The following is a 58,959-nucleotide window of genomic DNA, read 5'->3' as shown; positions in this document are numbered from 1 at the left end:
TGTTAGCAATATTACATATACACATCATGTAGGAGCAAACCTTTATGAAATGCGCTCTGAGATTATTATAGGTAGGTATATAAAAAAACCTATACATAAAAATGTCGGTGCACGCTGAGGCACATACCTGCTGTGTGCATATACTGTATGTATTAATTCGCCACTGCTTGGACTGGAGGTTCCAATGATAAAATGTAACTTTTTTTGTACATTTTTCTTATTTTCAGATAATATGTTACTACTAAGACCGCACCATATGCAATCAGTGTGCAATTTGCCAGAAAGATTTAGGGATAATGTTTGCTATGCATAATGAAACATGTACTCTCTTCTTTATTTCTTCATTTCCCATATTATTAAAAAAAAAAGGAAATGTTGGTGTTAGCAGTGTGCCAGTAGTGGATGCTTGAAAGGTTACAGCTATAGAACTAAAAATCGCAGCCTGCAGGACAGCATGGAGCTCCACAATAGCTGCAGATTAATAGAGTGCCACACATTCCATGGAAGTTTCACCCTGGAGTAGGGCAATGTGAATGTGATCTTTGCTTTTTGTGTATAAAATAAAGTCAATAATTAATAGCTAGAAGTAAACTGAATGTCTAAGTAAGAAACCAGCAGTCTCTGTTTTCTTGCATCAGAGAAATACATGCTGTAACTTCTCTTTTTTCCTCTAAATGCAAATGATTGCAGATAAAATCAGAATGTCACAAGTCCCCACAACAGATGTATGCTTGTGACAAGATGAGCCCAGCAGCCAGGTACTGTATAGTAGGCGTTGTCTTTACAAGTCACCTGATCTCCTCTTCTCCCTGTCGTAGAGAGGCGAGATAAAGAGGAAGGAGAGGTGTGGTCCCTGACAGGTGGGTTTACCCTGAAGTCCAGCCAAGGTGGTGTTCCCACCTTCTTATGACTCAACACATGGCTGACATTAATGATAGAGATCATCTGATTTTGCTTCACTTGCCAAGCATTAGGACATCTGAAACATGCACAGATAATCTGTCTGAAGGATTGCTACCTCTCCAGGGTTCCGTAAAGGGACTGTTCAGACCTCATAACAGGCTGAAATCTCATGTTTACACTATGGAAGAAGGAATAGATAACCCGGCATTCACCACTCTAGGTGAAGTGGAATTGCAAACTATTGATAATGACATTAAAACAGCGATCCCAGGTTCTGGAGTGACAGAAAAAGAAAACCAGGATCCCATTAGCAGCGCAGACTATGAAGAGGGACCATGTGGCTGGGGAAGATTCACTCCGAGCTTTCTGCAGTGCTGTAACAATCCCAAGGGTTACTTAGTGATGTACAGCCTTCTGGCTGTCCTGCAAGGTGAGCAGCATTCCTTTCTGGAACTCTTTCTGACACAATAACTGCACTGAAATCTTACCTGTACTATCTGAATTCCTCGCTGTTATATTGAAAGTGCTTTTCTTTGCATACATTTGAAAAACACGTTAGAAATGGGATAAAGCAGGCTATTTCATGTGTATGATCATGTGCAGCTGTACATACATAAACTATAATATTTAAATAGCAGTTCAGAAGCAGTGCCAGGAATTATTTGTAAAAATAAAACTTATACCCATTTACAAAACAGAAAATGATTGGCTTTTTTTTTTTAGCATGTGATCTTTTGTTAGACATACAGATCAATTCACAATAGGACAAATGTAATCATAAATACAGAAGTAACAGCAGTAAAAGAAAACATTTGAATAACTGCAGGATCAAGAACAATATCAGACAACTTCACAATCGATTCAAGGGACTTGTTGTGGAGGGGTTAGGCGGGGAGAGGATCAAAATAAATTGACTAGGAGGTTGCAAATGATTATGTAGCAGTATTAGTTTGTGAGCCATAGGTTGGAACATTAAAGGACATCTAACGCCCCAAGAGAGCCGGCAGCCATAGAGGTGAGGTACCATATCGTGTCTTGGAATAAGGACATCACCTCCTTAAGCCGTCCTGTATCTAGTTCGGTCAGTAGAAATGGGGTCCAGGTGAGGAAGAATTTACCCGTCTGAGATTGGTTGAGGTGGGCGTTCAATTTATCTAGTGACAGTAATTTGTGTAGCAGGTTCTTCAAGGATGCTAGAGAGGAGGGGGAAGGGGTAAGCCAATTCGTCAGTATTGCCTTCTTTGCTGCTATCATACATAAATGCTCCCAGTGGGAAAGGTCCTGAGGAGTAGACGTTACTAGGGGGCTGGAAGCATGGAAGAGGCATAGCGCTGGTGCGGGGGACCGCTGGGAACCCAAGATGGAGTTGATGTAGGAAAGGACAGTGGACCAAAATGATTGGATGTGGGGGCATAACCATATCAGATGTTCCAAGTCCAGTGAACAATGATTGGCTTTTACACATTTGCTCATAGTTCAGCTTTGTTATTTACATCAGGTCACATTTGCTACTAATCACCATACATCTGCATTTCCCATTCCTCAAAGCAAAATCCACGTCTTAGTACCATTCACCTTGTTCATAGCCCATCTAGGTTTAAAGTGACACTAAACTCAGGAGTTAAATCTTAAAAATGCATTCAAGTACCTTAACTATTAACAATACTGTACCTTATTTGTGTATCACTCGGCTGTAGATCCTCAAATCATCTCTGAATTGGTGCTGACACTGTACTTCCTTCTGGAGGGTGGCTACTTTTGTTCCCCATGGTCCCCATGCGTGTTGTAAAGTAACGAACGCTCCAAGCTCACTCCCTTGATGGATTTTAATGTCACGCTTAGTTTACTAATTTGTATTGAGATTGTAGTCCATCACGGGAGTGAGCTTGGAGCGGTGACTACTTTACAACACACACAGGGACCATGGGAAACAAAAGTAGCCACCCACCAGAAGGAAGCACAGTGTCGGCACCAATTCAGAGATGATTGGAGGATCTAAAGCGGAGTGATACACAAATAGGGTGCATGTTTGTTGATAGTTAAGGTACCTGAATGTGTTTTTAAGTTTTAACTTCTGAGTTTAGTGTCACTTTAAGCCGGGTGAGATCTGTGTGAGGCAGAAACATTGATTGGCTGTACAGGAATCCAAATGCAAGTGGAAATTTATTTCAAATATATTTGTCTCTAATAGTAACATGACAGTGTATGGATTGATGAGTGCACCATTATCCATTTTCTTCACAGGGCAGTAATATTCTAGATGACATGTAAAAGCATGTTGTAATATTTTCTGACTTGTGTAAACTAGGCGTTCTTAACTGTTTAGCAATCAGGAACGCTTGAAATACTTTTCATGTCTCAGGGAACACCTGATTAAATGTATTATCTCTGGGGCTTACGGTACAAATAAATGAATAAGAAAAGTGGCACATCTAGCATATTTGACATCCAGAGGGGATGTTTTTTCATCCATTTTTTCAGTAATAAACATGAAATGTGTAATAATAATAGGCAAAAAGAAATACAGTGAACGTTTTAGTCCCCCTTTGCATTGGTGGCCAGTATATAAGTGGCCCCTTACATTGGTGGCCACTGTAGTGCTCCCATATAATAATTTTTGGTGGGGTAGGGTCCCCTTACATTGGAGGCAAATGAAGAAGTGCTAATAATTGGTAGTTACTGGGGTGGGGTTCCCTTACATTGGTAGCCAGTAGGAATGGTTCCCTTAAATTGGAGGTCAGTGGAGAAGTACACCCTTACTTAGGTGATCAGTGGCGTAGTCCCACTGGTCAGTGAAGAAGTGCCCCCTTTCACTGGTGGTCACTGAGGAAGGGCTCCTTACATTGCTGGTCATTTAGGGTAGGGAGGCCTTTATAGTAATGGCTGCTTGGAGAAGGGCCAAGTTTTTAGACTTTGAAGAGGTCAGCCTAAAGATGAGCATCTCTAAATCTGAGGCTGTGGTGTTGTCTAGGATAGGAGTGGCATGTTTACTTTGGAATGGTACAATTTATTCAGTAAAGGAATCCAGGTAACCCAAGATCCTGTACATGAAGCCAAATGAAAGCTTAAATGACATGGACAGATTCCTTATCAATAAGATTAACAGACTGCTGGTCCTAACAGAGATCACCACATAACAGATCCTTTTGCAACTTGTGCATTTTTTTTTGTAGGGATGCACCAATACCGATACTAGTATTGGTATCGGTGCCTATACTAAGTATTTGTAGATTCTTACTACTACTCGTACTCGCCCAAATGCTCCGATACTTACCTCCGATACTGGGGGAGTTATGACTAGTGATGAGCTCGATGTTCGAGGCGAGCGTGAGTTCAACTCAAACATCAGGAGTTTGTGTGTTCAGCAAACACACAAACTGTTAGGGCGTTCGGGGGGCTGTTCGCCTGCCGAGCGCCCTGCAAGGCACTGTGCACCGCACAGTGCCTTGTTAGCCCTGATTTTTTTTCTTCTTTTTAAATGTAATTTTTTTCTTTACAAATGTAATTTTTGCTGCAGCAGGTTCTATACATTGTAATGATGCGCCACTTTACAGGCAGTTTAAGGGGACCCCTCAGGCATGATATTTAAAGGACATTTTCTTTTTTATTGTTTCCCTTTAAGTGATGTTAAAATCACTGCTACTTCAAAAATTTAATTTTTAAAAAGTTTTTTTTCATTGATACATTTCCCCCAGGGCAGTACCCGAATCATCATACCCTTTTTATGGCCAATAAATTGCATATAAGAAGCCATGGAAGCCAATCAGCCTCGGGAAGTGAAAGCGGTGTTCTTTCAATAGAACACCGGTTTCCCAGGCAATCTGCCCGGCTTCCTGATAATCCATGCACATGGCACCAGTATCGGTATTCAGCCAGTACCGAAAAAAATAATATTGGTACTCATGCTCGATACCGAAAAACCTATATTGGCGCATCCCCAATTAGTGTAAAACCTCTGGAACTGTTGTATCTGAAGAGGCAATATAATTTGTTTCTCTGTCTACATATGAAAAGTAATGATGGTCCAAACACAACCGATTTCGGTTCGAGTTCGAACTTTAGAACATGGAAAAAGTTCGAACTCGAACTTCGAACTCAATGAAAGTCTATGGGACCAGAACTTGGAAAATCAAATGTCCCCATTTTGAAGGTTTATATGCCAGTTATTGCCCATAAAAGGGTATGGGGATTTGGGTACTGCCCTGGGGGACATGTATCAATGCAAAAAACACTTTAAAAAAATAAAATTTATAAAGTAGCAGTGATTTTAATATTGCTTAAAGTGAAACAATAAAAATGAAAAATTTCTTTTAAATATTGTGCCTACATCTGTACGATGTATAGAACCATGTTGCAGCAAAAATTACATGTATAAAACAAAGAAAAGGCATTTATAAAGGAAAAAAAAAATGTGCGGCTCCCCCTCCGAAACAATACCAGACCCTTTAGGTCTGGTAGGAATGTTAAGAGGTACTCCATTTAAATAAAAGGAAAAAAAAACATGGGGTTCCCCCAAAAGTCATACCAGACCCTTAAGGTCTTATAGGAATTTTAGGAGGGACCCCATTTAAAAAACAAAACAAAAATAAAGTGTGTGGGCTTCCCTCTCAAAGTCATACGAGGCTATTAAAGTCTGGTATACATTTTAAGGAGGAACCCCACCCTCAAAATTTTGGGGGGAAAACATGGGGTCCCCCTACAATTTCTAACCAGACCCTTGATCCGAGCACGGGCCTGGCAGGGCAGGGCAGGAAAGGGGGCGAACGAGAGAGCGTCCCCCTCTGCCAAGCAGGCCACATGCCCTTGGCGCTGGGAGGGTGCTTTCCAAGGGTCACCCTGGAATAGAACCATATCCCCATGCCGATGGGGACATGGGCCTCTTCCCCACAAGCCCTGGGGCGTTTGTTGCTGGGGTGCGGGCAGGGAGGCTTATTCACATTGGGACCCCTCAGAAGCGCCCCCCCCCTTCTTGTGAATGAGTAAGGGGTACTTATACCCCTACCCATTCACTAAAGGGTTAAATTCAAATTGTAAAAAATATGCCACACTTTCGAAAAAATAATAATACAAAATAAAACAAAAGACATGTTTTTGACAAGTCTTTCATTTAAAAAAAAAAAATTGATCCACCGACGCAATCCTAAGGTCAATCAGGACGTCCAGCATTGTCTATGACGACTTAACGAAATAAATAAAAAAAAGAAATAGAAATAATAAAAAGAAAAAAAACCCGCCGCCCGCCGACCCGTCCACTCCTGATGAACTCCCGCAGCAGAATGGCATTCTGACAGATGCTGGCAAAATGTAAACAATTGGGCAGAGCTAGCAGTGACAGCTTGCTAGCTCCGCCCAGCTGTTTACATTTGTCCGACACCTGACAGGACTTAGCTGTGAGCCATGATTGGGCAAAGTCACTGTGCCGTGACCTGTGGTCAGGTGCATTCCTTTACCCAATCAGGGCTTTGCCGAACACACGAACTACCGATGTTCGGGTCGAACAGTTGATGGACTCGAACATTGAGACCATCCCTAATGAAAAGCTGGTCATACACTTGTAGAATGTCCTGTGAAAAAATGTGTTTTTGGATCATGCGTTTGATTCTCTAATAGTTCAGGGGCTCACATTCACCATCGTTTTTGACACACAAAAAAATAGAAGGATCAGGATGGATCATTTTTCTTGAACTAACAAGATTCTAATGGTGAATGTAGTTTTCATTCAGGAAACTCCACACATTCCGAGATAAAATGTTTACATCATACAAAATTTCAAATGACATTCTGCAAGTCTCTGTTGGCATTATTGAATGTTCTGATGTGCTTTTTTGTTTATATGAATGCTCATATGAAAATCTAACAGCTTTAAGATCAAGTCAGTTACATTCCTAGAATAATTGTCAAGATACTGACTTGCAAGGAGGTATGATCCTGAATTTTAGCCAATGGCAGGTTACAGTCTAATACTAGATGTAAAGGGGTTTACTAGGGAGAGAGAAGAAGAACTTCTGACCATTATACATCACTCAATACACAAAGATTAGTAAACAAATTGGAAAATCTTGGTGCAAAGACAATTAGGCTTCCCACACATGTCAACTGTATCCAGCTATCAGTTGAGACAGGGAGACACCCAAGAGAGTGTCACATCAGATTCTGGGCTCCTCCAGTATGAGAGAAAGAGCAGATGTATCATCAGCCTTTGCTGTTCTTGAAAATCTGCCCATGTAGAGAAGAACATTTATTTTGGGTATAGCTCTTTAAACCTCCAAAGATACAATTGTTACATTTAAAGGGACTGTGATTACTCTTTGTGATATGAAAACACTCAAACACAGGTATATTTTGGTAAATGCAGTTAAACTACCAGTAATGTCTATTGAGGACTATATTGGCAGAGTTTGTAGCGATTCAACGCAATGCAGATATTTCAGTTTTTGGTTATTGATAGATAGTTAAACCACTAATACGTGTTATGATTTTCCAAGCTTGCACAAGAGCTAGCCAGTAGCCACTACAAATAGGTGTCCACTGCATTTGTTGGGGTTTTTAGTTTACCCTGTCCATAAGAAGTAGGTGTACCTCAGATGTAGTGATGACTAACAGGTCTATTTACTAAAGGGTGACGGGTTTGGAGAAGGCAGGAGAAGTGAACAATCTACGACAACATAGCTGATTTAGACAAATTCTTCAATTCAGCTCACTTTCCAGTTCAGCTATGTTGTCCTAGATTGTTCACTGCCCCTCTCTTCTCCAAACTCTTCAGCCTTGTGTGATTAGACCTGTAAACCTCCAAATCCACAAACATTATAAAAAAAATGACTTAGTCCCTAAAATTCCACGTATAGCTGAAGTATCACTTTTGAGAGAACTGGACACCTTTGGGTTCAATGACCTTTGCAGGAAACAGTCCAACATACAATAATGTGCTTTTGACATGATGTTGCTCCATATATTGTTACACACAAGATTCATAGGTAAAGAAAAACAGATCATATCATTTGGTAACTTTATCTAAAGAATTGCTTGTGTATTGGTAACACCTGGGCAGATCCTCTTGAGCTTTACCTAGATTGCAGAAATGGGTGTATGTCTGTTTTGTGATATAATTATATAAGCAGCCTATCAATTATAGGATATTATTTATTATTGTACGTGAATGTACACAGTAAATTAAGCATTGACTTGCATTGCCCCAAGGAAATGGGAAGTATTTTACATTAGATTTGAAAGCATAGATATGCTTTTATCATGAATAATCTCTTCTACTGAATTAAGTTTTCACAATTCACAATTCTGCCACTGATTACGAGTTAATGCCCAGCGATGCCAACTTCATTTAAATACTGGACAGAGATTTTTGGTTTAACTAGCAAACATTGTATTAAATTACATCAGAAATTGTATGATGTGCTATTCAGTTTTACCTTGTGATTTTAAAATTCTAGCCAGGAGATGCTAAGAAGTATGCATAGTGTACATAAAACCTTGGCAAGCACTTCATTTGTGATTGGCTTTTACGTAAGATATTGTACTGATGGGTTCTCTTGGAGAGCCCAAAAGACAGCATGTTCCCTGACACTGCAGCATACCCTTGTTAGTCACAATGATTCTGATTTATTAAAGCAAACAAGAGCAGGGATAAATTGTTACAGCATACTTGGATCACAGACCTGAATAAGCACATGGATGCCTATGTTCTCATTAAGGCCCTACCCAGGTGATCGTACAATGCATACAGTTTGTTCCTAATTTGCTTTGTGTGCTGATCATTTAGATAATGCTGCTTTTGTGCCTTCTGTTCCTATAAGGTGCTCTATAAAATGTGCATGTCATCGCTATGCTTGATAATTCATTCAAGCTAAAAACAAACTTAATGTGACCAAGTCGCTAATAAAAATGCTTCGTGCTAATTGGCATATCAAAACACCCCATAAACTATGCTGCTGTGGGCAAAAAAAGGCAGATCTTATTCATTGAAACCTATTTTTCAAGCACCGCTCTATGAAACATTGAATCATAGCTGGTGTCTATGCACAAAGCTCATAGGATTTTTGACTTACCTGGGGGGGGTTATACAGTGGCAGAACTGCAGCCGGTGCCTCGGCCAGGGTGGGCCCAGCACAGTCCCTGTGCATAGATGGTGGGACTTGCCGGCCGCTGGATAGCACCGGATCGGTATCCTGCAGCCAGCGGGCTCCTAGTCTCTGCAAAGGTAATGTTGGTAGGGGTAACAACTGCCTCTTACTCATTCACGAGAGGAATCGGGATCTGGGCTTTATGAAAGGGGGCACCCAGATTCAGATATTCCCCCCTGCCAACAGACCCCCACATCAACAGGGCCAGGCTTGTGGGGAAGAGGCCCTTGTCCTCATCAAACCCCTGGCAAACATCCTCCCCATGTTGAGGGCATGTGGCCTGATATAGTGAGCCGGTATGAATTTGGGGGGGACCCCACACTGTTTAAAAGAATTTGAAGAAAAAAAAATTAATGTTACTGTGGACTGTCAAAAGTTAAAAAGTAAACATTTAGGGGGTGATTTACTAACCTAAACACACACACACACCAGGTGTGTGTGATTTTCACACAGCAAAACGTATTTATCAACCAAAAAGTCTCTAAAAGCATATTTCCACTAATGCCATATATGGAAAAATCATGCACATGATGCATATATAATGCTGCTTCACAGTTTAGACAAAAATGGTTAGCTCATGCATTTACATTCCTGCATTCATCAACGCAAGCAACATAACATAGAGCTAATTTACACCACATTACCTTGCAATTCATTGCAGGGCTTTGCACAACACACCTGCTGGGTGTGTACACACTACAAAGGTGTTTCGATTCCTCCCATAGATCATGCTGGGAGGGAACACACTACAGAGGTGTATACACGTTCGTGGTGTGTTTAAAAGGTTAGTAAATCAACCCCTTAATGTCACCTTAACAGTGAAATACACACCAACCAATATTGTCTATGTTTATTTCAGCAAGGAATGTTATTCATAATTATCGTTTAACTCTTCCGAAATGAAAATGAAAATTCGGAAAGATCTGATTCCGAATAATGAAACTAATTGAACATTTAGAACCGCATCCCAAAAAATGAAAGGATAAAAAATCCGGAACGAAACGGCTTACATGTCTAGTTACAATATCCTGATTAATGTGAAAGGAAGAAACCACTTTAAGTACAAAGCACTGCTTATGCCTAAAGACTACGTTATCTTTTGAAAGACAAGGAATGGTTCTTTACAAGATAGGACTGCTAACTCAGATACTTGTCTAGCTGAGGTAATTGCAATCGGAAATGCAATTTTATGTGTAAGGTCTTCCAAACTTATGGTTTCCAGAGGTTCAAAGGGAGACTGCTGTAGGCAAGAAAGCACCAGATTGAGGTCCCATGGATATAATGGGGGATTGCTAGGAAGAGCTAAAGAAACAACACCCTGTATTAATGTTCTTAGGAGCGAATGACAGGCCAAGGGTTCTTGAAAGAGAATTGTTAAAGCTGAAATGTTTATTGATCGTGTGCAGCGCTAGTTTTTGATCTAACCCCATTTTAAGAAAACCCAAGATTTGGCAGCCAGCAATGGCAACTTTAAAATTTTATTAAGAAAACTAAAAAGTAATAGGGTTTCTGGAGGGGTGTGATTGAATATCCAAGAGAGATATATTAAAAATATAAAATTTTATTTTGTATGCATTTCATATAGGGTTATTGCTAAATATATGAAATGCATCGCTTTTAATATTATACAAAATAAAATTTGATATATTTTCAATATATCTCTCTTGGATGGTCAATCACACCCCTCCAGAAACCCTATTACTTTTTAGTTTTCTTAATAATGTATTTAACTTAGGGGGAGAGGTGTTAACTAGGTGCCCACAGGGAGGCAACCCACAATTTATTAACCCAACTTTAAAATCTGTCTTTTGAAGCATATACCTGGCCAAATCTTATTTTTACTTTTGAATAGTATATAGAACCCCTGTCAGTTTAAACTGTTCTATGGGATGTGTGTTGGAAAGATTTCCCTTTACTTCCTGTTCTAGTAAAGATGTTATCATGAGGACAGCAAGTGAAGAACAATTAACACCCAGGATGCAGAAAGCAGACCTTTTTTAGGGAGATTAGGCATACCTCCTAACTTTCTGAGATGGGAAAGACACACACAAAGTGTGTACGCAAAGGACATACCCTTGCCACACTCCCAGTTAAGTGGACCATGAAGAATTAATAAGCAACAAATATTTGGCTTAACCCAAAAGTGCTTTATACATCACTATGTTTCTGTTGTTTTGGCTTTTTAAAATGATAATTTGACAATACAGTTTGTGTGAAAGGTTCAGTGTATTGTAACATTTTATTTGTTAATATTGTATTTATTATAAGGGTCTACACATCTGTCCAAAAAGATGGACAATTGAGGAGGAAAGAGGGACAGAGGGATTATGTTCCTAAAGAGGGGCATTCATTACAAATGAGGGGCAGTTGGGTGGTATGGATTAGGGATGCTAGATTCCCTGTCAGTTTTGTATTAATATCTGTGCCCCTGTTGCATCTCAGACAGCCGAAAAAAGGAAAATATAGCAATACAAATCTCCCAGAGGTTCTAACCCTTATTTGTTCTATCCCAAACTATAAAAGACGTTTTGACTGGAGTTAAAATGTAAGGATGCATGCATTGGTAAGGTGTGTTGTATGTTTTGGTAGCTTTTCCAGTTTACTTAATTGATCCAAGATTTGCTAGAGCTCATTTGTATTCAGCTATGTTCTTAATCTGTGTAATCAATGATGTAATCTGGATTAGAGAGGTTTAGGTTATCCGCTGTGATTTCAGGACGGGTTCTCTAGGTATCAGTTTCATGTTTTCATATGGTTGCAAAGTGCACTCATGCAGTTTAATCTGTTTAATTAATCTATTTACATGCATTGTGAACAGAATAACTGAACATACAGAATTATTGTATCATGGTGTCTCCTCTGGCAAAAAAATCACCATGGTTCATCTCATAGGGGAATGAAGTCAGAGCCACAGGGGAGTGAGGTGTCAGGATACCCATTACTTGCACATAACAGTTTTTATTCACATTGTTATAAAGTATATTTATCTTCCCCGTGCTAATACTGTGCCTGCATAACTAGGTTTGAACTAAAATGGTAAACATAATAATAGTTTTTAACTGGGTTGTAGAAAGCTGAAAATACAATTTTACCTTGTGATGAGTTCATGAAATTGAGTGCCTTTATAATGTCAGAAAAAAAGATTTGGCAGAAACATTATTATTATATAACAAATTGGAATATCTAAAAAGAGAATAAACAGTCTGCATGTACTCTGATCCTTAAGGCCCCTTTTACACTGTCTGATCAGGTGAGGATCAGTGCACAGATGTGTCCGTCCAGTTTTTTCCTACATCTTGATATGGAGAAGAGAACTGAAATGATCGAACCCCATGTCGGTCTATGGGGAATCGATTACCCCCCAATCCGACACCATCAGGTCTGGCGAAATGGAACACTGTTCCGTTTCTTTTTCCAAACCTGGCCAGACTGAGGGGCAGCCAGATGTAAACAGACACCCATCCGTTTAGATCCAGTTGCCTATAGACTTCCATTGTGCATCCAATTGGGTCCACCTGAAAAAGTGACAGGCATACCTGATTAGACTGCCCATCTAAAAAGGGGCCTCATAGCTCCCTACCACCTTCTATATGAGTCACTGTATTCTTGCCAATTCTTGCTGTAGCCTTGTGACGCACCCCTCTCCCACCTGTGGTTGTGTTAGGGTGGCTGAGCTTGCCCTGAACAGGATAGTACTGCACCATATAGGTCTTCCTTAAGGGGCAGTAATTGGTACATTGGTACATTGTTATACCCACTAGTATATTATGTAAGGAAATCTGTAGAGATGGTCAAGTCAGAGAGAGATATGGAGAGGCTCCAAGCAATGCAGTGATGTGTTTTAATTGTCTAGTGAGGAAGATTCCTCACTAGACAATTACGTTCACACCTTAGCGTCAGCTTTTTAGGCGTTTTTGTAGGCATTTTTTAAAGCGTTTTACATACGTTTTTAGCTTGTGCTGTAATCTATTTTGTTCCCCAGTGTTGCACGAGAAGCGTGCAACAAAATGCCTAAAAAATGCTGGAAAACGCTTGTGTTGTGTGTTTACAGGCATTTCCATTGAAGTCTATGGGGCCAATAGTGCAGACATCTGCAGAAAAGTAGCTCATGTACTTTTTCCAGCAATAGGTGTTTTACAACAGATGACAGGACACTCAGGTATAGACAGGGGACATTGAAAACAATGAAAATCCTCTGTTTGGGTGTTGTAATGCTTAGCCCTTTCAGCTACAAAATGTCTAGGTGTGAACAGGGACTTAAAGTGACACTAAACTCAGGAGTTAAATCTTAAAAATGCATTCAAGTACCTTAACTAATTACAAAAATGTATCTTATTTGTGTATCACTCAGCTGTAGATGCTCAAATCATCTCTGAATTGGTGCTGACACTGTCCTTCGTTCTTTTACAGGTACTGCTGTAAATGGCCTGGTAAATGTAGTCATCTCTACTATTGAGAAACGTTATGACTTGAACAGCTCCCTCACTGGACTCGTCTCTGCCAGCTACGACATTTCATTTTGTGTTTTGTCACTTTTTGTATCTTTTTATGGGCAAAGAGGACACAAGCCTAGGTGGCTTGCCTTTTCAGCATTTATGATTGGACTGGGATCCATAGTGTTCTCCTTACCCCATTTTACTACCAGTAGATACCAGTATGGAAACCGACATAATGGTAAGTTAATGAATGTACAATAACACTTGATTACCGGCATTTTGCACTTATTTTCTTTATACTTACATGTGCCAACGGATTTCCTATATTGACTGGAGTATTCATTTTATAAAACATCTGAGTCAATTATTCCACAAACGTTTAGAACTCACCCTAGTAACCTTGGTAGCCCTAAGTAATTCTAGTAGCACTAATCCAGATTTAGCAACTCAGTTTACGTTTTGGATTGCACAGAGAACAGCTGAATTCATTGTCTAATGAGCTGATACACAGAGAAATATGGTCATCAAATGTCTCATACAAGATATTATGTTAACAATGTAAATTTTTTTCCTACAGTATAATAATCATATGGCGCTGGGGGAATTAATGTCGTATATACATTCACATAAGACTGTAGACGACATATTATAATATATCCCCTCAATGATCTAGTGTGTGCAATGCTCCAACGTCCACTGACTATTTAACACCCTGCAAGAAAACACAGCTGTTAAAATTTATCTTACTATATTGTTTCTTCCTTATGATTGTTTTATTCCTTATGAAAAATAAGCATGGGTTAGACGCAGTGGCGTAACAATGGCCATAGCAGCCCATGCATCTGCTATGGGGCCTGGGGTAGGAGGGGTCCCCTGATTAGGAAAACTAAGTGGTGAGGTTTCCAGTAGAGAAGGACTGAAGTCAGACCTCATTGTCTAGTCACAGATACCCCTCTGTGCAGTAAGAGGTATTTGCTTATCAATCTTAGCAGTGTAGATTCATTGCCCTTTGGGCTTCTGCTATAGACTAAAATGAACCCTGTATGGCTAATTGCAGTCTGTGAAAACCTTATAGGAGGGCTGAGGTTTGTAGTTCTACAAATAAGTTTAATGAAGCTAGAAGTCCGTATTAGTGTTGAAGAGCAAGTGTATGCAAGAGCATTAATCATTTCAGAGTATCCTGGATAGCCATGTTCTTGTTGACTCTCTGTTGTATACGTGTGTTCCTATCACATCTATCTCTGAGTTCCTTGGTATCCTGTACCCTTGATCCGCAGTCTGTATACAGGCTGCACCCCTGCCTGCCTTTGAATCCTGAACCTTAGTGGAGCATCTGTCCTACTTCTCATCTCTGCAGTATCCTGTTGTTTGTGCCTGCATGGGTTTGTTAGAAGGCTGCAACCTGGGAGGTATCCGGCAGCGGAACATCACCACCTTCTGGGGCTCTGCTGAAGACCAGCCGATCCTCAGACTCTGGGCCTCTAGCATGCACCCAGTAACGGCGGCCACTTCAGTCCCTGGGTTCCCTGTGACCTGCATCCCAGGCATCACTTCAGCTCAACAGTCTTACACGCTCCATAAGCCCCAGAACCAACCTTTCCTAGTGCTCCAGTTCCCAGATCAAGACACTCAGCAGAACAGCATTGCATGCAAGTTTTTCTTTAAATTTTACATAACACGTGACCACAACGATAAATTAAGCATACAGTATAGATAAGTGGGATATTAGTGCCTTTAAAAGATAGAATGTGTGGCAAATAACTATATGGAGAAAAACTGCCTTTTTGCCACTGCCATCTATAGACATAGGCCTACTGCACCCAATGATAAATGCAGTCCTGCATTTAGGATATCTGTTTTGGAAAAAACACCAGTTAGACCTGTATGTCTTGGACCCGTTGACGCTAATTGGAAGTCTTCCAACACATAAGCAGCACAACTAGAGGAGTTGACTAAAGGCCAAACTTAAAGCCCAATTTCAGTTTATCTTGGCTACATAAATTCCAGGTGCAGCAAACAAAAGATGTGCAACATCTTACAGATTGTCACCACATCCAGAGTAGAAAAGCCTGTCCTCTCCAGCATGCTTCAGAGAGGGACCCTTGCTCTCTGTGTAGAAGCAGTGGTCCCTCTGCAGATGCCCAACACATCTCTTGCTGATTCAAGCCTAAAGTTTGGCAATCAGCAGGAAGCATGAGCTTTGCTAACGGCAGATCTATAGGTCTAACTCAGCTGGGGGTCACTGCTTCTACATAGAAAGCAGGGATCCTTCTCTGCAGAATGCTGGCAGGGGATAGACTTTTTCATTCAGACAATGGCTCCTTTTTAAAGAAATTGGCCTGCAAAATTTTGAACACCTTTTTCTTTGAGGTGGTTGGAATGCATTTAAACTGGAGGTTTAGTTGGGCTTTTACTCTAATGGATCTGTAGAGAAGGTCTGCAGAGGTGGTTTTATTTTTTTCCACTTCCTGGCTTTAATATTACTCCCTGAACATGAATTGTTTTTGATACCTATACACAGGTTAGTCTTGGCAAACTGAGCATACTATTCAAGCATCACTTGAGATGATGGAGTGAGATTCCGGCAAAGGAGTGGCAATGTGAACATGTACATAATACACAGTACAAAATCATTCACAATAAGGATTGCACAAGTGTGATTTTTAATAACATGGTGCTATACTTTAAGAAATGTATTTATTTTTCAGATTTCTGTGAAACATCAGGAAATAACAGCACTGGGCTGGATTGTACTGGAAAAAAAGGTTCCTCCCTCTCAAACTACCTCTATGTCTTTATCCTCGGGCAGCTGCTAATGGGAGTTGGAGGAACTCCATTGTATACTTTGGGAACAGCTTTTTTTGATGACAGCCTTCCAACCCACAAATCTTCATTGTACATAGGTAACTGGACTTTTGTGATCATATATTGACACAAAAAAAAAATGTTTAGCATTATTATATATATCAATATCATTGTACAGTACAAATCACACATGCATTAAAGTGATATGAAATTTAAAAGATGTTTAAGCTATTTCAAATGCTGATTTAATTCGTTTACAATGGATGCTGCTCCTTGATGTGTTAGTGTTAGTTTCCTGTAGAATTAGCTGGTCTCCTGAGCACTGGTCCTGATGTCCTGTTTTAGGGTGGTTCCTTTCCTTGCAGGGTCCTATGGAGCCACCCTTGTGTGTGCTAGTAAGCTGTGTGTGTCTCTGCAAACACACAGGCACAGCAAGGCAAACCAATCCCCACTCCCCCCTGCTCCCCTCTCCTCTTTCCTCCAAGCAAGCATCTGCTGGAGACTATGCTCTCCCTTGTGATATTACACTAGACAGGACGTTCAGGGAAACCGAACTAAGATAGTTGGAGCTGTTCGGAAACATGATGATTGTAAGTGCTTAGGCAAAGATTATTATTATTATTATTATACAGGATTTATATAGCACCAACAGTTTGTGCAGCACTTTACAATATAAGGAAGACATTACAATACAATTCAACACAAGATGGTAAGAAGGGTCCTGCCCGTGAGGGCTTACAATCTAAAAAGGAGGGGCCAGTGATACATGAGGAGGTAAAGATGTACATTTATATTTGTTTGATCTGGATCCATTATTAATAAAAACAATAATTGAAAAACATGCAAGTGAATTAGGACCTAAGCTAGCTGTACACTGTTTGAATTTCATCCTGCTGACTGGGCCGAAATTCGAGCAGTGTATGGCTCTGTCGGCACCCCTTCTTTGGACCGACTCCTTCAACAACAGTCAACTGAAAAATAAATGGTCATATAAAGTGTCAAAGGAGTCGGTCTGAAAATTGTAATCAGCTGTAGTCACTGTGCGGGTTTTCTGAGAGCAGCACACCCACCGATGTCAGAATTCAATAGCCTGGTGGGAAGGGGGGGTTGGGTTCACCTATTCACGCTTTTTATCACAGATGGGTTAATCGAGTGTTTTTTTTTTATTCACCCCGGGGCTGAATGAGACTAATTGATCAGTGTATGGGCAGCTTTAGTTTAAGTGTTTTCGTAGATTTCATGACTGTACAGAAATATATCTTCAACGTTTGATTATTTAAACACTCTTTAGTTAGATAAGAATAGGCATTCCTTCAAATTAGTGTCAAAGAATCTGCAGTCTAACATTTGATCTTTTTTCCAGGAATTGCATATGGAATGTCTGTGGTGGGACCTGCAGTTGGATACTTAATAGGTTCACAGACGTTAGATATTTATATTGACTTTGAAAAAAAGAAAAGGCAAGTGCATTATTTTACCCAGTAATTATTTCTCAGCATGCCCTATTCTAACTGTATGTAAACCCTTACATTGTACTTCTCCTACTTGATCTCATTTTGAATCTGTTAAATGTGCCATCAAAGTGTTTTGTCATGTCTGTTTAATAAGTGCAAAGAGAAAAAAACCTGTTAATCCTGCTGGAAATCTTGTGAGCTGATAATGTTGTGGGCTCTTTGCTTGTGCTGACTGTTATCAGTTAAAGCAGACCTGTACCCATATCTTTAAATTAACACCACAACAGCTGGAGGGCCAAAGTTTGGCTTTCCCGCCTTATAACATCAAAGCGGATGTGTGCTCAGACTAGGCTACAACGGGGAGACTTTCTAACTTTAACATAGTTCCAGGGTTCCCTACATAGCACTTATTTTTAAGGGGTTGCCTTTTATGTTCACATTTCCAGTGTTTTCCATTTATTTCCTAGCACTTTCTCTTGTGTCACTGGGACAGAAAGCAATTAAAAATGTCTCCAGTTGCCTGTCTGCACCTGAGATCCTGTCATTGGGATACAAAATGAATAAAAATCTCACAAATAGTATAAACCTAAAAGGGGGTTCCACCCTTCCTCACTCGTCCCTAAAGTTTTTGTAATTTTTGTCCTTGATTATAATGCTAGCAAATCAGAAACGATAAATGAATCAGTTTTATTATGTTTTGAAAGTCACATCTCATAATATTCACATAAAATTCCTATGATTTTCCCTAAAGTGTTCCTCTTTCTCCAAATGACCCCCGTTGGCTTGGTGCGTGGTGGATTGCATTTGTAATCGTAGGCCTAACAACATGGCTACTTATTATGCCTTTCTCCTGTTTTCCAAAACACTTACCAGGTGAGAATCATATTGAGTCACATGACTTGCATATCACATGAATGACTAAGTTACATGACTTACATGTCAACTTTAGACATAATAGAATATGGGTATAAAATATGGATTCATGTTTTAAACACGTGACATAAAAGCATATTGAATAAATAATGGTTCATACATTTATTTCATGTGATTACACATGAGAAAATTAGGTGGGAGTGATAGAAAAAATCTAGAAAATCCAGTTTTATCTTGTTTATGGATCGAAGCATTTTCATTGGTGCTAATGCCATGAATCATTGCATGAGTATACCTTTTATGCTAATGTAAAGTGACACCGTTGACAAAAACCTGTGTACTGTTCCACAGTAAATACAAGAAGTAGTTTGGGATTTCAAATATGTGCTTTAAAACAAACACTTGACCAGGGCCGGACTGACCATACGGGCAGTCGGGCACTGCCCAAGGGCCCGCGGTCATAAAGTGGCCCTTCGCCGAACTCCCCCTGCCCTTTTCAGCCCGCATAAACGGAGACGTGGCTGCGTTAAAGCCGCGACGGCAGTGTCGCCCGCCTGCCGGGCTCTCCAGGCACTGCCGTCGCTGCTTTAACACAGCGCATCGACTGACAGCGGCGTGGCGTGGCGTCGCTGACGCTGGTGAGACCATCTGCACCTGACCCTGGTGAGACCATCCGCACCTGACCCTGGTGAAACCATCCGCACCTGACGCTGCTGGGACCCACGCCGCTGACACGGCAGAGACCCCCGCTCCTGACGCTGCTGAGACCACCGCCCCTGACCCCGGTGAGACCATCTGCACGTGACCCCGGTGAGACCATCCGCATCTGCCCCTGCTTAGACCCTCCGCATGCCAGACCCACCCACCTGCATCCACGATCGGCATAGGGAGATGGTACAGAGATGCGGGGAGAAGATGAAGGAAGGAGGAGCAGGCATGGGGGGACGGCACCTGCCGACAGACAGGCTGTATCTCGGAAGAAAATTGCTGGGAGACTGCTTAGCTAAGCCTGCACTTTCCACCAAATGGCACAATTCAATGTAATAATGTATTGCTATACAGAGCAATATACCATCAGCTATAGAGGAATACAAATCCCAGCAATAGTACATTATACAGAGCAATGCAGAATACCACCAGCTATAATGTACTATTGCTGGGATTTGTTGTATTCCTCTATAGCTGGTGGTATTCTGTATTGCTCTGTATAATGTACTATTGTTAGATAGTTACATAGTTACATAGTATTTGAGGTTGAATAAAGACACATGTCCATCAAGTCCAACCTATTGCATGTATGCATGTGATTCGACATGTGTATTAGTCCATGTGTGATCTTGTTCTTAAGTGTGCCTGTTCCCCTGTATGTTACGGTCCCTGAGGAAATCGTCCAAACGCTTTTTGAATGATTCCATACTCACAGCTGAAATCACTGGTTCTGGTCAGAGGACTCTCCTATTTATTGGTTCTGGTCTGAGATCTGTCGTGCATTGGTGTGGGTCTGAGGTCTCCCGTATATTGGTTCTGGTCTAAGGTCTGCCGTGTATTGGTTCTGGTCTGAAGTCTGCGGTGCATTGGTTTTGGTCTGAGGTCTGCCGTGTATTAGTTCTGGTCTGAGGTCTGCCGTGTAATGGTTCGGGTCTGAGGTCTGCCATGCAATCTACCATTTTGCTCACTTTACTAATTGCCTATGTCGGTCTAGATTTTTCAATTCTCATACCTGTTCCCCAGCAATTTACCTTTTAGTGAATTGGCCCATTATTTTAAAAATAGTGTGGAGAAATAATTTCTGTATCACAAGAAGGTTTATGCAGGTGGGGCTTGTGGGTGGGGCTTGTATATGGGCGGAGCACAAGGGGGTCCCATAATCTCTACTGGCCGGGGGCCCCATGTGTTGTCAGTCCGCCCCTGCACGTGAACAAGTCTAAGTATGCAAAGTATTCACATGTATGGATGATCCAGGCTGCTCACATTTCTTGGCAAAAGCAATATTTTAACTTTTTGTATGTTTTATATAGAAATAGGACTGTTGTAAATATGCAAACGGTGACTGATATGTTAGATAATAGAGACCATAGGCTTAAAAGAGAACTATGGGGTAAGTGTTTTTCCCCATTGTTCTCTTAAGGGTCACGGGAGGACATATACTAGCATCCTCCCGTGACCCAAAGCTTAGTATATCACGAGCTACAGCTCGCGGTAAACTGAGACCGCCGCAGCCAGGATGGATCCCGACATTCCTGTCGAGATCCACCCAGCTGCGTGAGTGACAGCTGGCTCTGCCTATGTAGAGGCAGAGCCAGCTGTACCCGCCCCCTCCCCATCCATTCCTCCAGTCCAGTCAGGAAAAGATTTGTGTATTTTTCAATGTTGCCCTTTAAGCTACATAAAAATACCCTCTTCCTGCTCTATGGAATTGTTTTAAAACGTTTTTTTTTGCAGTAGTACATGTCCCCCATGGCAGTGCCCAGCCCTTTTTCAACAATAGCTTGCCTATTAAAAGACCAGCTAGTTTCATCTCCCTTAAACTTCAATGGTGTTTGGCGGTATGTTCAGGGTTCATGGACTTCCAGCTGTGTTTGCTAAACCCTGCTTGAACTAAACTCCGCCAGCTCGGCTCATCCCTACTGTCATTTTGAACACTCATTGGATTCTTTTTTTAAATAACTGTCACTTTTCCTCCTCCATGTGACTAGGGATGGGCTTGATGTTCGTGCCGAACGATAGTTCGACTCGAACATGGGCAGTTCGTGTGTTCGGCAAACAAAGTGTGTTCAGCGGGCTGTTCGCCTGCCGTGCAATCCGTACAGGGCACTGTGACTTGAGAGCCCTAATTGGCTATAGCCTTGCACCTGACCACAGGTCAGGTGCAAGACTTTGCCCAATCAGGGCACATAGAACTGTGAGAGCCAAGATTGGGCAAAGTCATGATGACTCTGCCCAATCATGGCTCACCTGTTACAACTGTAAACAGTTGGGTGGAGCTAGCTGTCACTGCTAGCTCCGCCCAATTGTTTGCCTGCATCTGTTAAAATGACATTCTCCGGCTGTTGTCCATCGCAGCGGACGGGACGGCGCTCGTCTGTTTTTTTTTTTTATTATTGTGTCTATTTATTTTTTATTGTTTTATTTTTTATTCAGTCGAGTTGTCATTGTGGACAATGCTGGATTACGTCGGTGGATCAATTTTTTTAAAAATACAAGACTTGCCAAAATATGTCTTTTTTTTTCCAAATAAAGGATTTTTTTTAACATTATGTTATAATACATTTATTCTTACCCAATTTTTGGTAAAATATAAAAGACGGGGTCACGTTGGGTAAATAGACACCAAACATGTTGAGCTTTAAAATTGCGCACACCCGCGAAATCGCAAATAACTACCATACCCAAAATTGACCATAGGCGACGCTTTAAAATTCCTGTTTGTTCCTGTTTATTGATTCCTGTCCCCAGTGCAGTACCCGGATCCCCATACACTTTTTATGGCCAATAAATTGCATATAAGGCTTCAAAATGGGGACATTTGGTTTTCAAAGTTCTACCCCCATAGACCTGCATTGAGTTTGAATTCTAACTTTTCCGATGTTCGAAAGTTCGAATTCGAACCGAACACTGGGGTATTCATCTCATCACTACATGTGACCACTCTCGTAACACTCTTCTCATCCCTCCATGCTTTACATTCAGTTTCACTCAAGTTTTGCCCTTATTTTTAGGAATTGGACATTTTGCTTATCCCCATTGCCAAACTGCTTCTTCGCCATAAGCAGGCTACTGCCTGTTTCATATTTTACTTTAATATGAATTCAGAGTACTCTGTGTTACAAAAAAAGAGGGTCCTGGAGTTGCATAGAAAATGAAGGTGGGCAGTATTTTAACTGATGTAATCATATGGTAAAATAATGATAAAATGGTAAAAGAATATTATGCATTTTTATGGTGCTAGACTTACTGCTTTTTAACATGTGATTAACATCCTGGGTTTGTTCTTCAGTTATTGATTAGAAAATCTTGCTGTTAATCCAAAGTTGATTTGTATATTATGCTTGCATGCTGGAAAATAGGACAACAGAATGCATTCAAATTCAATTTTGCAGATAAATAAATTGCATCTAACAAAGTGCAGGAGGTCTTGAGATCACTATATATTAGCAGAAAGTGTCATACAATCTGGACGACTCTGGTGTGGTCGTCTAAGAAAGTGACTGTGCACAACACATGGAAGTAACTGTCGGGAGAATGACTGGACAGAAAGGAAAACCCTTGAGGGATTCTAGTTCTCTGTTGGTTAGAGGCAACCTGTAAAGTTACTTTTTCAAAGTGCTATATAGGCAGCTGCCACCCGCATCCTTGATTAACTGAATAACAAAGCTGGAATAAGTTTGCAGACGAGAGTTTGGACTTTATTGACTATATACTTATTCCAGGTCAGTGACTCACTAGGTCCTGAATCAAGAACTAATACGACAGTCCAGGAGCCAGCACAAACAAAGTCAGCAATGGGAGCTCTAATAGGTCTGTTCTGATAGGGTGCCTTTAAAGATTCAGTTTACCCAATAGTGATTTTTTTCAGTTATAGGTGATACCCGGTAGAAATGCTAACAAACTACCTCCAAGGTGTGTATGACAAATAAGTAAATACATACAGATTTGTTTAAATGACATGTCATGTGGAAAAGAAACTAAAAGTGAACAATTTAGTAAACATGTCTTTTCTTTATGTAGCTGATACAGCGCCTTTATGTTTACCACGGTATGTTACAGAACTCAAGGATTCTCTGATGTCACATATTACTAAAATTCAAGTCTGTTATATGCAGATTTACTCTCTCTGTGTATAACACATTAACATGGCTAATATGTGTTATGGTGTTACAGGTACAGCAGCCGCCCAGTCCAAAAGAATATCAGAAGCGCATAACAATGGAAGTGAAGGCATTGTGGAAGCTCAAAACATTGGCAAAACTTTCAAAGATTTCCCTTTGGCTCTTTTGGTGAGAAAATATGTCTGATGATAGTAACATGAACCAATACCAAAGCTAAAGTCCAACCTCAGCAGAGCAGTGGGATCTGTTATCAGGATGGGTGTGAGGGAACTACTCTTGCAGCTCTTGTCATTTTGTGCTCCCTTAAATTGCTCTGATGTCTGTATCTACCCAGGGCCGGATTCCCGGCAAGGCCACCGAGGGCCGGCCTCGGGGCGGCAAGGGGGAAGAGGGGCTGCACACGTTTGAAGTCACCCGACGCCCGGAACATGGAGTTCCGGGCGCCGGGCGGTAATTTGTTTTCTACATTTAGCCCTGCTTTTCACAAGCAGGGCTAAATGAAGAATGGGGGAAGCCGATTGTTCGTTTACATGTGATCTTGCCGATGTCGCCAAGATTACTTGTAATAACACTGCACCTACCTCTCTCCATGCTGCGTTCTCCCGACTCCGTCCTCTCCTCGCTGGCAGCCGACGTCCCCAGGATGGAGAGCGGTGAGCAGATCGGCAGGGTTAAAACTAACCCTGCCGCTTCGTGTACACAGTGAGAGGGTAGAGCAGTGCTCTCCCCTCTTACTGTTAAAGTATGTTAAAGTTAAAGTATGTTAAGCCAAAACCTTTTTTTAGTCTTGTGTAGCGCCCCCCAGACCTCCAGAGGTCTGAAGTGGACCCCCAAAGGGAAGAGAGGGCTGACATTTCACTTTCGGGGGCAGATCCTTAGCCAGTGAAGGGATGTGTGGTCAAGAAAGTTGGGCGCCAGGTACTTTAAGTGCCCTTTTAAATGCTTTATTGGAGAACATCAACAGGCAGAGAGGGTATTGGGCTTAGGACATCCATGGTAAAAGTAGATACAGACTCCAGACTCACCAATTCCCTTTCAGTCTTCCACAGTGCAGTATCAATAGGAGAACGGCTGGCACTGGGCAATAAAGAAACAGCTGAACAGGGATAGGCGTGAGATCTTCCATAGGAGAGACACCAAACTTGCTCCTGAGGTCCGTACCAGTACCAGGCACCTCCAGCAGCCATCTAATTTATCTGATTCTCTTCCTCAATCAGTTACTGACCCCTCCAGGGTCCACAGGTGTGGCCTCCTCTAGGCTTAAGGCCTAGTCAGCATTTCTAGCAGGGGTTCTAACTTCCCCCCACTCTTTCCAAAACTAGAAAAAAAATGTTTTTGACTTTAAATGATCAGTTAACAAAGCCTTACGTTTTCTTTAGTTTTAACAAAACTTTTAGTTTAGATATTCAGAGTATTACAATTGCCTGCTGGTGACTTGTTCTCTTTAATAAAAATATGAACTGGTGCTCTTTAATAAAAATATGAACTGGAATGGAATTCAGGCTTTTTGTTTTCTATTACTGGGTTGTCCTGTGCTTTACGTAACAATTTCATTGTACCTGTTCTAGCTGTTGGTAAAGAACCCGGTACTTATGGCCCTAACATTTGCCAGCTGCGCTGACGCATTTATCACCACCGGCTTTGCAACATTCCTTCCAAAATTTATTGAAAACCAGTTTTCTTTGACATCAAGCTTCGCAGCCATTCTAGGAGGTGAGTAACTCCTTTTTTTGTATGTGACAAATTTCTGGAAGTAATCTGGATTGTTGATTTATTATATTAATGCCTTATGCACACAGGCGTATTCGTTCTACCTTCAGGGAATCCGTTATTATGCGGATGTATGCAAACACCGGCGTATAACTGTACACATCCATTTAAGACTATGCTGTATGCAGCAGCTCGGCTTTCGAAGCGCTCAATAACAGCCAGAATTTAGGCTGTACTCCCCTAGTTATGCCCATGTACATGAGGGCTAAAAGTATTTTCGAGGAGTTTTTGCTTCTGATATTATACTGTATCTTGGTGCTGGAATATAGGTCCTGATTCGTTAAATTACAGTGATATTTAAGGAATACTGTGACATACTTAGCGTGCTTTAACCACTTGCTGTCCGGGGCATTTTCTTACTATTTGCGCACACATGATAAAATATAATTTTTGGCTAGAAAGCAGCTTCAGACCCCCAAACAATTATATATATGTTCTGAGAGCAGAGGCGTTATAGAATTAAAAAAATGCTAGTTATAATGTTTTATGTTGCACAGTTTTTGCGCAAATGTATATCAAACCAGTATTTTTAGGAAAAAATAAACTGAATGAAAATTTAGTGCACAGAAACATAATATAATACCCAATATTTTGGTAAAATGTGAAAGACGGGATCACGTCGGGTAAATAGACACCAAACATGCCAAGCCTTAAAATTGCATTCGCCTGCGAAGCCGCAAAAAAAGTAAATACCCCAAATTTCCCATAGGGAACATTTTAAACGCTTTTACCATTTATCAGTTTAGTGCTAACAGTGATCGATGGCCCTAGAATTATTGCTCTCACTCTGACGTTCGCAGCTATAATTGTAGCGCAATTGTCGTTTTCGCACGTAGGCATACCGGTGTTTGCGTGTGTATGTGCGTGCACGTTGGGGTTACAGATGTCAGATCACTTGTACATTAACAGCAATCGCCTGCTGTTAAAAGCGGTACCAAGAACACGGCTGCTGCAGCAGCCATGTTCTTGTTTTAACCACTTTAACGGGCCGCCGTCTGTAGACGTATAGAGGCCCGGAAGTGGTTAAATACACTTTATGGTGCCTTAATGATGAACTACAGGCAAGTAGCTAAATACCCAGATGAAATAATATAAGGGAACTGTTTTACCCAAAAGCTTTGGGGAAAAAAAATGTTTTCTTCCCATCTAGTCTCAAGATTTGCGCAATTCTGATGCACAGTTCTGTCTGGCCGGGTAGGAGACCTATTTTTTTGTTTCGTACATTTCAGTAACACTTACAGGTCTTGTCTAAAGGAAAAGCAGAAGACTAATATTGCATCTTTGTTACTCTGCTCTCACCCTCAGCATGATTCCTTGCACTGCAGAACAAATGATGAACTCACCGTGCTGCCTCTTCCTCCCCCAGTCTGAGCTCTGTTATAGGGCTACAAGTCATCACGGGGCTCGCTCTGCCCATTTGACATTGTCAGCTGTCAAATAGTATACCACCAGTGGCGGAACAATCGCCATAGCGACCCAGGCGGCCGCTATGGGGCCCAGGGCACAGGGGGGCCCGACCAGGAGATCCCCCTGATGCCATATGGGCCACCTGGGTCGCTATGGCATCTCAGACTTCTGGCTGTCACTGGCAACTGTGAGGAGGAAAGTGCTGCTGTTCAGATCGCTGATGTGTCCTCACAACTGCTGCTGAGTCACTGACAACCAGCAGCTGCAGAGGAGGAGGCTGGGCCCGGCATCGACAGGGAAGGAGGAGGTGGGGCCCAGAGATGGAGGAGGTGGGGCCCGATGATTGAGGAGGCGGGGGCCCACCAGAAACCGTGGAGGAGGCGGAGGCGACAGTGCATCAGGGCTTGGATAATTCATCACACAAAAGCTGGAGTTAATGAAGAATTTCCCTAATTTTCTGTGCGCTCAATGCCGAAACACCCATAGGTGATTTTTTCCCCCCTAAAAGCACTGTCCTCCATACGCATTGACCCTGCTATGTCCCAACTGTCCCTCATTTGGAGGGACTGTCCCTCATTTGGAACCAAATCCCTCTGTCCTTCTTTTCCTCTTAAAGTGAAATTAAAGCCCACATTTTTAAACCCCCCAATGCTGGTATAAGGACTTACCTTAAATGATGCCTCTTGATCCGATCATTTTCTTCTTTTCAGTAGTTTTCAGGAGTTCCTCCAGCGCTGGTTCCAGTCTCTGATCCAGCGTTTCCCTTCTGCCAGTTAAAAGTTGGCCACAGAATTGGGGATTTGGTTTCAGTGGTAGAAAGTAATTATGAAATAGGGACCAGGCCTAATTGCACACGTGCTGGGAAAGGAAGCATCCCTTCCAGTGCCATGGTAATAGGCTAAAAACGCACTACACATGGTGCAGCATGCTTGAAACAACCGGGTCGGTTTCAGTCCTCCAAGGAATGGGAAATGCACCAAACAGCTAACCAAAGCAAAGGGGGTAGAATAGAGGACTCAGCAGCCATACCAATGAAGGCTATATAAGAAAATAAGGGAGAAAGAAGAGGGCACAAGAAAGGAGCACTAAGCCAAAATAAGGATGTCCGCAGTCACCTCCAAGCAGACCTGCTATTAGCTAGGCAGTCTATCAATGATGCCAGCGCAAGTCCAAAAAAAGAGAGCCAGTTTATGAACTATGCACAGGGGCTTCACCTGGGGAGCAACTTTATCGCAGCCAGGTAGGGAGAGCTGCTTGCACAGTGCAACTTTTTAGGTCCCATGAGGAAGACAAAAAAGGAATGCATGGAATGGATCAGCCTCAAATTGGAGTTAGGTCCCATGTGATAGGAGCAAGGGTGGAGACACCATACGCTGCCATAGTGTTAGTCAGGAAATCAACTTTACTTCATAGCAAAGTGGCAGTGTGTCTAAAGTTCTTCAGTCTCTGATAGACTATCGCTAAATGTCAAAAAGTGATCAGTGCTCATATCAATAGCATAGACTTTTACTTTCTGTGAATGTAGTTTTCAATGTGCATTAATATCCAATAACTCATATAACATGCATAGTGTGTCATAAAACTATGTAAATTAACTGTGTACATTTTCAATGTACCAAACCTGCAGTATTCTGTCTTAAGCAATAGTAAATAAAAGGTCCTTAAATGAGTATTAGAATGACTTGACAGGATAACACTGGGATCGGCAGCATAAATGGCAGCTAGCAAATGCTCAATAGTAAGAACAAAGTTGTTGGTGACATATCAGACATGTTTTGGAATATGCCTGCTTGACACCTAACATTTTTTTTCCTTTAACAATTACAACGCAGTGTCTGCATAATGCTTTTAGCAGAACCACAGAAGAAGAGGAAGAACAAATATTTTTTTAAACAACGAATTGTACCAGGGAGTTTAAGCAACATTGTAGAAAGATAAGGAAATGTTGAATAATATCTACTACAGGAAGTCAAAGTATTACTTAAAGCGACACCAAACCCCTTTTTCTCCTTATACACATCTACACAATGAACATTCCCCAAAGCCATATTTATTTATGTGTTAAAATAAAGTCTTACTATTTTAATCTCTTTAGAAAGTCTGCTGTGCTCGCTCCTGTGGCTCTTCTCTCCCCTCACACTTCCTGTCCCTTAGTAAGAGCAGTGTACGTTTGTTTCTGGTCATGTGCACATCTTTTAGGGGACCAGATGATGCAGCAGGAAACACAAATTTTAAACATTAAGAAGCAGTATCCTTTGTAAGCGATTTAATCAGCAATTGAAAAAGCTTAAAAACATTTTGACTTTAACAACTTTAAAGTGTATGTGAACCCCTATTTTTTTGCATGGAGTAGGTAAGGGTTAAAACTTTTGTGAGTTTTATTGGAATATGTTTTCCATTTGGCAGATTTCTCTTTACTTCTTGTCCTGTAAAACCACAGGAAGTGAGAAGAAAGTTACTCTTCAAAGTGAGTTCTCACCACTGCCCCTGAAAGACTTGTCTGTCAATTGCCTGCACTTACAACTGACTTATTAATGCACATGCAAGTACATTACTGTGTGTTGCTGTGGCATTCAAAATGAATGCCATCACATTACACCATGGTACATCCGTTATCGTCTGAATCTGGCCGAAGGTTCATATTACACTAGCTATCTTGTTGATGGTGGCAATTCACCAATAACAGGATAGTTCGAGACCAATTACCTATTCCCTATGGTGTTAGTCCCTGAACTTTGAAACCAGCGAGATGTGGCATCATCACTGCCCCTGATAATTTGAACAAAATTATGCAGCATTTTGGGCAGTGAGGAAGTGATTCTGTAGAAGCAGGTGAGTGTTCTCTGTGGACATGTTCCTGATTCTGTCAGTATGGTACTGATTGTGTTGCTGTGGACACTTGTGGTATTACACTAATCAAAAATTAAAATGTATCTTTATATTATTGCAAAAATGCAAAATGTTCAAACACAGCCCTACTTGGCCTGCAATTTATTTAACGTATTTAAAATAAGCCACATACACAATCTCAAATATTGTTAATAGGTGTAATATGCAGGTCTATAGCACAGTCTTACTATATGGATGTCCCCTGGTTGGTAGAAGAATATGTATGTTATTTACCTTCCTACCGTGTTTCCTCGAAAATAAGACACTGCCGTATATTTGTTTTGGCTCATAAAAACACACTAGGTCTTATTTTTTTTTAATGTACAACAGTCTACATGTATTCATGTACAAAAATATGGTGATCAGGGACGCTGTACCTTTCCAAGAGCAATTTCCTAACCAATCGTTGGCCAGAATGAGAGAAGCGCACTTTCACTATCGATTCCTCAGAGGCGGAGTGCATTTGGTATCACTCCGCCTGTGCAGAAGCCGGCGCTATAGAGGAGGCATCGGCTCTGCTCCTTTCGTTGCCGCCTCGCTTCCTCTAGCGCTGGCTTGGTTGGCACCGCCGATTCTCTCCTGCCTCTTCCGCGGCTCTTCAAGTTCCCCTACTAGGTCTTATTTTCGGGGTAGGTCTTATATTTTAGCAATTTCCAAAAATAGTACTAGGTATTATTTTCGGGGTAGGTCTTATTTTCGGAAAAACAGGGTATGTGAGTTAAAGCATTGTCTCTGAACTCTTAAAATGTTCACTTTAATAACTGCAAATAACTTAAAGCCTATCTCCAGGTTAACAAAAAACTCCCTTTGCTGTGAGACAGTGGTTAGCTGCTCTGTGAGGGGAATTTATTAAAACTGGAGCAGACAAAATCTGGATCAGCTGTGCATGGCAACCAATCAGCTTCTCTCTTTCATTTTCAAATCTTAACTGAACAAACTGAAGAGAGAAGCTGATTGGTTACCATGGGTAACTGCTCCAGATTTTGTCTGCTCCAGTTTTGATAAATTCCCCCCATTATTTCTACGATGTGTTACTTACCCAATCCCCGCTCCCACTGGCAGTTGGTGTTAGGGGATGTGTAAAGGTCTTTTACTTAGCTGTGCCCTGCTCCTACTGCCAGTTGGTGCTCACCTCTTTTCCCTCTTCTCCAGCTGATGGATTGTGCATCAGAATCCCTCTGGCAGCCCATTCTCCCCATCGCCCAACACATCAGTTTGGCTCCCAGTCATGGCCTTCCTCCCCCAGTCTGAGTGTTGCTATAGAGGGGATTACAATAGTCAGATACCAACAAACAGAGCTCCATTCATTTGTGTTTTTTTTTTCTGCCTGGAGCTTAACACTTTGCTCATTGAATTGCTTCATTGAAAAAGTTTATTAATGTTAATTCTTGCTCGTTCTATTTTAACTTCCCAGGTGGTGTACTAATTCCAGCAGCAGCAATTGGACAAGTCATTGGTGGTGTCATTGTCTCAAAATTCAAGTTTGATTGTAAAAACATTATTCGATTTTCAATAATATTGTCCTTTGTGTCCATCGCTTTGGTAACAGTCTTCATTTTTGCGAAGTGTGGCAATGAGCCATTTGCTGGTGTTACAGTGGCTTACAATGGGTAAGTACGTGGTGGATGTCTTGCTGTAAGCGACAGTAAACTCGTGTCACATTTCTATGGCTATGTTTTTTTCTTTCATATTTAATTAGCTTATCCACACATATGCTTATACGCAAAATGAGCCATTCCTATTATGTGTATTCCTATGTAAATTGTCACACAGTGATGTTTTCAGTGGAATTCTGCTTTGTGAAATTATATCTTAGTGGTTTCAGATTAGTGGAGTGTTTTTGGCTAATTTATTTTGCCATGAAAGGAACAATTTTGCTGCAGCACTGCTTAGGCTTAATGAACATATATATAAATATAAGATCTACCTTTTTTTTGTTTGTTTTCTTGAATGATTTGTCAAAGAGGGTGAGAGGATGTGTGAGGGTCTGAAGGTGATCGGTGAGGGAAGAAGGGGTATGGGGGAGGGTGAAGTATGGGAGACAGAGGTGAAAGAGTGTTAAACTTGTTTTGATAATCAAGAGGCAGTAAAGTGGATAAGAGAGAAAATTATGTATATTTTAGTTGATATGAAGAAGCTGGAAAGAGGACTTTAAAGAGGGATATATGTTTTTTATACTGTGTTGAGTGGAACAATGATGAAAAATGTATTGGAAAAGTTTAATAAAATACATTCTTTAAAACAAGATCTACCTTTAGGCCAGGGCCATCAGAACAATATACAGTATCTTAATAGTACTGGCCCGGGGCGGCAAAAGCAACCCTCTGGCTCTGTATATGTGTGTTGTCATTCATTCTTAATGGCACCCCAAAACACATCTACAGTAGTCATGGGCTCGATGTTCGACTCGAACATTGGCAGTTTGTGTCTTCGGCGAACACGCATACTGTTAGGGCGTTGCAAAGTGCCCAATCATGGCTCACCTCTCAGATGCCGTACAACTGTAAAAAGTTGGGCCGAGCTAGCTCTCACTGCTAGCTCCGCCCAATTGTTTATATGTTGCCGACATCTGTCAAAATGCCATTCTGTGGCGGTAGTTCGTTGCGAGCAGATGGGATGGCAAGCGTCTTTTTAAAAATTATTCTTTCTATTTATTTTTTATTGTTTTTTTTTACATTTCGTCAAGTCGTTGTCGTGATTGACTCTGGATACACGTTTTTGTGCCCACATTTTTGGGGGGTGGGTTCCTCCTTAAAGTTCCTACCAGACCTTAAGGGCCTGGTATGACTTTTGGGGGGAACCCCATGATTTTTTATTTCTTTTTTTTTCTAAATGGGGTTCCTCTTAACATTCCTACCAGACCTAAAGAGCCTGGTATTGTTTAGGAGGGGGAACCGCAAAATGTAATTTTTTTTCTTTAGAAATGTCAGTTTTGCTGCAGCAGGTTCAAGACATTGTACAGATGTGCCAATTTACAGTCAGTTTAAGGGGACCCCCCAGGTACGATATTTACAGGAATTTGTAATTTTTATCGTTACCCTTTAAGTGATGTTAAAATCACTTCTCCTTTAAAAACTGTATTTTTGAAACTTTTTTTTTCATTGATTCTTGTCCCCCAGGGCAGTACCCGGACCCCCATACCATTTTTATGGCCAATAAATTGCATATAAGACTTCAAAATGGGGTCAATTGATTTTCACATTTCTAACCCCATAGACTTGCATTGAGTTTGAATTCAAACTTTTTCCACATTCTAAAGTTCAAATTCCAACCTAACACAGGGGGTGTACAGCCCATCACTATTCTACAGTATAAACAAATGCACCTGAACGATAGCACACCATAGTGCACAGATGTGAGGGAGATTTACGTGAATGCAAGTTGTTTTTTGTTCATTTAAATAACAACATGTAAAAATGACTGATGTTTGTCTATAATTCTTCTGCTTCATTTCACTTTTTGTATTAATAGAACAGATAAACGTGATGAACTGTCGTCCCTGTGTAATGAAAACTGCTCTTGTGCCCGTTCCTATTATGACCCAGTTTGTGGTGTAGATGGAGTCCAATATTTTTCGTCTTGTTATGCTGGATGTTTATCCACAAATGTATCTAGTGGTGGTATGAAGGTAATCACTTTTATTTCTTGAAAACAAGAACAAGTGTACCTTTGTGATTCAAACAAACAAACAAACAAACAAACAAAAGGTGTTCTTCCTATGCCAAGAGCACTAAATTAATGATTGTTATGCAGCGCATGTTTGTTATAAAGGGTCTTTTGTTCCAAGCAGGAGTCAGCAATATCTTCGGGTGGGGTTGGGAAAAGATAGAAAAGATAATCTCTGCATTACTTTAGAGGTTTATGGTCTCTGCTTAACTCAGCTAGCAATGCACAAACAAGCCTATGCAGCATGCATATATAAAACAGTGCCAGGGGTGCCTTCTTTATAACTGCAGATAACCTTATCAGGATACCGAAGATAATTTGATCTTGCAGGATCTGTCCTGTACAGCTCTCAAAGAACAGCAGAAGAAAAGCAAAAGTTTTCAAAATACACATACTATATTCTTTAATACATAAATTAAATCAAGCTACAAATTACCTCAGCGTAAGTGTTTTCAAACAAATATTTATTTAGTTTCTGATGGGAAGCAACTAAAGTAATTTGCACCTTACTACCTGACGCTGCTGCAAATTATATATGGGCTTGCCCTTTTTACTATATCATGCTGATAGATGGCTTACACCTAGTAAAACACCGAAAGCTTGAATAACACTCCCACTGTGTTTCATTAGGTCAGTCTGAGCCTGAGCCTTTTTTTTTAAATATGGCCCAGAATGCAAAATCAGTGTACTGTATATCTGGTCACATTTAATGACATTGCTAGAAATTAACTCCTGCAGGTGAGTTGTTTAAACAGTTCAACGGGTTTTCATTGCCCGTTGGATTCTAATTTGAATAATATTACCGAAAATGCAAGGGTGACATCCTCTCATTTGTCTTTGTAATAGCGGGAATGGGGATAGTGACAGACACTACAACCTCTAAATTTTAAAAAGACTCAAGAGAGATCAGAATTAAATAAGAACTTTATTAACTTTACGCTTTACAATATGTGTGCCTAATAACCAAACTTAAAGAAGACATACAACAACATATTTGCCCATTGAAAAACACTTAAATGCCAGTGTTACAAATGTATTTATTAAATATTGCATAAATGTATGCAGTGCTTTACATAGTGAACATTCACATCAGTCCCAGCCCTCAAGTAGCTTACAATTTAAGATCCCAATCTCACATGTATACATACAAGGGCCAATTTACCTTCCAGCATGTCTTCGGCTCATGGGAGGAAACCCACACAAGCACAGGGAGAACATGCAAACACCTTGGAGATAGTGTCCTGAGCGGGATTTGAGCAAGTGACCCCCAGTGCTGCAAGGCAGAAGTGCTGACCTCTATGCCTTTATTAATATCTTAACCGTATCCCCATAGTCTATGTATGGTATAAAATATTCTGTTTTTAATGGGGTACAGGTTTCCCACTAGCCTTTCTATTTGATATTTTTTTTTTCTTGCAGACCTTTACCAATTGTTCGTGTATAGGAGATCCATCACAGAAAAAATTTAAGCAAGCATTACATTTAAATGAGGCAATATCTGGAAAATGTGAATCTACTTGCACAAACCTGATATTATTTATGGTGTTCTTTTTCTTTGTGGTTGTTACTACGTTCATGACTGCAACACCGACAACCATGGCCATTCTAAGGTAAGCATTGGAAATGCATTCTTGTGCATTGTACAGCACTTTTAAAAGCTTGTCAAAATGAGACGTGCTTTCAGGGATTGAACATTTGGATGTGAAAATCAGACACAAATAAAAACACTGAGTAATGCAGTTATGTAAATATAATATATCAGATTATTATGACCTCCTGACGTTTGTAGGCAATTAGCTATTGCGCTGAATTTGCTAGAGAGCCAGACCATTATAAATAGGGACGCAGGTTGTTTACCACTACAGTAGAAGTGATTTTTTTCTGAAGATATGGGTAAACAACGCAATTTAACAGCCTTTGAACGTAGGATGATTGTTGGCGCTTAAGCCATGGAGTGAGTATCAGCAAAACAGCAGAATTCGTTAAATGTTCAAGAGCAGCTGTTGTTAAAGTGTTTAAAGACTGGACTGTAAGCCGAAAATCTGGGTCTGAACGTGCGAATTGTGGCCGTCAGCGACTAGTCTATGTTAGGGCAGAACGGAGAGTGGCAAGACTAGAACAAGACAACAGAAGGGCAACAGTGCAGTGTCAGATTCCTCGCATCACCTTTCAACATCTCGTGGAGTCACGAGGCGGCCCAACAAAGTCATCCCGTGGAGTCATCTCGTGGCCCAACGAAGTACTGATGGGGTGGTCATAATAATCTGGCCACTCAGTGTATATATATATTTGCTATTCAGCAGTGCACATGTGCTGATAATGAACTTGCTGACAGAAAGAGAGAGCTAGGTTAGCAGAGAGATTATCTCAATAGTATGCTATTGCTCCTTCAATGTTCAGTTACACTTTTGGGGCAGGCTGTTGACCAAACTGTATTGCTTAACTGTTCCAAAGAAAAGTGATGTCACTGAGCTGGCAGGGGTTTTTGAATTACGCAATTGTCTGAGCAGAATTAAACAATTTTGTATGCAATATTAAAGGAGAACTATGGGGTTAAGTCTTTTCCCCATAGTTCTCCTTAGGGTAACGGGAGGACACAAACTAGCGTCCTCCCGTCACCCTAGGCTCAGTATACTGCGAGCTGTAGCTCGCGGTATACTGAGATGCCGGAGTATACCGCGAGCAGCTGATCGCGGTATACTGAGACGCCGCAGCTGAAGCGTATCCCGACAATTGTGCCGGGATCCGCTCAGCTATCTAAAGGCAGAGCCAGCTGTACCCGCCCCCTCCCCGTCCGTTCCGCCAGTCAGCGCTGGCAGATCGGAGCGGGGAGGAGGTAATCCAGCCCCTCCCCTGTCACGGCAGAGAGCTGTGACAGGATCGAGAGGTGAGCGAACGCCGGTATGTGTTCGCTCACCTCCCGATCTACTGAGCCGACCTGTGACAGTCTCATTGTCACAGGTTGGCTAGAACTATGAGGTGAGTGAAAAGCACTCACCTCATAGTTCTCCTTTAACTGTGAAACATAACAATCAGGGTATTATTCATGAATATGAAGCACAATGATGCTTAACTATTATGTATCGATTTAATAAAGTGCTATTTTTGTATTGATATTTAATAAATGTTGGTCTTTTATATGCAATACATGGTCTGTTAGTGATACCCTGAAAGCCCTGCAAATGTTTTCTTTTGTGGTGTTCAATTCTATTGGGGTGGTCCATCACATTGTTTTCTATATATTCAACAATACCGATAGACGTAAAGGGTGTTTGCCATTTCAGAAAGTTGGTAAGTAATAGCTGTGACAGAAAGTGTCTTTGACCAGTTCCTTGGTTTGCTAAGCCCACACTGTACAAGGAGCCTTGACTTCTTTCCAAGTCCAGATCAAGCCCCGCCCATCCTGCACCAACCATTCCAATGCTAAATGTCAGTTACTTCTGGGTAGCCTGGGACTTTAATCCAAGGGGCTGCACAGGAACCAGGGATTAAATTAAAGACACATTTGCTTGCAGGTACCACAAAGTTTCTGCAGTTCAGCACTATCATCACCTAAAGTACTTTTCATTTGAAACACACTACTCAGTATCTAACTCTAAGAGTTTTTTTATGTAGAATGGCTGTAAGAGGTTCACAATATTTTGTGACTTATGGAGTGAGATATGTTGGACATGCATTAAATGTACTTATTATAAATTGTTTATGTCATCATTCTTCTTTCAGGTGTGTGCCAGACAAGCAAAGATCATTCGCTCTTGGGGTACAGTGGGCATTAATTCGATTACTGGGTAAATGTCACCTTATTTATCATTATATATAAAGCTACAAATTGTTTTTATTTTAATATAATGCAAATTATTCCCAAACCTCATAATGAGAATAATTTGTGTTCAATAAACTTTAGTAATCACAGTGGCATGCACACCCTGCCAGGCTCCTCAACACTGATGCGCTTTGCCTTATTAGAGAGCTCAGTCATATAGACATTGCCATCTACAGCTCTCAATATCCTTCAGTTTTTTAGGATGCATAGTAGCAAGAGATGCAATCAATAACAACTTTGCAAAGAAACTCAGTCTCATGAAAATTTGGGATTTAAAAACTGAAAAGGTAGAAAAAAATCTACTCACTGGATAGGTTTCATTTTCATTGGGGCATACATCATCTTCACCTGACTATCCGGCTAGTGCAGGCAGATGTGAGATGTGAGACAAGAAATAGGACACTCATCTTAATAGAGAAGCCTTGACAGCTTCCATTAAACCCTCTAGTCTCCTCCAGCTGAGCTGCATTAAAAAAAACAAGTTCTTAAAGAAGAACTCCAGAACGATTTTAATAACCCTTGTAATGGGGCTACCCCAGCACTGCAAGGACTAAGTGCTAATTTTTGTCTCAAAATTAACAAAGTTATATTTACCCGAAGCTCCAAGCCGGTTAGCTATCACAGCTCTCCCTCCAGTCTCTCTTCTCCTATACTGCAGCATTGGAATGTTCATCAGGGTCTTCACGTCTATACACAATGTATACATGATGATTAATGGGACCTTAGACCCCCTGCAGAGGAGGGGGACAAAAGCTGGAAGGACTGTTCTAAAAACAAGCCAGCTCCACAATGCAGGTAAGTATAAGTTTTTTTTCAACCTAACAAAAACGAGCAGTTAACCCTTGCAGTGAGGGGGTAGTCCAACCCTCAAGGGTTAACAAAAATATTTCCTGGAGTTCTTCTTTAAGTGGTGTTATTGGCCTGAATCTAAACCATCAAAATACAGCTTGTTGTGTTTAAGGGAACAAAAACAGACCGCTCACAGCACCGAATTATGTGACAAAAAGCTACAGTCCTGCTTAGAAGAAACTTTTCTTGTCTTGTAAGAAACTTTCAAAATCTGACTGCATTAAATCCGCCATACGCATACAAGGGTCTATTTACCAATCTTCTCCCCCAAAACTCACACACATTTCACCCAAAAATAACACATGTTTGTAATTGAATCCAATTTGAAAAAAATCATGAATCCTGGGTGAAAGTTGTGTGAAAAGGTGTAGAAATAGATCCCACAGTGTTTCCTGGATAGAATTATCACTTCATCATCTTTGACTAGCCGTGCTGCTTAGTGTCAAATTAACTTTTGACTAAAACTCCATTGAAAAGGTTAACATTATTGCTAAACTTTTCCGATGGGAGTTTTGCTTTTTAAGTAACAAACATTTTATTGATGCAGTTTATAGATTTGCATGTGTTTGGATTATGTATAATAATTGTGCATGGGATGTATTTTTTTTAAATTCAGAATGAATATTGTTTTGTTTCTGTTTCTAGGTTCTATACCTGGACCAATATTATTTGGAGTTACTATAGACAGCAGCTGCATTCTGTGGAACTTGAATGATTGTGAAGTAAAAGGAGCCTGCTGGATCTACAATAATACAAGTATATCCTACAAACTTGTTGGCATCAGTAAGTCATTTGTTTTACATTAGCAACATTTAAAGCCCATCTCTGGGCATGCAAAATCAAGTATTTTTGCAGTAGGGATACCCCCGCACTGCAAGGGTTAAAGGAGAACAATGGGGTGAGTGTTTTTCCCCATAGTTCTTCTAAGGGTCACGGGAGGACACAAACTAGCGTCCTCCCGTGACCCAAAGCTCAGTATACCGCGAGCTATAGCTCACGGTATACTGAGACCGACGCAGCCGGGACGGATCCCGACATTACTGTCAAGATCCACCCAGCTGCGTGATTGACAGCTGGCTCTGCCTACCTAGAGGCAGAGCCAGCTGTACCCGCCCCCTCCCCCATCCGTTCCACCAGTCAGCGCTGGAGGATCGGAGCGGGGAGGGAGGGAATCCCTGCAGGGAGCCATGAGTGACAGTTACATCTCTCTGCAGGGACATGATCGAGAATTGAGTGAGCAAAGGTATGTGTTTGCTCACTTCCCGATCTATTGAGTCAACGTATAACAGTTTCATTCTCACAAGTCGGCTCGAACTATGAGGATGAGTGGAAATCACTCACCTCATAGTTCTCCTTTAAGTGCTCATTTTTGTCCAGGGAATGGAGTAAAGTAAAGTTACTTACCTGAACCCTACTCTCCGGCGGTCAGTGATGTCCTCTCCTCTACCATTATCCATGGAACCTGCAGTGGTCCTTAGATTGCCAGATCCCAGAAGAAGCTGCAGGGAACAGTCTAGAAGCCCTGAGGGAGCCAGTGGCAGTGGAAAGCGGGTAAATAAATGTGTTTACTCCAGCACCTAGTCAAAAATGGGCACTTAAACCTTGCAATGCAGGGGTATCCCCACTGCAAGGGTACTTTTTTTGTTTGCCCAGAGATGGGCTTTCATTTACAATGCAAATGTTACAATATTAGCACATATAACTATTGCATTGCATGAGCCTTATGTTGTGGCACCAGTAGACTATGATCAAGGCCATACTTGCCATTATGCTTACAGTGTATATGTGCAACAAGGCACAAAATTTACCTTGCTTGCTAAAAAAACAAAACCTTGAATAACTCCTGGGCACCTAGAACGAAACATTGTTTTAGCATAGCATTAGGAAAACTTGGTAAGACCCACTATTTCCCCTGTATTATCTCCCTTTTTCTCCTTACTGTGTCCCTTTACATTGGCCTCTTTTCCTTATCCTTTAGCAGTCAATTAAAGCTGCTCTGCCCCTTTGATGACACTGGTCTCAGGCCAGAGAATTGTGATGCATTCCGGAACACCTTTTACTGTATTAAACAAAATCCTCTTTGGATTACATTGTCGATTTATATAATTATTGACAATGTTTCCCAGCAACGCTCTGCTGATGTAACCTTCCCAGGAAGCAATGCTTGAGCACAATGACATAATCTGTGCCAAAGTGGAAACAAAAATTATCAGTAAAATAAATATATGTTTGACTAATAAATAAGAGGATTTCATATCAGCATGCCGAGCTGTATGCTGATGTGATTTTTATTCAAAGGGGGTAGAGATCCACTTTATGCTCTATGACCGCTGTGACTGGGTACACGACTCTGCGTATGTCAGTGAGAGGTTGAAAAGGGCAGCTTTCCCTGGCTAGGAAGGAGTTAAGCCTTGCCCCAACAGGTACACCTCCTCTCTATTAATTAGCCTGCACCTGATAGTGGACTGGAGGGGAGAGAGATCCATGCTGGACTGAACGGATGCATGCAGACTGTAGAGCGACTGAATGTCTGTGGGATAAGGTCTGGCTAAGGGCCTGTTCACATAATATCAGGTGCGGATCTGCAGACTGATGCAGTGCGTTTTTGCCACGTTTTGCTCTGTTTTTGCTGCGTTCCTGTAAAAGAAAAAAATATATATTTTATTTTTTTTGCTGGAGTGGGGCTGTTAGTATGTTAGCTGCAGTGCGTTTTTGGCCCCATTCACACTGAGCGATTCGCAAATCGCGCAACTTGTATTTTGCGCGATATCGCGCAAATGGTTGCATTGAGCAACCTAGAATCGCGGCAAAATCCACTCCAAAAAGGGTCCTGCTGTAGCGACGCACGATCCGCGACAGCGACGGACAGAGCCCCATTGAGATGCATTGGAGAGCGATATCGCGTGGTAAATACGCGCGATATCGCGCGGATTACCGCGTGATAAATCGCTCTGTGTGAATGGGGCCGTTGACGCGTTTTTGACGCGTTTCCTGACCGTACAAAATGTGACATGCAGTATTTTTCTGTCGTAACCTGAACGGACTGCGCACGTGAGAACTGTAGCCCATAAAACACATAGGGATACATTGGGATGCATTTTGAGTGCAGGAGCGTACGGATCAGGTCAGCACACAAAACGGACGTCGTGTGAACAGGCACTCAAAGCTGTATGTATTGGACTGTGAGTTTTGTTTATGTTCATTTATACTGGAAGCTGGAATAGCCGCTCCAGTAGGACGTAGTGAGGACACTACTGTTACTACTACCTTACTCCTAAGGTGGAGTAGGCCTTTTTATTTATGTTACTCTTGAGTTTCTGCTGGAATTCGTTTGTTTAAAAAGGGAAAACGTACCCTGTTGATAAAAAGAAACTTTTTATGTTAAATGCTATGAAGCTGCATTTATTGCCAATACTGATCACCGACCAGTGACTTTCTTACACCGCCTAGCAATGCTCAGGAATAATTGTTAAATGGACAGCTGACAGTGCAGTACACATGTAAAAATCTGTTGACATTTGAGTGGGTTTGTGCTGTGGTGCATCATAATATCTCCTAAATGTTGCAATTGGCCAGAATTGCCACTTTTCAACCGCTTACAGGAGCATTAATCAGCGTTTAACATATTTTAATATCAACACCCATATAAACAAGGCCTTAGATACCAACAGAAGTCCTATGTAGGCAAACACACACTACTCTTGTTTATATCAATATAATCCTAATACTAGTATTGAGAATACAATTTCAATATCTCCATAATAATCAAATAATGTGTTTCCTTCCATGCAGGTGCAGCAAGCAAAATCATCACAATTATATTCCTTTTTATTGCGTATTTTATATATAAACCTCCAGCAAGCACGAAAGACTCACAAAATTCACAAAACAATGTCAAGATCATCTCTTCAGACTCTTTATGAGGGAATGCCAGACAATGTCCTACAGGAAGATGTGAACATTTCTACTGGTGTAGGTCATTGCACATGATCATAACATAAACCAACCAGAGATGTTATGTTATTCCGCAAACAAAAACTTAGCCAAGTAAACTATTAAGATTAACACATGCGGGGTAAAAACAAAGCTTTCCCCATGAAATATTGGTGTATCTAAATGAAATGGGGTAATATGTAGAGTTTCTTTTATATCTTCTCTAGAAGATTTACTAAAAGGTTATATTAACCTTTGCCTATTGGCTTCCATAGGCAGATTACTGAAGTAGAATAGGCTGTTGCAGTCCTCAATTATGAACATCTCTCCAACCATTGAAAGAAAACAACTCCCAGCACTCATTGTTGGGAGGTTAGCAATGACTATATATTGAATGTAAGAAATTGTAGATGTGATCTGATGATAATAACCTGCCTGTTCACATTAAATGCAGATGTGTTTGGCCCTATAGCTCTGAACATACAATTCAGGTACAGAGCAGTTTCATGTTTCAGGTTTGGTCATAAATCTGGCCATCCAGTAAGGGAATCAATCATGTGAAATGTATAACTTGTCTATTCAGTTGTCCCTTCTTATTGTGGTGGCTCAAGCAGCATTGAACACTGGTGCTACTGGTGTTAAGCCCTGACCATTAGTACTACTCCCTACCCTTGTCTGATCTTAGTTGTCCTGCCAGTAAGGATACTGAAGAAGAGACCCCCCCACCCCAGACATTATTTTGTTTGCTTGACAGGTATATGTTCAATACATATGGACATTTTCATACTCTCTAGATTGCCTGTGATACACACTCATTTTTGTTATGGTCTGCTACAGTCCCGGGTGCACCATAAACTGTGAAAACTACTGCATAAGTGTGCCAAAATCATTCCCTTGTATATAACACTGAAAAACCAGTATTACCAAATGTTAACTTTTACACCTTTCATTATTTCTATTTTAAGCCACGCACCAAAAAATTTGGAAGTTGACCCATAACATAAAAAAAAAAAAACTGATGAGTGTTTGAACTAAATGTTCAAACAATTGGAGATAAAAATAGTTGTATAATAACCACTTAGATTAACAAAGGCAGTTTTCACATATCTGCACCTACATTTACAGTCGTTCAATGTGCAGATGTTGCTGATTGGATACAGATTAGTGACAGAGTTGTACTTACCTAATCAATCATCAATTTACATCTAAAATGGCTCAATCCGTTGCTATCATCATCCCATTGTTAAGCAGGTTAAAAGAAAGAGTTGCTACCTACAGTAGTTTCATTGCCATTTTTTTAAATCAGAGCAGAACTCTGGGCCTATGTGGACTAACTTTTGGTTCATATCAAAATGTGTTTTGAAGCAGGTCAAATCGTAGGTGAGATTTACATGTCCATTAATTTTAAATGGTCTCAGAAGCATCTTAAACTGATGTCAAACTGATGCCATCGACACAAGCCCAAACCTGTTGACACAGTTCATGTGTTTTATTACTTTAAGAAAGTGTGTTGTCATGTATAGACATGCTATGCTTCTTGATTTGTGATTGCTGTGAACTTCTTTCAGCCAATGTATTTCAACATACTGCACAGATGGGAACTAGCAAAATTAAAAACAATGGCCAACCTGTGCACATTTGTTAAACCACGCACATTGAAATGCATAAGCAGATTGTACTGTTTTAGTTTAAGTCAAGTAGGATGTGATCTCTACACCAGCTGTAAGTGAATTATCCATTGATTTGTCTGGATTTGTTTTCTCATTTTGTCTCTCATAGTTGAGGTCTACCTATGATGCCAATTACAGGTCTCTATCATCGTTTTAAGTGGGAGAACTTGCACAATTGGTGGCTGACTAAATACTTTTTTGCCCCACTGTATATACAGATAGTTCCTAGAATTATATAAAGAAATCACTTTGTCTGGTGGCACGGGAAATTTAGCAAAAAAGATCAGCAACAGCTATTTTCGGCCATGTTGGAAAATGAAAATGATATCCCACCATTGACTAAGATAACTGTAAACAGCCTATGGAGCACTGAACCTTGTTTATCTCCACTGGTACTGGAAAGATCAATTGTCTGCTTTAACACTAATGCAATTGTTGCGACACTGAACTAGATCCTCAAATCATCTCAGAATTGGTGCTGACATTGTCCTTACTTCTGGAGGCTGGCTACTTTTGTTCCCCATGGTTCCTGTGTGTGTTGTAAAGTAGCCACCGCTCCAAGCTCACTCCTGTGATGGACTACAATCGCAATACAAATTGGTAAACTAAAGGTGAGATTGTAGTCCATCACGGGAGTGAGTTTGGAGCGGTGGCTACTTTATAACACACACAGGGACCATGGGGAACAAAAGTAGCTACCCTCCAGAAGGAAGGACAGTGTCAACACCAATTCAGAGATGATTTGAGGATCTACAGCCGAGTGATACACAAATAAGATACATTTTTGTTAATAGTTGAGGAACTTGAATGCATTTTTAAGGCTTAACTTCTGTTATCCAGAAAGGCAGCTTGTGGTAACATGGAAAACAACAGGGGAAGTACACATTCTAAGGCTTTTTATGCTATGTGTCTAAAGATTTTAAAACTACATTTTCTGTTTTATTTTTCTGCAAGTTCCAAACTTAATATTGCCTTAAGAAACAAGAAAGGGGCAGGGTTAAACATCTTGCAATATTTACTACTGCATGCCTTCATCTCCTTTTAAAAAAAACAAAAAAACTTAGAGTTATTTCACTAGATAATATATCTAAATCACTGTTTCATTTACTGTGGCCTGCAGACAGCTGGTGGTCCTTGAGAATGCTTCTAGTTGCCCATAACCATCCTCCTACATGCTGCTGTAGGATATGCAATCAATAGAGGCATTTGTCTTGTGGAGGATTTGCTGCTGAAGCTTTCCCCCAAACCTGTGGCACTCAATTTAAATAGCCAGAATGCTGTTCTAATCAAGACTGGAGCTCTTGGCCAACCTTGGGAAGACCATTTCATTTTCCGGGCACCTTCATCAAGATCAGTGGCATGCAGTGGAGTCCGTTCTCGGTGAGGCATTTCCCCTAACCATGCCCCACCCCCGACCCTGTCACTAAGCTGTGTGAAGGAGGGAGGACGGAGAAGGGAGGAGCCTCCCTGTCCCTCACTTGTTCGTCACAGGTGAGGCATCGAGATCGATTTGTTTTTATTGGACAGCTTGGACCAATGACGCTTTGCCATTGATCCAAGCCATCCACAGAGCTCAAGCCTCTAACGGCAAGTAGAGGCTGTTGCAGCTCTTGCCTCACTATGTTAGGTTACACAAAGCAGTGGGGAACCCCGCTGTTGTGTAACCTAACTTAGATGTCAAAAGCTGGATGCAGCGCCGCCTGTTATTAACAGGCAGCGCTCCATCCATAACAGGATACACAGCCGATCTGAATGGAGGAAAAGTGGTCAGTCTCAGATTTGAAGCTGACCACTTTTTCCTCTGATGTACTAGATGACCTGCCTTCCCTGATCAAGATGTATGACAAAAGGAAGGGCGAAAATGGAGTTTGAAATGTGCTGATGCAGCTAAAGCAGAACAGTGACTTTGTTAAAAATTAAATCAAAGCAAAGAAGTGGAGGAGAAAATAAAGAAGCAGAACACAAGTGTGTAGTAGTTTAGAGCAGAGCAAATAAAGCCTGAGAAAACCCAGAGAAAACCAGCAACTAGCTGTCAAGTCAGTGAGAGGAGTTAGGAAAGACCACAACAGAGCAGAACATCCTACTTTAGGTGATGATTTATACAATGTAAGATACAAGTGAAGCTTGTCCACCACATCTGTGAGTTTAAGAGGTATCTCTAACTTATAGAACTCTGAAACCCACTGATCTCAATAAAAATGGTTTTTATTGTATATACTACTATAGCTGCTGTGACACATAAAACTGGCTAAATGATACCATTGAAATGTTCAAATGCAATAGTGTAAATAAAGATGATGTGAATAAAAAGCTGCATATTTATATTTTGTATTTAGTAAGATGAACAGAATTGTAAAAACAAAGTTATATATAGTTGTAGATTTGTAATATATATGCTGTATATATACAGATGTATACAGATTTCCTTCTTGGTGTCCTAGGTCAGTGACCCCCACACTTTACCGCTATGCAGTAGTCCTTTAAGACCTGTGGGACATAATGCTAATGCCCATGAGAAGCACCTTCATATTAAATAAAGTGTCTGCACTGTACATACCCTAGACCAGGGGCGCCCACAATTTTTCATCTGGAGATCTACTTTTCAAATGACGAGCTCAATGAGATCTATCAACGAAAAAAAGGCAATGGCACTGCAGCCACATTAGTGCCTGCGTTCCGGTCCAGTGCGATCTGCAAAAATGCTGCAGGCACTATTTTTGCAGATCGCACTGGACCGGAATGCAGGCACTAACGTGCCTGCGTTCCAGGTGCGGGCGATCAAACTGCGGGGTGCAACCCCATGCCCCCTCCCGCCCCTGAACGCATTCCAGTGCGTTCTCGAGGCGCTGGCATCCTTTCCTCCCGCTGTGCTCGTGTGGCCGACGTTGCACATGGGGAGAGGTGTCCCGCCCCTTTTCCGTCTAGAGGCTTCCCATTCATTCAGAAAATATTTACTATCACCAGTTTCTGAATGAGGAGGAACCTCTGTACAGAGTGAAATTCATGAATGAACAGGAAGTGATGTAAATCACATCGTGTTCATTCATAACTGGGGACACATAGTACTATGTGTCCCCAGTTATTTACAAACACTGGAGTGATCAGCTGATCGCTCCAGTGTTTGTCCTGCACAGAGGATTGGTACATATCATTGATATGCACCAATCTTCTGATGCTCGGCCATGCACAGAGGGGGGCTGCAACTTCTCCTCTGGATCTCCCCTGCTCTCCCGGGCAGATGCAGCGGGAGATCCGAGGAGAAGAGAAAATAGCACTTCAGCCGCAGAGGGGGGGGGTTAGCCACAGCGGCATGTGCAGTGAGGAGAGAGAGAGCCGCTGGCTGTCAGATCCAAGCCGAGCGGCTCTCTCTCTTTACTGCTCGGCGTGCTGCTGTGATAGCGGCTCCGTCCCCCGCCGCCGACTGCAGCTTTACTTTTCCTCGGATCCCTGCTGCATACAGATGGTAGAGAGCAGCGGGATCCAGAGAAGACAGGACATCGCGATCTACCAGTAATCGCTACACGATCGACTGGTAGATCGCGATCAACCTTATGGATACCCCTGCCCTAGACACACAGAATTGCAGAGTCAGGGGAAGCCCTCCCTGGCTCTACCTTGGCACTGACATGAAAAGCTAAATGTGCTAAGTGATAATTTTACTGTATGCTGAGAGTGCAGCAATCAGAAATAAGCAACATATGGCACAGCATACAGAGTGCTGTATTGCAAGAAGTCAGCATAGACTTGGAAGAGGATTACTTGTCCCCTGTCATAAAAGTGATGCACTCCCAAAAGCATGCGGCACATGCCGTTGTCTGCTGCCAATATGATTTCTGGTCTACCTAAGCTGGTCTGTTTTTACAAAGCTTTCCTTTAATAAGACAAGAGTTATCTCTTGGCTGCAGATTTCTATTTAATTCAGATTATTAGATGTTTGCATAAAAACACTCAAAGGGTTATTCACAAAGGGGTGAAGGGTTTGGAGAAGGCAGGAGAAGTGAACAATCTAGGACAACATAGCTGAAGCGGAAAGTAAGTTGAATTGGAGAATTTGTCCAAATCAGCTAAGTTGTCCTAGATTGTTCACTTCTCCTGCCTTCTCCAATCTCTTCACCCTTATGTGAATAACTCTGTCAGTTTTTCTGTATTACAAGATGCGATAGGAAAATTATCTTGAACATACCTTGATGCATGAAAGAAACGTTCTTAAAAATGGGTTAAAAAAAGAAGAGCAGAACTCCAGAATGTTTATGAATAAAATTACAAAGTAGTAATTTACTAAATAAGTTTTATAACAAATTAATGTTCATTGGCAAAATTGGACTGACATATAAGGGTAAATATGTTTAACCATTTCAGGATAGCCATACGCATACCTGGTCCTGAAGCCTACAGGTGGCCAGGTATGGACCCAGCCAGGGACAAGAATTGTTCTTGGGATGGAGAGCCAGAGAGGAACTTTGTCTGCTGAAGGTGCCGGAGAAGCCAGGATGGACTTGGGCCTCCCAAGGGAGGTCTCAAACATGTCTGTGGGCCAGCTATGGTTCTCTGACAGAGTGCCACCACATTTTTAATTAAAAGTGCCTTTACGTTGTGAAGCTTGAAAATAGTCAGTGAGTCTTGAGTTCTGCCTTGTCCAAGATGTCTGCAGCCCTAACCCTCTCTCCCTATTTTTGTCATTCATGGAATGAAGCATTAGAAAACCCTTAAAGTGATTAGCGCCCAATGTTGCTTTCACATCCCACATACCGGCTAAGGACTCATCCCTGAGGTGAAATGTCAGAGTGTACTTCAAAGCTACCAGAATCAGGGATTTCCCTGCAGCAATGTTTTTAGCAAGTGTACCGATGGAAGACTTGCTTCTGCTGTCTCTTGGGGTGGGCAACACAGCAGTTCAGATTTAAGTGAAACGCAACCAGCTTTGTTGTGTTTCCAACATTAACAAAGGCAAAGTTTCCACAAGAAATACAAATATTTAAAAATCCTAGACTTTCTGGCACTTGCTACACATCTGACATTCCTCTCTAAAGGTGCCCATACATTTTATAACCCTCACAAGACTTTTGTCTTGCGAGGGTTGTAAAGTAATTTTAAAAATGTACAATCTGCCCATCTTGGACAGGCAGATCCTACTTGCGATCATCGCATGCCTGCCCCCGAGGGGCGGGCTTCCTATGACTGCAATGCTGAACGGGCACTGTGTGCGTGCGCACACCAGCACGTTCGGTAGTTATCTCTCGATCATTCTAAAAACCAGCCGAAAATCATACGATTCTCGGCTGGTTTTCCAACATGCTCGAAATACAAAAGTTGTGCGACCGTACAGTAGAAACGGTTGCACGCCTTCCATACACTGCACAAGAATTGTGCAGTGTATGGGCACCTTTACAATAGCTTTGTACTTGCGTGGCTGCTACCACATGATCACTCTCTGAAGGCCAGACTGCTTCTTCCCTCAGGACTGAGAGAACATCTGTGAAGGTGGTTGCTTCCTCTAAAAAAAGAAAAACCAAACCACATTATTAGCATAATAAGGCCTAAATAGGCTAGATTTTTTAGAGAACCCTGTATTGAGAGTAACACTCTCTCCCTGTAGCATCAACACACACAAGAGAGTAATTTGGGAGAAATGTTAACCCCCTCAATATGCATCTAAGCACTTATCTTATACATGTAAGTAACATAGAGCAGCACCATGCAGTGCCTAACTTGTGTTGGTTATTTGTTTAGATGAAGCACTAAGATCTTGAAGAATGCTGAATTAAGATTTACTTGTTTAGAAGAACATTATATCAGAATGCAGCATAATAGAGAGAACTTCCTGTATACAGTATATCATAGATAAGCATGCATAAGCATAGAGATTAACATTGCACTACAGCGCCATCTACAACTCAGTATATGCTGTTGTATTTCCAATACCCTGGATTGCTATATGATGTTTAGCTTCTCTCCAAGGAAACTGTGATGATCCTTTGGCAATGGCTGCTGAGTGCAGTCATTTCTTCTGTTGAGCAATATTGCATGTCTATTATAGCTTGCTCTTGAGTGCCCAGGTTTTATTTTCTTGGAGTGATTTTATTTATTTTTCTGCTGCCTTTCTCCATTGATTGGCTTTGCGTTTTGGTAATTTTTCTGTTGTCCCATGATGTTGGTTCGAGTATGCTATGTGTCTTAGCAGTATATGACAGCTTGCAGGGTGGTGTTTCCTTTGTTGCTCGAGTGGATCTTCTAATTTCAGGTTGTTCAGCATAATTTAACATGGAATTATACATTGTGAGTTCCACCTCTTATTATGATTCCTTTGCTTCACTTTGCTCAACTTCCTTTGCTGGTTCACTGGGCGAGGCCACTTCACAACATCCTGAGATCATTGTTTCTAGTGATGAGTTCTCATCAAGATAAACGCTGCAACTTATTGTCACTTTGTCAGTCTTTGGGTGGAGGATTCTATATCCTTTACTTTGTTCACTATAGCCCACCAGAATACCTTCAATGGCTGTGTTCTCCAATTTGGATTGCTTCTCCTTTGGAATATAGGAGTAAGCTTTACATCCAAACACTCTAATGTGCCCTAGGTTAGGTATCTATCCATGCCACATTTCAAATGGGGTGCTTTCAACGGCTTTTGAAGGTGGTCTGTTCTGTAGGTATGTTGCAGACATGACTGCTTCTCCCCCATACTTCGTAGGTAGGTTGGTGTCAGAGAGCATACATCTGGCCATTTCTATAAGAGTGCGATTTTTCCGTTCTGCTAAACCATTTTGATCAGGAGTGTATGGTGTGGTTGTCTGGTGTACTATACCTTGTTTCTTCAGATATGATTACACTTCCTTACTGATGTATTCCCCTCCGTTATCAGTGCATATAATTCCTGGTTTCTGTTGGAATTTGTTGCTGGACATGGCTACAAACTCTTGAAGTTTTTGTGATGTTTCGTTCTTGTGTTTCATCAGATAAGTTGTTGTGTACCTGGAATAATCATCAATGAAAGTCAGTAGATAACTGTTCCCGCCTGATGTGGGAGTTTTCATTGGTCCGCACATGTCACTATGTATGGGCTCCAAGCAATGGGTGATCTTTTTTTGGGTGGCCTGTGGAAGTGGGGTATGTGTGGCCTTTGTTTCTATACAGCATTTGCATGTCATGAGCTTTTGGCAGGGCAGTACGGTTAGATCTTTTGATAAGCCTCTCTTTATAATGTCTTTTATGGCTTCTGAGTTCGGTGCCCTAGTCGTCTGTGCCATAGATGGAAACATTTGTTGTGTGGATTATGAGTGGCTGTCTTGATTTACCCGTCTGCGGTGATGACTCTGCGAGAATTTGCTTCTTGTTTCGGATTGTACATTCATCACCTCGGAACTGAACTGTGAGACCAAGGGTTTTCACTGATAGAAGGCTTCCTTCTAGTTCTGGGACATACAGTACATTTTTCATGAAAATACTCTGCTTGTCCTCTGATGGTGCGATGCAGTTCCAGAATCCTTGACCGTTACCATCCACTGTAATGCTTTTCCTGTTAGCTAGGAAGACTTTGTAATCTTTGAAATCAGTTTCTGTGAAGAAGGTCTCATCACTAGTCACGTGACTTGTTGCGCCTGAGTTAATACGCCATCCGCGTGGTATACTATTCTGAGTCAATTTAAAGGTAGCTCTCCATGATGTGAATGCAGTTGCTTTGGTGACTGCTTTAGCTCTTTCTCTTTTAGGTGCCTCTCACCTTCTCTGCTCAGCTTTGAAGATCGAACAGCCTTTTTTAGATGACCAGTCCTCTAATTCAGCAAAAACAAGCTCGACTTTCTTTGTTTTGCTCTGTGATCTTATGCACCTTAAGGGCTTTCTCATTTTCTTCTTTGTGCATATTATTCTTGTCATATTAATTGATTCATTTTCCTTTGGTGTATTCTAGTGTTAGTTCCTGCTCAGGTCTGTTTTCTAGAGTGTTAATAAGAGTACTGTATGACTCTAGAAGGCTGCATAGCAGTCATTCCACCACATGGTTATCTTTAATTTCCTCTCTAATTGCACATAGTTGTTCTATGATTTTCAGCATGGCATTCACATGTTCACGCATTTCCTGGCCTTTTTCTAGCCTCATCTTATATAGCTTGTTTGAACACTCATGCAGTTTTTGTAATGCAGTCCATATACCTTCAGCTGTATTTTCGTCTTCCACTAGCAGACTTCTAATTACTTTTGCTAGCCTGTTCTTCTTGTCCCATTCCTCCACGTGTGCATTAGTGGGTCTGTCTGTACTCAGTACTTGCCACAAGTCGTCTTTGCTTAGCAGCATTTCAAGCTTGAACGTCCATTGTTTAGCTTTGCGATTGCAAACTTCATATATGACTGCTTGCCATCTTTCAGTAGCTTTGGTGTGTCTCTTGTTGACTTGCAGGTTTCTGTTCAGTGTCTGGGCCCATAACCTGTTAGTTATGTGTTAAGATGAAGCATTGAGATCTTGAGGAATGCTGAATTAAGTTTTACTTGCTTAGAAGAACAGTATATCAGAATACAGCATTATACAGCATACAGAGAGAACTTCTTGTATATATCATAGATAAGCATGCATAAGCATTGAGACTAACATTGCACTACAGTTTGTATTTCCGGCAAATTGTACCTATGCCATTCTTCTGCCTGTCACTGCACTTTAATCAGTCTACAGCCTTTATTTAATAAAGAACTATATGCAAAACAACATGGCCTTAGATAAGATACTATTTTTTTAAAACATAATTGCATGAAACATCTGAATATAATTGCATATTCTTCTCCGTACACTGTTATTAAACAAGCCCAAATACAGTGTTTGCTAGCGTAAGCAGTAAAACCAGTAAGATATCTGACAATGGATGGTATTTTACCTAGTGACTATTATTTTGCTATTTCCACACTACCTTTTACTTCTATGTGGGTAGATGGTTGTAAGATTTCACACAACGTATTTCACAAACATTTCCTGCTTATAGATTCCTGAAAGTAGAACTAAAGCAAAAACGTTTTTTTTAGTTTTGGATAGAGTAAGGGAGGGTTATAGCAAAACAAATGATTACCCGCGCTATAGTGCTCTACCCCAAAATCCTTAATGACACTCTATTGACAGCTGCAGAGATAGAGAGAAGCTATATAAACTTCTCCCACAATATATTAAACAAAAAAAAACTGCACTATCTCTAATATTATAAAACTTTAAGTGCATATACTTAGTGACAATTATACAAAAATGTTCACTCCAACTTACATATAGTCCGTATAAAAATGTTCCCAAAAATGATATGATCAAAAATAAATGTGATGAAATCCTTGTGTTCACTTGTGTTCACTTTCTTTACATCAGTGAGTCAAATAATCATTGCATATAAAGTTCCACAATCACTCGTGACTTCTGTGCTTCAATTCCTCGTCAATTAATCACCAGTGATCCACCTCTAGGTGCACAAACACTAGCACACTCACCAGCTAATTCTGACCACCCAGGTGGTCTTTAAACACTCTGCAAAGTTCCCTAGCGTCCGATGTCTCTCCCAAATCTCTCTTATCCGCTCAAAATAGAAAACCAAGATAGCACATAGTGTAAAACTGCTAGATGATAGTTTATTTATAAAAATAAGAACACTTACATTTAAAAGAGTTTTTCAGTGCTGTAAGACATAAAATCGGTTTGTATGAGCTCAGGTCTGTCTCCTCCACTCCATACACTAGTGTCAGCGTTTAGCTCCCCCCCTACGCGTTTTGTCCAATGGACTTTCTCAAGGGTAGCATACATACTATGTCCTTTTATATTTCCCAGATACCACAGGTACATACCCAGATATTACATTTGCATACCCCGATACCACATTTGCATATCCCGATGGGAGTTTCCTTTGGTCCGTATATAGGAATCTACTATATTTCTACTACCTAATGTGTATCTTATAAAATCATTAACTACAAATATCCTAGTATAAAACATGTATAATATAAGACTCAAGTTCTACAACCCCCTAGATGGTACTGTAGGCCATTTGGATCTTTAGGCTCATAAATAAATTACCGTAAATTAGCATTAACCCCTCATGATAGGTATTCAAACTAACACATATTCATTATCTTACAATCAGCACTATATGTCATTGGAAACTAGTAGACCCATAATTAAATTAACATAAACCCCTCAAAATGGGTTTTCAGGTTACCCCATGTGAATTAACTTTACTAATTATCTCACAATTAGAAATCAGAAATATATCTTATTTGTGTATCACTCAGCTGTAGATCCTCAAATCATCTCTAAATTCATACTGACACTGTCCTTCCTTCTGGAGGGTGGCTACTTTTCTTCCCCATGGTCCCTGTGTGTGTTATAAAGTAGCCACCACTCCAAGTTCACTCCTGTGATAGACTACAATCTTACTACAAATTAGTAAACTAAACATGAGATTGTAGTCCATCACCAGAGTGAGCTTGGAGTGGTGGCTACTTTATAACACACACAGGGACCATGGGGAAGAAAAGTAGCCACCCTCCAGAAGGAAGGACAGTGTCGGCACCAATTCAGAGATGATTGGAGTATCTACAGCCGAGTGATACACAAATAAGATACATTATTGTTAATAGTTAAAGGAGAACTATGACATGAGTGATTTCCACTCACCTCATAGTTCTAAGCCGACCTGTGACAATGAGACTGTATTAGGTCAGCTCAGTAGATCGGGAGGTGAGGGAACACATACCGGGTTCCCTCACCTCTCGATCCTGTCATGGCTCTCTGCCGTGACAGGGGGAGGGGCTGGATTCCCCTCTCCCCGCTCCGATCTGCCAGCGCTGACTGGCGGAACGGACGGGGGAGGGGGCGGGTACAGCTGGCTCTGCCTCTAGATAGGCAGAGCCAGCTGTCACTCACAGCAGCTGGGCCGATCCCGTCATCTAAGTCGGAATCTGCTCCAGGTGCGGCGTCTCAGTATACCGCGAGCTCTAGCTCGCGGTATACTGAGCTTAGGGTAACGGGAGGACGCTAGTTTGTGTCCTCCCGTTACCCCAAGGAGAACTATGGGGAATAACACTGACCCCGTAGTTCTCCTTTAATGTAAATGTATTTTTAAGATTTAACTCCTGAGTTTAGTGTCACTTTAATTGGAAAGTGGTTGAAGGAAATTTTAAGAGCATGGTGGGTTGATTTTCTTCTGTGGTGCTGAGATTGCAATGGACACTGTGATAGGATCAATATAATATTGCATTGTGAAGTGACTTTTATATGGTGGGCAGATTGCACAGATTGCACTGGACACTTTATTGGGAAAGACTGTTACATTAGGATAACATTACACTGCTGCTTGTATAAACATGAATGTGTTTTCTATATAGCAGATTATAAGATGTTGCACGTTAATGTGTAAATAGGGATATGATTATATAACATTTTAGTGTCAGCATATATATATACAGTATACGCAGGGGTGCCCTGAGGCAGGGTGTCACCCGGAGCGGATACCGGATGACACCCCACCGTAATGTCAGCATGCATGTGCGTGCCGTTGTCGCGCTGTTACCCTGAGAGAGGAGGGGACGCTAACCCGGCAGGATAAGGTATGCCGCCGGGTCCCCTCCTGTCTATGACCGAGTGCTCGACTTTTCAGAGGGGGTGGCACCAAAATGACTGGCAGTCCTTTTGTTGTCCCTCATCCAATGGTGTCACCCGGGTGCGGGCCGCACCCCCCTAGTGATGCAACTGTATATACATATACTGGACAAATGTAATATATTGAAAATCCCTTTCAGGGCCATGGGAATCCTGCAATGCAATATATTAGCCACAGTTACTACAATGTATTACAGCGTCCTCCGGGTCCCTACTACAGCTGCAATGCTCCTAGTTTTGCAGCGGCCAAGAAGAGCTCCGAGGTCGAGGGGAGTGTGTCCAGTTGGAGGGCGGACCTACTAGTGTCTGCACAAAGGCTCAAGGTGGGGGGGCCCACTGAGATCTGGTCCTGGGCCCCCACTGGAGGAATGGTGCCATGCTGCCTGCATCTGCCTCTGGTGAGATTCCTGTATCCGTCCCTCGCGAGATTCCTGTACCTGCCCCTGGTGAGACCTCCGCACCTGCCCCTGGTGAGCCCTCCGCGACTCCGCCTGGTGAGCCCTTCGCACCTGCGATTGGTGAGACCTCCGCACCTGCTCCTGGTGAGACCTCCAGGCCTGCTCCTGCTTTGACCCGCCACATCTGCCCCTGCTTAGACCCTCCGCATCTGCCTGAGACCCTCCACATCGGGGACCTGGCCTTCTGTGGGGAGGCCTGCTGCACCCACCCGCTGGACCTGCTGAAGGCGAGCACTCACCCATCTGCTGGCATGGAAGGAGCTGCCCACTAACGTGTGCGCGGGTGACATCCCACCGGGGATCAAACTGCGTGAGGGTCGATCAAAGAGATGTTCTTGTGTGTGTGTCATTCTAACTGCACAGTCAGACGATCATTTGTTCTGGTCTGCGGTCTGCTGTGTATTGGTTCTGGTCTGAGGTCTGCGGTGTATTGGTTCTGGTCTGAGGTCTGCGGTGTATTGGTTCTGGTCTGAGGTCTGCGGTGTATTGGTTCTGGTCTAAGGTCTGCCGTGTATTGGTTCTGGTCTGAGGTCTGCCGTGTATTGGTTCTGGTCTGAGGTCTTCCTTGTATTGGATCTGGTCTGAAGTCTGCCATGTATTGGTTCTGGTCTGAGGTCCGTCATCTATTGGTTTTGGTCTGAGGTCTGCCATGTATTGGTTCTGGTCTGAGATCTGCCATTTAGATCACTTTCCAAATTGCTTATATTGGTCTAGATTTTGAAATTCTCCTGCCAATTTCCTGGCAATTCATCTCTTAGTTCTGGTTCACACTAAGCGCTTTTTCTGCCCTAGCAAACGCTCAAAAAATTTGCAAAAAGGAAAATGCCTGATGCTGGAAAAAGTACATGAGCTTTTTTTTGGCATATTACAGCTCATTTTGGCCCCATAGACTCAATAAGAAACGCTTGAAAACGCTTGTTTTCTGTGTTTTTCACGCGTTTTTACACACGTTTGCTCATTAACATTAACGATTTGATGCTGTTGCCTAGGTGTGAACCCAGCATTAGTGAATTGGCCCATTATTTTAAAAATAGTGTGGATAAATAATTTCTGTAACACAAGAATGTTTATGCAGGTGGGGCTTGTGGGTGGAGCTTGTATATGGGCGGAGCACAAGGGGGTCACATAATCTCGTATTACCCGGGGGCCCCATGTGTTGTCAGTCCGCTCCTGCTTGCTAAGTAAAGCGGTCATTCAGAGGATGCCTAGTATATTTCCTAATAAATACTAGGCATTCTGATTGAATGAGGGGCTGTGACATCACCACACATGTACTCCATTGAGAACTACAAGTCCCTCTGCCATGGTGGCTCATAGGAATTGTAGTTTCCCTATTCACACATCAAAGAATCTTTGAATGGATGACACAAATGTGTGGACGAAGCCCCACACAGCGCTACCAATTTCAGATACGTACAGAATGCTGCAAGAAGAACCCAAAAAATCAGGTTAGAGAGGAGCTGGCTTGGGGGTTGGTTATGTGACCATGTTTTATGTTACTTCCTACATATGGGTATAACATTAAATATGGTCAATAAGATAGAGCTAGTCTGCGATGGATTTTTAGAGAGATAGCATAGCAGAACTTGTCTCTCTCTCTCTCTCAGACTTTCTCTGAGAGAGAGAGACAATTACCTATAGCCCTTAACAGAGCAGACCCAAAGTAAGAGGGAAGGGGATCAGTCACAGTCTGGATACATAAAGTTGCGTATCTTAATTTTAACCTGAACTATACTGAGCTCTGCAAAGAGACATTTTACAAATAATTTCTGAAAATGTAATAGTTCATCCTGAAGAAGAAAGAAAACATACGCACAACCAATGTAGTTTGCCCTGTAGTGAAACTATAATGCGTTTTTTCAGTGTTATTATGATGGAAAGATACATTTGTTTTACAAATAAACATTTAAAACAGTGTGCACCCCATGGTAAAGTATTCTGTGAGTACTATCGGCTTTCTAAAGAGTAATACATTAGGAGGGAGGGACAGTGGGAGGAGCCTCTGCTGTGACCCATACACTTCAGTATATAAATTAAGCTATTGAGCTGATTTTTCAGCAGCAGGTAAAGCAATGAGGAAAACACATGAAAAGGCAAAATTTAAAAGGAGAATTATGAGGTGAGTGATTTTCACTCAGCCTTATAATCTGAACCGACCTGTGACAATGAGACTGTCACAGGTCGGCTCAGTAGATCGGGAAGTGAGCGAACACATACCGGCGCTCGCTCACTTCTCGATCCTGTGCCGGCAGAGAGCCGTGACAGGGGAGGGACTGGATTCTCCCTCCACTGTTTGATCCTCCAGCGCTGACTGGTGGAACAGACAGGGGCGGGTACAGCTGGCTCTGCCTCTAAATAGGCAGAGCCAGCTGTCACTCACGCAGCTGGGTGGATCCAGACATGATTGTCGGGATCCGTTCCTGTTGCGGCGTCTCAGTATACCGCGAGCTGCAGCTTATCTCAGCCACCTCACAAAACAAAAGTACTTTAAGCAACCTTCTATTCACAACCATCCATTCTAATTGTGTGAAAACATTCAGAATGAGGAAATCAATTTAGTTAGTTACAGCCAATACATTAGATTTCAAGGCAGGTATATTAGCTGTCAGGAACCAGAGAACCTGCTAGTGGCACTGTGGTTCTTGGACCTGAAGCATGTAGCTCACTGACGTGCAGTGGACTTTGTTCTAGGTGAGGCATTTCCCCCTTCCTGCCCCCAAACCCAGTCACCGAGCTATCTGTGGAGGAGGGAGTGAGAAGGGAAGAGACGGGGAGAAGCCTCCATGTCCCTCACTGGCTCGTCACTGTTGAGGCATCAAGATCGATGTCCTCAGTGTTTTTTTAAAACATTCAGAATGAGGAAATCAATTTAGTTAGTTACAGCCAATACATTAGATTTCAAGGCAGGTATATTAGCTGTCAGGAACCAGAGAACCTGCTAGTGGCACTGTGGTTCTTGGACCTGAAGCATGTAGCTCACTGACGTGCAGTGGACTTTGTTCTAGGTGAGGCATTTCCCCCTTCCTGCCCCCAAACCCAGTCACCGAGCTATCTGTGGAGGAGGGAGTGAGAAGGGAAGAGACGGGGAGAAGCCTCCATGTCCCTCACTGGCTCGTCACTGTTGAGGCATCAAGATGGGTGTCCTCAGTGTTTTTTTTTTTTTTGCTCAAGCCTCTAATATAAAGTATAGGCTGTTGCAGCTCTGGCCTCACTATGTTAGGTTTCACAAGCAGTGTGGATGTAGTTGCCTGATGTAGTTCCAGTGTCCACCAACAGGTGTCTCCCAGAAGCCAGCAATTAATCCAACCTGATACTGGCTGTTGCGAGGGTATTTAGCCCTCCTCAGGAAGTTCTCTTTGCCTCAGCGTTTATCTTGTGTGTCCAGTTTCTCTGCCTGCTGTTCCTGAAAATCTTTAATCTTGATTCAGATCCTTATATA

The 58,959-nt window shown here is 41.6% G+C and overlaps 1 protein-coding gene across 1 annotated transcript; it reads left to right on the top strand.

Annotated features, from left to right (window-relative positions):
* The first annotated feature begins 777 nt into the window (after nucleotides 1-777).
* On the top strand, nucleotides 778-41,891 carry SLCO4C1 (solute carrier organic anion transporter family member 4C1). Its single transcript, XM_018569484.1, has 14 exons — nucleotides 778-1,333; nucleotides 13,449-13,712; nucleotides 16,183-16,377; nucleotides 17,643-17,738; nucleotides 18,407-18,413; nucleotides 18,485-18,606; nucleotides 23,488-23,603; nucleotides 25,004-25,148; nucleotides 30,916-31,111; nucleotides 32,973-33,129; nucleotides 34,587-34,777; nucleotides 36,891-36,955; nucleotides 38,485-38,622; nucleotides 41,632-41,891. Exons 1-14 carry the CDS (start codon nucleotides 907-909, stop codon nucleotides 41,760-41,762), a joined length of 2,250 nt encoding a protein of 749 aa, XP_018424986.1. The 5' UTR covers nucleotides 778-906; the 3' UTR covers nucleotides 41,763-41,891.
* Nucleotides 41,892-58,959: the final 17,068 nt, after the last annotated feature.

The sequence above is a fragment of the Nanorana parkeri genome, unplaced genomic scaffold (assembly GCF_000935625.1).
Source record: "Nanorana parkeri isolate BGI_ZX_2015 unplaced genomic scaffold, ASM93562v1 scaffold1342, whole genome shotgun sequence".
NCBI classification, from domain to species: Eukaryota; Metazoa; Chordata; class Amphibia; order Anura; family Dicroglossidae; genus Nanorana; species Nanorana parkeri.
Note: the sequence above shows the minus strand (reverse complement) of the source record. Positions and strands in the feature narration are given on the sequence as shown.

Coding starts and splice junctions, on each gene's coding strand:
- SLCO4C1 (XM_018569484.1), top strand. CDS start 907: ATGACTCAACACATGGCTGACATTAATGATAGAGATCATCTGATTTTG. Junction 25,149..30,915: donor CTTCGCAGCCATTCTAGGAG/GTGAGTAACTCC, acceptor TTAACTTCCCAG/GTGGTGTACTAATTCCAGCA. Junction 34,778..36,890: donor ACAACCATGGCCATTCTAAG/GTAAGCATTGGA, acceptor TTCTTCTTTCAG/GTGTGTGCCAGACAAGCAAA.